The sequence below is a fragment of the Anguilla anguilla genome, chromosome 4 (genome assembly GCF_013347855.1).
Source record: "Anguilla anguilla isolate fAngAng1 chromosome 4, fAngAng1.pri, whole genome shotgun sequence".
In the NCBI taxonomy this organism is placed as follows: Eukaryota; Metazoa; Chordata; class Actinopteri; order Anguilliformes; family Anguillidae; genus Anguilla; species Anguilla anguilla.
This window is the reverse complement of record NC_049204.1, coordinates 59,286-131,374: the sequence shown is the minus strand read 5'-3', so window position 1 is coordinate 131,374 and position 72,089 is coordinate 59,286. Positions and strand designations below refer to the sequence as shown.

General features: G+C 43.4%; 3 protein-coding genes across 4 annotated transcripts; 1 reads left to right on the top strand and 2 right to left on the bottom strand.

Moving 5' to 3' along the window:
* Positions 1 to 37,203: 37,203 nt before the first annotated feature.
* Positions 37,204 to 47,350, bottom strand: LOC118224748 (hydroxylysine kinase-like). The gene is given in 6 exon segments (XM_035412420.1): positions 37,204 to 37,642; positions 37,644 to 37,819; positions 38,079 to 38,259; positions 41,116 to 41,258; positions 43,274 to 43,582; positions 47,110 to 47,350. Coding segments are annotated over 5 exon segments (1,071 nt in total). The 5' UTR covers positions 43,578 to 43,582; positions 47,110 to 47,350; the 3' UTR covers positions 37,204 to 37,375.
* Positions 47,351 to 52,311: 4,961 nt separating this feature from the next.
* tctex1d2 (Tctex1 domain containing 2) lies at positions 52,312 to 57,022 on the bottom strand. Of its 2 annotated transcripts, none has more exons than XM_035412202.1 (5): positions 56,774 to 57,022; positions 56,263 to 56,396; positions 53,589 to 53,658; positions 53,299 to 53,362; positions 52,312 to 53,195 (listed from the first exon to the last, which is right to left on the bottom strand). In XM_035412202.1, the coding sequence occupies exons 1-5, from the start codon at positions 56,830 to 56,832 to the stop codon at positions 53,046 to 53,048; spliced, it is 477 nt and encodes a 158-aa protein (XP_035268093.1). In that variant the 5' UTR covers positions 56,833 to 57,022; the 3' UTR covers positions 52,312 to 53,045. The 2 variants fall into 2 exon arrangements, with proteins under 2 accessions (XP_035268093.1, XP_035268094.1); XM_035412203.1 differs by having other exon boundaries at positions 52,312 to 53,200; positions 56,774 to 57,021.
* A 3,838-nt stretch (positions 57,023 to 60,860) lies between these two features.
* Positions 60,861 to 68,516, top strand: LOC118225145 (5-hydroxytryptamine receptor 3A-like). The gene is made up of 8 exons (XM_035413202.1): positions 60,861 to 60,914; positions 63,085 to 63,213; positions 64,575 to 64,681; positions 64,816 to 64,985; positions 65,742 to 65,902; positions 67,069 to 67,279; positions 67,931 to 68,084; positions 68,195 to 68,516. The coding sequence occupies exons 1-8, from the start codon at positions 60,861 to 60,863 to the stop codon at positions 68,514 to 68,516; spliced, it is 1,308 nt and encodes a 435-aa protein (XP_035269093.1).
* Positions 68,517 to 72,089: the final 3,573 nt, after the last annotated feature.

Here is a 72,089-nt window from a genome sequence, read left to right as displayed (position 1 = left end):
GCTGAAACTGTGTGATCCTGTTCAGTCTCACTGCTCAAACTATCAGATCCTGTTCAGTCTCACTGCTCAAACTGTCTCAGATCCTGTTCAGTCTCACTGCTCAAACTATCTGATCCTGTTCAGTCTCACTGCTCAAACTGTCTGAACCTGTTCAGTCTCACTGCTCAAACTATCTGATCCTGTTCAGTCTCAAAGCACAAACTATCTGATCCTGTTCAGTCTCACTGCTCAAACTATCTGATCTTGTTCAGTCTCACTTTTCAAACTGTCTCAGATCATGTTAGGCAGTTAGTTACTGTAAGGAGTTAAACAGAAAGTCTCTTTAATGTGGCAATTTAGAGAGAATTAAAAATATGAGCAATGTCCTTGAGGACCAGAGGAGGCTGATTCTGACTTAATTGGACAGCTTGCTTCCTAAATGGAAATTTTCATATCTTTATGAAATAATTTTTCTTTGGATAACTTGTGAAACCCACAGGGATGGGACTGAAGCTTGGACCATCAGAATTATCACAATAACCAGGACTGCCACATTACCGAAATAAACCTCATCTTACGTTACGGCCATTTGGTAAACACTCTTATCCAAAGCAACTTGCACAACTTTTTACGCAGCATTTGCATTGCATCCATTTATACAGCTGGATATATATTGGAGGAATGCAGGGTAAGTACCCGGCTCAAAGGTACAACGACAATGCCCTACTCAGGAATCAAACCTGCAACCTTTAGGCTATAAGCCCAGTTCCCTACACATCATACTGCACCACCGTGCATATCTCCCTTCCTAACACGGGGATGTTCAGCAGGAAGTTTTAAATATTTTTCAAGCTCAGAGATTCTCAGAGGCTGGAAAGGATGTCTGTTGCTGGTTTGTTGCGGCTTTTAGGAATGTATTTGTACAGCAGCAGGACATACAGTCGTACTAAATGGAAACTGTGTGATTTTTTTCCTTTGTGAAAAAAGAAAAAATGATGTTTGAAGGAAGTAAACAAAGCACTGTGGAGATTTCATGTGGAGAGAGGTTCCCTGCTTCGTAAGTCTGTTTTGACAAGTGTCCAACCATAACACAGCTTTCACATGATGCGCACACACTTCACACACAAACAGACCGAGGGGTCAATAAATAAATTCATGTGTCATCGTGGTAACAGAGCAGACAAGATTCACGACCCAGAGAATTTCCAAAAACACACAAAATGATCCTATGCTTCTGCACTATGGGATTTATTTCAGAATAAACACACATCCCACTGTTAGTGTCTACTGCCCCTGTGCTACCACTGTGGTAATAATTCTGCGCTAATACCTGGCCTATTTTACAGATGATAAATTGAGATTACATGGTTTTTATCTTGTAGCAGCAAACACTACCACCACGCACGCACATACACACGCACACACAGACACACGCATGCACACACAAACACACACGCACACACACACGTACGCACGCACATGCACACACGCACACTCACACACAATCACCAATGGAAATACCAATATGGCTCTTGCTTGTCCTGATCTTTTCCCAGGTGTTAGTTTGCTCTGAATTTGCCTTGTCCTCATCACCTAATACCAAACCTGCTTCAGCCTCTTCAGCTTCTCTATTAAAACATTCTGCTGCTTTCCCTGCTTGTCCGGTCACCTTCCCTACCAGTGGTACGTCTTTGGTCTCCTTTTTGTTTTTACTTGGACTTGTAATTCATTCCAAGCTTTTCATAAATCCACATAAGAGGTTTGTAACTTAAGCGCCTTTTGATCCTCCTGCTGGAGTGGTCACTGTCAGGAGCAGTTTAAACTAATTGCCTCGTTAAAGTCAGACGAATTGTGAAGTTCTTAGAATATGCTGAGCCCAGTGATCACAGGGATAAATCTGCTTATGAAATGATTATTGCAGGAAGTCTGCTGAATGCAGGGCTATGACATTATAAAATAATTTATTAGGATATATTATGAGTTACTATTGCTGTACATTTGGTCTAAAACAAGCCTACTGGGTCCATTTGTGTTTCCGTACACTAATTCCTAGTACGGTCATTAAAACCTCAGGAAATTACAAGAGCCTTCTGAACTGTAGTTCCTGCCAGTTAATTTTTCGTTTTTTTTTTTATTTTTATTTTTTTAAACAGCTTGTTTTTCATGTTCTTTCTTGTATTGATTTGAGTCTTGATGTAGTTTGTAGATGAAAAGTTTGTACATGGTGTTCAGGCTTTATTTGAGTCTTGATGCAGTTTGCAGATGAGAGGTTGTATGCGGTGTGTAGTTTGGAGATGGGAGTTTGTATACGATGTTCAGGATGTATTTGAGTCTCAATGCAGTTTGGAGATGGGAGTTTGTATACGGTGTTCAGGCCTTATTTGAGTCTTGATACAGTTTGGAGATGGGAGTTTGTATATGGTGTTCAGGCCTTATTTTAGTCTTGATACAGTTTGGAGATGGAATCAATCAATCAATCAATCAATCAAATTTTATTTATATAGCGTATTTTACAACAGTTGTCACAATACGCTTTACAGACAGCCCTAGCCTAAACCCCCACAGGAGCAAGCCTAAGGCAACAGTGGCAAGGAAAAACTCCCTGTGGCATATGGGGAGAAACCTTGGAAGGAACCAGGCTCAAGGGGGAAACCCATCCTCCTCTGGTCGGCTCAGGGTGGAAGTTTGTATGCGGTGTGTAGTTTGGAGATGGGAGTTTGTATGTGGTGTTCAGGCTTTATTAAAGACAGCAGTGTGGTTGGGCCTCAGGCAGTCCTGTGATGACAAGCTCTGATGAAGTCACTGTGAACAGTAGAACAGCCTTCATTACGCATGCACACCTGAGTCTATCCTGTCCTTGTCGACCACGTCCGCTTTAATAAATGCTTGCGGTTTTTCATAATTACTGAGAAGTGAAAGTGCCTCTGTGATGATGGATGCAATAACTTTCTGTGCCTTTATAAAACAAATCCACAAAATGCACTGTTCAGGACATGTTGCCACATACAGTGTGCTTCCGACAGACGGAAGTGCCCTCACTCCACACCTCAGCTTCCAAACGCTAATATTCTATACCGCTCACCAGTGGATATCGTATAATCTCACCCACTAGATGCGCTAGCGTTTCCCTCAGTCTTACCCACTAGATGCGCTAGCGTTTCCCTCAGTCTCACCCACTAGATGCGCTAGCGTTTCCCTCAGTCTTACCCACTAGATGCGCTAGCGTCTCCCTCAGTCTTACCCACTAGATGCGCTAGCGTTTCCCTCAGTCTTACCCACTAGATGCGCTAGCGTTTCCCTCAGTCTTACCCACTAGATGCGCTAGCGTTTCCCTCAGTCTTACCCACTAGATGCGCTAGCGTTTCCCTCAGTCTTACCCACTAGATGCGCTAGCGTTTCCCTCAGTCTTACCCACTAGATGCGCTAGCGTTTCCCTCAGTCTTACCCACTAGATGCGCTAGCGTTTCCCTCAGTCTTACCCACTAGATGCGCTAGCGTTTCCCTCAGTCTTACCCACTAGATGCGCTAGCGTTTCCCTCAGTCTTACCCACTAGATGCGCTAGCGTTTCCCTCAGTCTTACCCACTAGATGCGCTAGCGTTTCCCTCAGTCTTACCCACTAGATGCGCTAGCGTTTCCCTCAGTCTTACCCACTAGATGCGCTAGCGTTTCCCTCAGTCTTACCCACTAGATGCGCTAACGTTTCCCTCAGTCTTACCCACTAGATGCGCTAACGTTTCCCTCAGTCTTACCTACTAGATGCGCTAGCGTTTCCCTCAGTCTTACCCACTAGATGCGCTAACGTTTCCCTCAGTCTTACCTACTAGATGCGCTAGCGTTTCCCTCAGTCTTACCCACTAGATGCGCTAGCGTTTCCCTCAGTCTTACCCACTAGATGCGCTAGCGTTTCCCTCAGTCTTACCCACTAGATGCGCTAGCGTTTCCCTCAGTCTTACCCACTAGATGCGCTAGCGTTTCCCTCAGTCTTACCCACTAGATGCGCTAACGTTTCCCTCAGTCTTACCCACTAGATGCGCTAACGTTTCCCTCAGTCTTACCTACTAGATGCGCTAGCGTTTCCCTCAGTCTTACCCACTAGATGCGCTAACGTTTCCCTCAGTCTTACCTACTAGATGCGCTAGCGTTTCCCTCAGTCTTACCCACTAGATGCCCTAGCGTTTCCTTCAGACTGCAGCCTGTTCCCGTGTTGGAAAGGCGCACATCTGGAATGGGCTGCCGGCTGGTTTTACTGCATGCAGGAACATGACTACAAAACTACAAAACATTTTTATTACCCGCTGATCCCAGCGCCGTCTCTCTCCAGCGCTCATTAGCCAGTCAAGGAAAATAAGATTTCAGTGCAAAAAAAGAAAAGAGAAACCCCAAAGCATCATTAAATGCTATAAAAAATACACTTTGCATGACAAAGCGAGCAGTAAAAGCAAGCTGGAAAAGGGCAGAGAGCCTGTTTCAGTCCAGCAGCTGCTTTCTCAACAAATTACTTCTTTACAGGTTTAATTCGTAAAAGACAACAACATAAAACATATACTGCCCAGCATATACTGCCCTTATAAAACACCCATTATGTGTGCAGCATAGCGCAGTTATGCAAAGGCCATTTAACACAACTTAAATCTGAATATTGATAAATAAACAAATAAATGGGAAAATTAGTCTTTTAATCATTCTAAAAGAATGTCACATAATACAATTTACAAATCCATGTACTCTCAGTTTTCTTTTAAGAATTCATTTTCTTTTCTTGAATTTCAAAACATGCAAATGAGAGGGTTTTATCCAAATTATAAAAATTATAATAAGAATTAATAGAACTGTCCTTGATGTTACAAAACAGCATTTCAGCTGACACAGTGTTTGTTTTTTTCTGCTTGTACACAGTTATACTGATGGACCCTCTCAACTGACAGACTGAGTGGTACGGTACACAGAGCAGGGGCTACTCTAGGATGCAAAGACATCAGGGGCTTGGCCCAAAGGGGAGCTTTAGTTTGGCGTGTGCACACAAATTTTTATGGGGCCCATTTATTATATTATTACACATACAAACATTACTGTAGATTACAAAAAATAATAGTGACAGTGCTATACTAATCTGGCTAGTATAGGGATATAATGTTGAATTAATGTAATATGTATGTGGCTATATTGCAAAGCAGAATGAAGACAGTTAGATGTAGGTACATAATTAATGTAGCCTACAACAACTGGTTATGTTACAGTAGAGTAGAGAAACAGACTAACAGAGTAAATAGCTACGTGATTCAATATAACTGGCTATACAAACACACGTAGTTACCAGAATATGTATAAGCTATACTGTAACTAAATCAATAAACAAAATACTATCCATAAATAGCTAGCTAACTGCCTAGCTGCTTATCCTACGCAGCTGTGAGTGATGATATGCAATGGCTTTTTTTTTTTAATCTTTCATACTAGCATGTAAACTGGCAAGTCACTGGGCAGGCAAGCTAAAAAGAATACACAGCTAACATCGTTAGCTGGCTTAGCCAGCCAGTTACGTTAGCTAGCTAGCTAACGTTGTTAGCTAACGTTAGCCGTACTAACGTTACTGAGCTGGCATCACGAAGAATTATTTTTCTGACGTTACACTTTTAAATCTGATTTTAGCTCGCTAATACCCTAATTTTAGTTAATCACAATTAGCTGCATATATAGCCATTATCATGAACCCTGTGCTGCCCTGCACAAACCTGAAGCTAGCTGCTCTGCACTCTCTGGCTGAGCTGCTGACTGGCTCTCAACATCCGCTGTAACGTTAGTTGCATTCTCAATCTCATCATTATTCTCCTGAATCTCCTCCTCAACAACCTGCCTCGATATTTTCTTTTTAAAAATCTGCGGATATCCATCGTTTCAGACAGTTCACTGACAGTAACGTTAATGAACGAGAAATATTAGGACTCGTCTACAGAACTGCGTAGTGCGTAGTCTGCGTACGTTTGTCAGACAAGCGGAACTGTCAGTCTGTCACTCAGAACTCTGTGGCTGAACTTTACTGTACCAATGCTAGCCAATCGAATCGTCTGATTGCAACCTACTGCGTCTACTAGTCGGTTATGTTACTTACTGCTCGATTTGAGGGGGGTGATTTGTTTACGTTAGGGCTCCATTAAATGGAATGATATGTGGTGCTGCATCTTTTTGTTTTGGTGTCAAAAGGTCCAGGGCTGGACGAAAAACATCCGGGGCTTCAGCCCCACGAAGCCCACCCCTAGCGACGGCACTGGGGCAAACCACACGGGGTTCCACTGGCTGTGAAGGCTCCAAGTCTGCAAACAATTAGCGTGAAATTTTGCTTTCACTTTGAATTGACCCTGCACACCCAGTCACTTCAGAGTATCTCTGATCTTCCCTTCATAAGAGCTGTTAGCCATGAGGCTGCATCAGTACTTTATTCCAACCAGCCCACTGTCCCCAGGTCTTCCTTTTCACTCAAACCAAGGAGAGGCTAAAGGTATCACCATAGTCAGCAGTGGTGTCTGCATCCCAACAGCGTGATTTCAAATACCAAATCTATTATTTCCTTGCTCATCATAAACGTCTAATGAGGACTAGAATAATTTAATCTCAGATGAGTTTATCAGTTTACCCTGATCCCCACAATGTTGTTTTTAATGTTATGTTTTTCAACAGCTGAACATATTCTCGGTAAAAACAGGCGAATTCTGTTTTTGAAATAGGAGCCTTTTAGTTGATTGGTTGTTACTGTTGTGATGCAAATTCAGAGCATCTTATTTATGAAAACGAAGGAGCTCATTTGTTTCTCCAGGCCCCATTCTCTATAATAGGAAGATAGGAGTGGAGAAGATGGTAGTTTTCTCTGACTGTCCTTGTCTGGCTGTTTTTTCTCTGTTTCTGTGAAGGTGCTCAAGGCCTGCTGTGGGTCCAGGAGTGAGCCCCAGAGGAGTGGTGGTGTGTGGGTAATACGGACCATATGACACCTGTCAGAACAGCAGGTTAGTGGAGCGATGAACCTGTCAGCTCCCATGAGCTGGCCTCTGCCTCTCAATCCCCCTGCCTGTCACTGCTGGAAGCCCACAGACAGACAGACACACACACACATACACACACGCATACACATACACACACACACACGCATACACACACACACACACACACACACACACACACACACACACATACACACACACGCACACACGCATACACACACACACACATGCATACACACGCATACACACACACACGCATACACACACACACGCATATACACACACACACGCATACACACACACGCACACACACACACACACATACACACACACGCACACACGCATACACACGCATACACACACACACACATGCATACACACGCATACACACACACACGCACACACACACACACGCATATACACACACACACGCATACACACACACACGCACACACACACACACATATACACACACACGCATACACACACACAAACACACACGCATACACACGCACACACCACACTCATCACACACATACACACGCATACATACACACACACACATACACACACCACACTCACCACACACACACACGCACTCACCACACACATGCACGCACACACACACACACACACACACATGCACACACACACAAACGCATACATACAGACACACACACATATACCATTTGTTGTTGCTGTTGTTGTTGAAAATTTCTTGTTAATTCAATCAGGAAGAATTTTTGTACAGAAAACATAATTTCATTTCATATGGATAGTATCACATTTCCATTATTATGTGTATAATCCAAACAAAGCACACCCCTGATGCCTTCCACTTGGAGTCAAAACACAAACTAACTTTCTCTGACTCCACCGAGAAGATACTGGCTTTTAGACTAAACTAAATGAAAATGAAAAAAAAACATCAAATTGTATTGGAGACTGTATTTATTATATGTGTTTTAGTGAGAACATGTGTGTGATAATCTTTTATATCCTGCTTATTAAAAGTGCAGCATCTGCATGTCTCATGGTGTCTGATCAGCACCGGAGAGAAGCGATTGTTTCCACCGTGGAGCAGTTTGCCTGTAAGGAGTCTCGGGTTTCCTGTGCGTGTTGCATCTGTTTGACCGCCCCCCTCTACCCTCTCTCAGCCCACACAGAGCTGAGCAGCCTGTGCTAAGACCCCTCTGCCCTCTCTCAGCCCACACAGAGCTGAGCAGCCTGTGCTAAGACCCCTCTGCCCTCTCTCAGCCCACACAGAGCTGAGCAGCCTGTGTTAAGCCCCCTCTGCCCTCTCTCAGCCCACACAGAGCTGCGCAGCCTGTGCTAAGACGCTCTGCCCTCTCTCAGCCCACACAGAGCTGAGCAGCCTGTGTTAAGCCCCCTCTGCCCTCTCTCAGCCCACAGAGCTGAGCAGCCTGTGCTAAGCCCCCTCTGCCCTCTCTCAGCCCACAGAGTTGAGCAGCTTGTGTTAAGTAAGACCCCTCTGCCCCCTCTCAGCCCACACAGAGCTGAGCAGCCTGTGCTAAGACCCCTCTGCCTTCTCTCAGCCCACGCAGAGCTGAGCAGCCTGTGCTAAGCCCCCTCTGCCCTCTCTCAGCCCACGCAGAGCTGAGCAGCCTGTGCTAAGACCCCTCTGACCTCTCTCAGCCCACACAGGAGCTAAGCAGCCTGTGCTATGCAGGTCTCCAATGAAGCATTAAGCATTCAAAGGAGAAACATCTGGCCAAGCAACCCCACAGTGATGGGGCTGTTCCCACCAAACGGACAATCAGACTTTACAGGGATGACGTGATGGCCGCTGTCAGGTTAATGAGCCAATGGCAGCGATGCGCTCCAGCCTGTCTGGTCTGGCCTCGCTGACAGAGGCCATGCTGGTGCCTGTGATTAAAAATGCGCTCCACTCCGGATGGCGTGTCTGTGTGTCCTGTGGAGGAATATCCGGCAGTTTCAATCACCAATGAACCGGCAGCCCTTTAACCCCGGTGACAGCGTGTTTTTGTCTCATTTTGCATTAGATCATAATCAGGGGAAACAATCTATGTCCTGATTCTAGGCATTAAGCAAAAGGCAGATACTCTGACTACTGAGCCACTCCCCTTTAGAGAGAAAGGAATGAGCCTGGGCTGTTTCTGGGCTGTAACCAGGCTGTTACTGGGCTGTTACCAGGCTGTAACTGAGCTGTTACCAGGCTGTAGCTGGGCTGTTACCAGGCTGTAACTGGGTCATTGCCAGGCTGTAACTGGGCTGTAGCTGGGCTGTTACCAGGCTGTTGCTGGGCTGTTACCAGGCTGTAACTGGGTCATTGCCAGGCTGTAACTGGGCTGTAACCAGGCTGTAGCTGGGCTGTTGCCAGGCTGTAGCTGGGCTGTTACCAGGCTGTTACTGGGTCGTTGCCGGGCTGTAACTGGGTCGTTGCCAGGCTGTAACTTGGCTGTAACCAGGCTGTAGATGGGCTGTTGCCAGGCTGTAGCTGGGCTGTTACCAGGCTGTTACTGGGTCGTTGCCGGGCTGTTTCTGAGCTGTAACCAGGCTGTAGCTGGGCTGTTGCAGGGTGATGCATTTGGGAATCAGCAGCACTCCCAAGAAGCATTGTGGAGTAAAATGGCAGATTCTATTCTTTTTCACAGAGCAGAATCAGCAGCATGAACTAAAAGACAGTCGTGTGTGTGTGTGTGTTTATGTTTATTTGCGCCTTCCTGTGCTAAGTGAGAGTGAATTTCTTGTCCTTTGGCTTAATTGTTGCTGAGCTGGGGGGGGGTTATGGTTAGGGTTAGGGTTGGCTGAAGTCAGGGGTTGCTATGGGTCCTGGTCTCTTCTGTTTCTCAGGTGTTCTGCAGAACAGCATCCAGTCCGAACAAGTGCAGCTTCAGATGGCAATAGCTCATTTTCTCATCAAACACACAAATTTACACCCTCTTCTCTGAGGACAATTTAGTGGTTTGGTTGGAATACCAAAGGTGGCTGATGGTCATATGACAGCATGATTGACTTACAGTGTTCTGGGACCATCGTGCACACATATATGCAGTTCCTAGCTGTAATTTACACTCATCTTTCCATTTCCTATTTTTCACTACAGATGCTGGAGTTCTACTCCATCCCCATTGTGACATAATGCCTGGAATGGCTATTTAAGGCCAGCCTGCTGTTTAACAGTTAAATTCACCTGCCAATTTGTTCACCGTTCTGTTTCTGTGTTTGTCATGTTATAGGATTGTACATGTAGCCCAAAACTTGCCAACTTTCCCTGGTTGCTGCGCAGAACAATTTTCTCTTCAGACTGTCTCCTTGTTTCGACGGGCGTCAGAGTTTCACCGGATTTTACTCCTCTTCCCCCAGCTTGCAGTTTTCAATATTAGCTGATGCTTATATTACTGAGCTTCTGCCTGTCTCTCAGAAAGCATTTGGGGTATCTTAACAGCTGCTTTTGGAGCTCAAACAGCCTTTAAATAATCTGAGGATTGCATCATTTATCTGTGAGTCTGTTTGGGTGGCAGCTTCTCTCTGCCTTAGCAAAGCAGGCATTCCCCAAAACCTGAGGATTCAACTCTCAACCAACCTCATTATCTCACATCCCAGTCTGTTTGGAAAATCTGAAGTTTTCTTCTCATTCTGCCACTCTCAAAGGGAAACTCGTTTCCTCAACATCAAAACAATTTAGATTTTCTTATTAATTAATTAGTAATAATCATGTGCATGATTCAGTTGCAGTACAAGTCTAAGGTTGTAGTCGTGACCAAACATTTTAAATTGTTCAAGATATTTCTCTCCTAAATTTGGGAAATAAAGGAATTGTGCTAGAATATATGTCAAAATATTTGGCATATATTTTGAAACATTAATATATCCTTGTCATTTTCATGTATCCAATATCAAATAGGCCTACGTTTTTGAAATGTAAAGAAATGGGTAACAGCAAATGGCCTATGTGTATGAATGTTGGCTGGTAATACAGCCCTGTGTGTGATCTTGTAATTGAGTTACGGGTCACCAATCACTTAATTTGTTTTTTTTTTAAATGGCATCAATTTTTTTAGATTATAAAAAATGTGTGAAAAGTATTATTTTTCATATACAAACAAACAGCCAAATGTCATACATTGTTATCAAGGAATTAGAATAAACGCCATTCAATTTTCCCATAGGCCATTTTTTTGTTGTTGTTTTTTTAATGTTGATATTAACTACATTTAAAGTGAACACAATGCTATAGATTACTTTCAGTTTTTAAATTGTGTTTCACAGCATTTGAACATGCGCCTGTTTACTTGTTTACTCTGAATTAGATATGGTTTCCTTTGATATAGCATATATGTTCTCCAGCACTACTGAATGCTGGGATATCATGTACAAATCTATTTCTATATGCACCTGTCTTGCCTCTGAGGGTGACTTAATGAATGGCAGCATACATGTTTCAATTAATCAGGGTGTCTTCTTAAGAATATCTACGACAAGCTGTCATGCTGTTTAAATGCAGTCAGGCTTTAGTCCTGCATGTATCCTGTGTGATTACAGTCAGTACTTTTCATCATATCTTACACGCAGCCCGCTACAGAGCCAGTTATGATCCTGGCTCCCACCACTTTCTGTCACTTTTTACATCCTTTGTTTCCCACACACAGTTATAGAGGAAGATTTACGGCCGATCCGGGTTTAGTCATGACACGAGGAATGCGTGTGCTGATATATCTGTGCATGCTGATTTAAGAGACGCCATCCCATACACAAGGGAGGGGGGAGGGGGGTGTGGAATGCTGGGCCTTGCGATACATCCCGTCAGACTGACGCGGGTTTGTGGATGGAATGTGTTTTGCCGCAGTCCTGGGATGATTTGTTTCTGGAAAAGGCGCGAATGGCAGAGATTAGATGGAATGGAGCCATGTGGTGAAAAGAGGACATGAGCTGCCATGCACACATCTACTGGGGACATTTACACACACATCTACTGGGGACATTTACACACATCTTCAGGGAACATTTATACATATCTTCAGGGGACATTTACACACATTTTCAGGGAACATTTACACACATCTACTGGGGACATTTACACACATCTTCAGGGGACATTTATACACATCTACTGGGGACATTTACACACATTTATAGATAAAATGTACACACATCTACAGTGGACATTTATATTGTGTGTGTGAGAGAGTGTGTGTGAATGAGTATGAGCGAGTGTGACTCGGGGGTTAAGTGTGCGAGTGTGAGTGTGGTGGTATATGAGTGAGTGCGTGGCTGAGTATGTGCTGTTTGTTATAAAATAGAACTTTAATAAGGTGTGTGGATGGGTTAGGGTTTGGTGTTTGTTGTGTGGATGGGTTAGGGTTTGGTGTTTTCTGTGTTGATGGGTTAGGGTTTGATGTTTGCTGTGTTGATGGGTTAGGGTTTGGTGTTTTCTGTGTTGATGGGTTAGGGTTTGATGTTTGCTTTGTGGATGGGTTAGGGTTTGATGTTTGCTGTGTGGATTGGTTAGGGTTTGATATTTGCTGTGTGGATGGGTTGGGGTCTGGTGTTTGTTGTGTGGATGGGTTAGGGTTTGGTGTTTGTTGTGTGGATGGATTGGCGTTTGGTGTTTGTTGTGTGGATGGGTTAGGGTTTGGTGTTTGTTGTGTGGATGGGTTAGGGTTTGGTGTTTGTTGTGTGGATGGGTTAGGGTTTGATGTTTGTTGTGTGGATGGGTTGGCGTTTGGTGTTTGTTGTGTGGATGGGTTAGGGTTTGGTGTTTGTTGTGTGGATGGGTTAGGGTTTGGTGTTTGTTGTGTGGATGGGTTAGGGTTTGATGTTCGTTGTGTGGATGGGTTAGGGTTTGATGTTTGTTGTGTGGATGGGTTAGGGTTTGATGTTTGTTTGCTCTGTTGATGGGTTTTTCCCACTCTGAGGTATCCAGAGCTGGATGGGATCTCGGCATGTCTGTCTGTCCATCTGTCCTGCTGGTTCTGTGCTGGGGTCCCACAGCAGATCGGGACATTCCTGAGCAGGCCGCTCCACCTGAGCCTGGTCCCGCTTCACATCTGGACCCCAGCGCCGTCGTGCCATAGGGAGCTGGGGGTGAGGGTGCACCATTTACAGACCCCCCAAGCACTTACCTCCCCTTCAATATCGTAAGGCGCGGGGAGGCAAGGGAGGAGAAAATACTGCTGTTCCCAGAGCGCTGGTGAGCCACTGCCCAGGGCCAGCGGTTCTCCTCTGCTGCTCATATGAGTCTGTTTGGCTGTTTGTGTGAAAACAGGCCTTCCTTTAGCTGCAGGAGCAGAGGAGCAGCACGGAGCAGCTGGGAGCTGGAGCGGCTGGGTGCAGCAGGAAGCAGCAGAGGAGCAGCAAGGAGCTGGAGCAGCAGGGAACAGCAGAGAGCAGCAGAGGATCAGCAGAGAGCAGGACCAGAGGTTCTCCTGCTCACTCGGCCTCATCTGGGGGTTTGCCTGTTTGTGCTCATTTTCTCCCTGATGAAAATTCCACATGTGCCCCCTTAGGCAGGGTGTCCTGCACACCCGGAGGTGGAGGTAACTGATGAGCTACAGCGCACAGAACCACTAGCCTCCTCCATCCCTCCTCCGTCAGAACCACTAGCCTCCTCCATCCCTCCTCCATCAGAACCACTAGCCTCCTCCATCCCTCCTTCATCAGAACCACTAGCCTCCTCCATCCCTCCTCCATCAGAACCACTAGCCTCCTCCATCCCTCCTCCTTCAGAACCACTAGCCTCCTCCATCCCTCCTCCATCAGAACCACTAGCCTCTTCCATCCCTCCTCCATCAGAACCACTAGCCTCCTCCATCACGCTGCTTTCATGCACCTGATTGTTTAAGTCTGTGTTCCTAATACCTTGCAGACAAACGAAGCCTTTTTTCCATGGTCAATAATTAGATTTGTTCTCCGTGTTTTAACTTAAAAAATCAGCCCCAGGGCAAAACAAGCACCCTCATTTCTAAGACAATTACTGAAAAATATATGGTTCTCAAATTGTTGACATGTTTTAAAAAGCCTTCAGATTGTTAAAACTGGCTCATGTAGTAATAATACCAAGTATACAATTTTGAGACAATACAGAGACTATCAGACAATATGGCACTGTAAAAATAATTTCAAGAATGTCAGAATAAGAGTTTATGCTGTTGCTGAAGAATTTAAATGTATTTTGCAGCTGCTAGTCAGTAATCATGGGGAGTAATGAGGGACATGAATGGGAATAATGCATAAGGATGACATAAACCCTGCTATGGGAACATAAACCTTACTGAGGGAACATAAACCTGATGAAGGGAACATAAACCCTGGCTGAGGGAACAACAACCTGACCAAGGGAACATAAACCCCGACTAAGGGCACATAACCCCTGACTAAGGGCACATAAACCTGATGAAGTGGACATAAACCCTGACTAAGGGCACATAACCCCTGACTAAGGGCACATAAACCTGATGAAGTGGACATAAACCCTGACTAAGGGCACATAACCCCTGACTAAGGGCACATAAACCTGATGAAGTGAACATAAATCCTGACTAAGGGCACATAAACCTGATGAAGTGAACATAAACCTGATGAAGTGAATATAGACTCTGCTAAGTGTATATTTATGATATTTGCCCTGTCTTATTTTTATTGTTGTGTGAAGTGAATTCATGTGTTTTGGGACATGTCTTTGTGGGGAGGTGAGGGTGCAGGTGCTGTGGCAGGCCTACCTTTAAAGATGTGTCTGCAGGGCAAGGAAGTGATTTTCAACATTATAAAGAATCGATTGACTTGTGTTTCCCCCGGAGGCCTCTTCTTCACAATGCAATTACTCATACGACACATCTGCACTTGTATAAAAGCTGAACTATCGCTACTGTTATGAGATATGATCACTGAGCACATTTTATTACTTCCACAATCTCAGCCTGTGGCGCGGGGGTGGAGGGGCAGGTCCCACATGTCTTTAGGATACAAGCTGTGACACGAGTCTGACAAGCTTGAAAGAAGGAAAAAGAAAAGAAAAAGGCCATTCTGTCAGCTTCAATTTCCTGGCCTGAGTAGTGTCCTGCTTATTAATGAACTGTGATTAGTCACTGCTGCTGGTGTGTGTGCATGTGTGTGTGTGTGTGTGTGTGTGTGTGCGTGCGTGTATCTGTATGTGTGTGTGTGTGTGTGTGCGTGTGTCTGTGTGTGTGTCTAGATTCCACCCTAGCTCCCCAGTGGTGGAACAAACTCCCTGTTCCTCTACGAACCACTCTTTGCAAATCTTCCGCCGGGGTCTGAAGACTCATTTCTTCAGACTATACCTGGACTAACAAAAATCAACAGTCTGCAATCTGGGATCATTTATATCACTTAAATCCTCCTCTTTCATGCTACACGTGCCATGATGTTGTAGCTTGCCTCCTAGCATAGATTTGGTCAGAGTAATGGTCACTGTGTGTTCATGGCTATGAATAACTGCTCCAGGGGTACAGCACTCTGACACAGAGCCCAGCAGTACAACACTCTGACACAGAGCCTCAGCACTCTGACACAGAGCTCCATCAGTAAAGCACTCTGATACAGAGCCCCAGTAGTACAGCACTCTGGCACAGAGCTCCAGCAGTACAGCATTCTGACACAGAGCTCCAGCAGTACAGCACTCTGACACAGAGCTCCAGCAGTACAGCACTCTGACACAGAGCTCCAGCAGTACAGCATTCTGACACAGAGCCCCAGCAGTACAGCACTCTGACACAGAGCTCCGGCAGTACAGCACTCTGACACAGAACCTCAGCAGTACAGCACTCTGACACAGAGCTCCAGCAGTACTGCACTCTGACACAGAGCTCCAGCACTTTGACACAGAGCACCAGCAGTACAGCACTCTGACACAGAGTCCCAGTAGTACAGCACTCTGACACAGAGTCCCAGTAGTACAGCACTCTGACACAGAGCTCCAGCAGTACAGCACTCTGACCCAGAGCTCCAGCACTTTGACACAGAGCACAAGCAGTACAGCAATCTGACACAGAGTCCCAGTAGTACAGCACTCTGACACAGAGCTCCAGCAGTACAGCACTCTGACACAGAGCCCCAGCAGTACAGCACTCTGACACAGAGCTCCAGCAGTACAGCACTCTGACACAGAGCTCCAGCACTTTGACACAGAGCACCAGCAGTACAACACTCTGGCACAGAGTCCCAGTAGTACAGCACTCTGACACAGAGTCCCAGTAGTACAGCACTCTGACACAGAGCTCCAGCAGTACATCACTCTGACACAGAGCTCCAGCACTTTGACACAGAGCACCAGCAGTACAGCACTCTGACACAGAGCTCCAGCAGTACAGCACTCTGACACAGAGCCCCAGCAGTACAGCACTCTGGCACAGAGCTCCAGCAGTACAGCATTCTGACACAGAGCTCCAGCAGTACAGCACTCTGACACAGAGCTCCAGCAGTACAGCACTCTGACACAGAGCTCCAGCAGTACAGCACTCTGACACAGATCTCCAGCAGTACAGCACTCTGACACAGAGCTCCAGCACTTTGACACAGAGCACCAGCAGTACAGCACTCTGACACAGAGCCCCAGCAGTACAGCACTCTGACATAGAGCCCCAGCAGTACAGCACTCTGACACACAGCCTCAGCACTCTGACACACAGCACCAGCAGTACAGCACTCTGACACAGAGTCCCAGTAGTACAGCACTCTGACACAGAGCTCCACCAGTACAGCACTCTGACACAGAGCCCCAGCAGTACAGCACTCTGACACAGAGCACCAGCAGTACAGCACTCTGACACAGAGCTCCAGCAGTACTGCACTCTGACACAGAGCTCCAGCACTTTGACACAGAGCACCAGCAATACTGCACTCTGACACAGAGCTCCAGCACTTTGACACAGAGCACCAGTGGGACAGTCAGGGGCTAGGTAAAGCAGCACTAGCAGGATAGCAGTCATGGTTTATAGGCCATTCACATTACAGCCTCTACCTTCATCCTGAAGATTTGGTTTGTTTTCTGCATGTAGAATTAACAGGATTTCTCCAAATAACAAACACTGATAAACCAAAAATCCAAATCAACATTAAGGTAAGACTGCCATTAAGACTGTGTGACAATCACATGCTATGGATGAATCAACCATTTAGGCCAGCAGGTCTAAAGGAAACCCTGTAAGCTGAGTAGTGAGTGAGCATGAGGGTGTTTTGTTCCTGTAATTGAAGTGCTTGTGGAGAACATTAGATTGATCTGCAGCCCTGTGTTTGAAGGATCAGACAGTGGAGGTAGAGATGGGGGGAGAATGCTCGGACCATTCCCCCCCGCCACCCCCCCCCCCCCCGGCATTGCTCGACTCTGCTGAATCAGACAGGAGATCTCCCCAGAGAGCCCCCCCATACAGGGAAGGGTTTTGCTTGAGTGAAGCATTATAATGGCTGAAGGAAACGCCGCTTCTTGAAAAACTTTCTGAGCTGTCAAACGGTGAAGATTAATGCCCAAGTCCAGTCCCTCCTGGGGAATTACAACTCAGATCTCTGCCACACTCACCCTCTCTCTCTCTCACATGTTCGTAAACAGTCTAGTCTCTCTTTTGTGTTTGCATGTCAGAAATATCCTCCCTTCTTTCTGAACATATATGTGTCTATATGTGTGTGCCTGCATACTGGTGTCTACATACGTGTGTGTGCATGTGTGTGTGTGTGCATGTGAGTGCATGTGTGGCATATGTGCGCAAAGAGAGAGAGAGAGAGAGAGACCAACACCCAGTTTGTATGAAGACTGATTTTTATTTACAAAGAGAAAAAAGGTTACAAGAAAAAACTAACACCACAGGCCACCCAGATAACAAGTGATTCCGGGCCGGATCTGTGGCAATGCCGACCCAGCTGTGCTGACTCCTACCTAACCCTAACCCTAACCCTAACTCATCACTGTACATCCAGTCTGGAATTGCTTGCTATCTGGGCAGCTACAAGGCCTGTGTGCTCCCCTGCAGGGGTAAAGCAAAGTAAGCAATCGGAGAAAGAGAGGGCGAGAGCTCCTTCTGACGAGGTCCTTATATAGGGAAAGCATCACCTCAGAGCTCTGTGCATAGGTCTCCCGCAGGTGAGCGCAGTTCCCTAAAAACAGATGGACCATGCAGATTGAGGCAACCAGAGGGATGTAACACACTGCATTTTGATGTTATTTATTTACGTGGCACCAGCAGACTTGCAGGAGGCCTCTTCAGTGACCCATCATGAGATTCCAGCACAGGGACCTCTGCGTGTCCAGCACTCTGTTTTCAGAGGATGTTTGCAGGGATGTTGGAATGCTAATTCCAACATCCCTGCACCTCCCTCTGCCTCCCTGATCCTCCCTCTGCCTCCCTGCTGCTCTCTCTGCCTCCCTCCTGCTCCCTCTGCCTCCCTGCTGCTCCCTCTGCCTCCCTGATCCTCCCTCTGCCTCCCTGCTGCTCTCTCTGCCTCCCTCCTGCTCCCTCTGCCTTCCTGCTGCTTCCTCTGCCTCCCTGATCCTCCCTCTGCCTCCCTGCACCTCCCTCTGCTTCCCTGATCCTCCCTCTGCCTCCCTGCTGCTCCCTCTGCCTCCCTGCTGCTCCCTCTGCCTCCCTGATCCTCCCTCTGCCTCCCTGCTGCTCCCTCTGCCTTCCTGCTGCTTCTTCTGCCTCCCTGATCCTCCCTCTGCCTCCCCGCACCTCCCTCTGCTTCCCTGATCCTCCCTCTGCCTCCCTGCTGCTCCCTCTGCCTTCCTGCTGCTCCCTCTGCCTCCCTGCATCTCCCTCTGCCTCCCTGCTGCTCCCTCTGCCTCCCTGCTGCTCCCTCTGCCTTCCTGCATCTCCCTCTGCTTCCCTGCACCTCCCTCTGCCTCCCTGCTGCTCCCTCTGCCTTCCTGCTGCTCCCTCTGCCTCCCTGCTGCTCCCTCTGCCTCCCTGCATCTCCCTCTGCCTCCCTGCTGCTCCCTCTGCCTCCCTGCTGCTCCCTCTGCCTCTCTGCATCTCCCTCTGCCTCCCTGCTGCTCCCTCTGCCTCCCTACTCCTCCCTCCACAGCTGTAGAGAAGATGTACAGTGTCTCCCCTTCTCCTCCTCTAGCGTTTCCTGTGCTGGATTCCCTGATGGGGGCAGAGGGCTGTATTCCACAAGGAACAGCTGTTTATTGTATAAAATAAGAGTCAGATTCACACAAAGAGTCTGTGATAGCTGACTGTGCTTTTCCACACAATGGAATGCTGCACATTGTCAGAACAAACCCATCCCTGAGTCAAAGTCTGACCTTGAACCCGAGACTGAAAGGCTTCATTAGAGAGGCGTGTGTGACACAAACCTATCTGATTTGCTAGTACTGTAATGACATAAACCAGCACTTCCCAGGACCAATGATGGGCTTCGCTGTGTGGAGCTGGCAGGTTTGCATCTGGTTCCTGAGCTGAACCCAGGACCTCCCCTTCGAACCTCTCTTACTGCACAGAATCGGCACCTTTCAATTTCAGCCATTCATTTTAGAACCAGCCATTGTTTCTTTAGGGAGATAACACAGTGTTTTCCCCATTTCATTTGGTTTCTGAATACTTATTTTTGAAACTTCACTGATTTCAGTACAGACAAAAATTGCTGCCAGTCAAAAGAAGTATAAATATAAATGAAACAGAGTGAATAAAATACACAGCAGCTCAGAGTTTCTGTTCAGCTACTTTGTTTTTGGCAGAAAGTCTTTCCATCCGATGGAAGTGCCCAAAAATAACAGTAATTCCTCATATTTCTGTACAAAATACAAAAAAAAAGAAAATAATTTTGATTCAGAGAGATCAAATAAATTAATAGATAATTCTGAAAATCACAAAAATGTCAATTGATTCTGTTGTAAAATTACTAAGGACAGCAATAATTGACAAAACCCAATGTCATAAAGAAAACTATGCTGTCACAGTCCTACTGAATTAAAAATACATTAGTAAGCACTTCATAAAATAGAAATCTACACCATGAAATAGAGGAGTTGTGGTAATGTAAACCTTGTGGGAATAATGTTTCGGGCTAGCTAGTGGTAAGAAGAGTCACTATCACACCAGGCACGATAAAGAGAGATAGCAGAAACATTACTGAACAGTGCCAGTTTGCACATTCTACTGTCATGCTGTGAATCCATTTTATGCGTCTGTCTTACGGCTGTTAACAAATGTGTAGCAAAGACGTTTTACAAGGAAACAATTCCACAGAGCCTCTGGCTGCTTAAGGGGCAGGAGAGAGAGGAAGTGTGGGTAAGTGTGGGTAATATATTGGCCAGTTGGTTCCATTGCTTCCTGTGTGAGGAAGTTCAAAGGACTGCGCATGGAACTCCATTATGGAGCCTGTTCCGCACTTCCTGTTTGTACCTGAGAAACCCATTCCCCCATTCCAGCCTCAGGGAGCCACGAAGGTGGGAAATTAGATTCTGTGTGTGTGTGTGTGTGTTTGTGTGTGTATGCATGTGTGTGTGTGTGAGTGTCTGCGTGCATGCGTGTGTGTGTGTGTGTGCGTGTGTGTGCATGCGTGTGTGTGCGTGTGTGTGTGTTTGTGTGCGTGTGTTTGTGTGTGTGTGCGTGCATGCGTGCATTTGTGTGTGCGTGTGTGTGTGTGTGCATGCGTATGTGAGTGTGTGTGTGTGCGTGTGTGTGAGTGTGTGTGTGTGTGTGTGTGTGTGTGTATGAGTCAGGCAGCCTGTCCAACTGAAGAAGCACAGAGCATCATGTCCTCAATCTCTCTTTTGGTTTTCATCAGATCTCTTGGCCTCGCTGTTCTGATCTTGATGGACTGGAGTTTTGCTGCAGTGTATATTTATTTTGGAGGATGAAGATCAGCTGTTTAGCTGTTTGGTCCTGCTGGCACATTCTCCAGCAGGGAAAAGGCAGTTTTGTTCTCAGGTGCTCTTCTAAAAGACACTTCATGATGACGTGCAGACTACGGTGGCTGCATTTACAGGATGTTTCAGTGCATATTTATTTATTTTGCATGTTTTTCCAGGAGGCCAGCAGAGCAGAGCACAGCCAGGAACAAAGCACAGCAACAGACACACACAGCACTCTAACCCTAACCCTAACACTAACCCCAAACCTAACCCTAACACTAACTTATTGTATCATGCAGCCTGCTGAGTTTTAGCTCACAGCCACCCGGTTCATCCTGGCTTCAGAGGCAGATATTATCCAGAAAAAGAATCTATATTTAGATATGCAATGTCTATTAGCTGGAAACAGTGATCACTGTGAACTGAATTTGAACTCAAAGGCGTTATCTGAATTTGTGACATTAAAGTGTAGGCGTACCAGTCTTGCAGATATGTTCAGCTTTGGTGCATTTATGTATTGGGTGTACTGGTTGCAGATGAATGCTCTTTCAGTATGAGTATGCTAAAGATGAACATTCACTGAAATCCTGTGCAGAACCATGTACGCTATCTACCTTAACAGGATGAGCAACCCAGCAGTCCCATTTTCTATAAACACCATGTGTTCATGCTGCTTAAGGCACTGTTCCAGTGTGTGGATGGGCCTCATGGTCTGGTATCTGTTAAGGCTCTGTTCCATTGTGTGGATGGGCCTCATGGTCTGGTATCTGTTAAGGCTCTGTTCCAGTGTGTGGATAGGCCTCATGGTCTGGTATCTGTTAAGGCTCTGATCCAGTGTGTGGATGGGCCCCATGGTCTGGTATCTGTTAAGGCTCTGTTCCAGTGTGTGGATGGGCCTCATGGTCTGGTATCTGTTAAGGCTCTGATCCAGTGTGTGGATGGGTCCCGTGGTCTGATATCTGTTAAGGCTTTGATCCAGTGTGTGGATGGGCCCCATGGTCTGGTGTCTGTTAAGGCTCTGTTCCAGTGTGTGGATGGATCCCATGGTCTGGTATCTGTAAAGACTCTGTTCCAGTATGTGGATGGGTCTCATGGTCTGGCATTTGTTAAGGCTCTGTTCCAGTGTGTGGATGGGCCTCATGGTCTGGTATCTGTTAAGGCTCTGTTCCAGTATGTGGATGGGCCCCATGGTCTGGTATCTGTTAAGGCTCTGATCCAGTGTGTGGATGGGCCTCATGGTCTGGCATCTGTTAAGGCTCTGTTCCAGTGTGTGGATGGGCCTCATGGTCTGGTATTTGTTAAGGCTGTGTTCCAGTTCAGGGCTCATTTCATGAAAGGATATTGCCTTTATGGGAGACTTGAAATGTAATGCAGCCAACTCAGGTTAGCTAGTTATGACAGTGACTTTAAATCCCAACATGAATTTCAATGTACAGAACTTCAGATGATTGTATTTTCAGTTTAAAATATTAATGGAAGAAATACTTGTGCAGTGTTCCTCAAATTTTAAACTCATTAGTACTGACTATGATCCTGATAAGTAGAATGACCCATATTCAAATGAGCTTCTCGTGTTCTGCTACAGAACTTTTTTTTAGCATGGTTAATATTTAAATAAAAGTGAGTAAATGCAGTATTGCATGTTAAAACATTAGTGATAGAGCAGGGGCTGCTTTGAATTGTTTCAGCCCTGTTCCTCCCCTGTCCCCTCCCCAGCCCAAGCCTAGAGCACCAGATCTCCTCTGAACTGCACTATACAAAACTATGCAACTTGGTCTTCTATTATTCCTGTTAGCTTTAACCTCAGCTGTTACCTGCTTAAACCATTTTATTTGCTGTGATAGATCCATTATAGCATTTCTGCTACATTCCATTCTACTGCTGATCAGAGAGTGTGCAGAGAGTGAGCAAGGAGTGAGCAGGGTGCAGTAGGGAGTGAGCAGGAAGTAAGTGGGGAGTGTGTGCAGAGAGTGAGCAAGGAGTGAGCAGGGTGCAGTGGGGAGTGAGCAGGGAGTATACGGGGAGTGTTTGCAGTGAGTGTGCAGAGAGTGAGCAGGGTGCCGTGGGGAGTGTGTGCAGAGAGTGAGTAAGGAATGAGTAGGGAGTGAGCAGGGTGCAGTGGTCTCAGCTCTTTTCCCTCTAGTTGTCCTCATTCCCTGTTCCAACTCCAGCTTCTATTGTTTCTCAGAACAAATAAATATGTCAATAAGAGAAGTGAAGTGGGGTGAAATCATGGCAATATCATATTCATATTATTTTAATCTTTTTTCAGATCATTGGAAGACATCACAAGTAAATATATTACATTTGTTTTCAAACTCAGCCTGCTTACATTCAGCAATATGATAGTTTCACTTCCTTGATGTAGTAAAAATCAATTGCAATTGCATTCAGATTGTGGTCTGACAAACCACTCAACAGATTATAGGATTCAGATTTGTCTATAATTTCTTTCAATGTCTTTCTTTTTGACTTATCTTCCCAATGTATTTCCTCATTGAATTGCTTCTTTAATATGACAGCACTCTTTCAGCATTTCAGTAAGATGCTTAAAATGCTTCATTTGCCAAAGGGTGTCTGTCTATGCCAATGATGGTAAATGAAATGGTGGAGACAGGGTTATTGTTATGCCAATGCATTCCAGAGCATTCACTGACTGGAATGCAATTTGTTCACATTTGATATCATTTTTCACATAGAACAAGGTCTCCAACAAATGCACACATGCAGCATTATTCTTATACTATGAGCAGGGAAAATATGAAAAGGACTGGAGGAATCACTGCCCTTATCTTCCTGTTTTGAAAGTTATGTCAAGATATAGATATAGCATGAGAGGAATTTTGTTGATTTATTTTAGGATGTGACAGGTTTCCTAGATGTCTTAGGAAATATAGATCTGCCGCCTCTCCAGACCACCTCCATCTTTTTTACATCTTTTTTCAAATGTGACATAGAGCACTTTGCCCCATAAATGCCCCTCTGCCCCATAAATGCCCCTCTGTCCCATAAATGCCCCTCTCTGCCCCATAAATGCCCCTCTGCCTCATAAAATGCTCCTCTGCCCCATAAATGCCACTCTGCCCCATAAATGCCCCTCTGCCCCATAAAATGCCACTTTACACAATAAATGCCCCTCTGCCCAGACTCCTGCTCTCTACCCCATAAATGCCCCTCTGCCCAGCCTCCTGCTCTCTGCCCCATAAATGCCCCTCTGCCCAGGCTCCTGCTCTCTGCCCCATAAATGCCCCTCTGCCCAGGCTCCTGCTGTCTGCCCTGGTTCCCAGGTGGTAACGCCTTGCACAGCCTCACAGAAACACCTGGAAATCAGAGCACTAATTTAGTGAGGAAGATGGCGAGCATTGGGCTGAAAGGCCTGTTCTCATCGTTGTGTTACGTTATGAAATGAGGGCTCAGCTCTGGGCTGGAGCAGCACACTCCCCAGGCAGAGGGAGCTCGTTAGCACTGCTCTAATAATGAGTGGCACTGAACACCGTGAACAGCATGTTTGTGCAGCTTATCGCTCCCTTAACATAAGGATCTGGTGAGAAGGCAAAGTGGGTTTCTGGGGCAGATCAGCTGACTGCTCCTGGAGACACCTCATTGGCCACAGGGCCGGTGATTTGGCAGTGAAAATAAAGATCAGAGAGCAGGGACTCTTTTGGGGTTCCATTTCTAAACCTGGCCTTTGGCTTTAATGCAGATGTTCTTGTGCAAGTGCAAAGCTACAGGATGATCTGCTCTGTGCTTTTACAGCAAAGTTTAAAATCTGACGACAACTGCTAGTGCCACAACGTCTGCCCCACCTGTAGTCCTCTTTCCACTAAAGCCTGTTTACTTTGTTATTCTGTACTGTAACTTGCTTGACATTTATAATAGCTTTTATTCCTGTGTCTGTACATGGCTTTTATTCCTGTGTCTATACATGGCTTTTATTATTGTGTCTGTACATGTTCACCTGTTAAGGAACTACAGATGTAAAGTAACCATGTATCTAAATCTGGCAAGGTGGCCTGGTACATTTGCTGATTGTGTGGATTATTCTACCTCACATTTTAACTAAAATAAATACATTCGCCATAGACTGGCCATATGAAGAGATGTTCAGTGATTTTCTTGCCATGGTGGAGTGAAACCGTCTCTATTATGAACCCATTTACTCTATAAATCAACATTAAACAGAACAAAGTGGAGAAAGGTGCACCAGGCCAGGCCTGCATGTGCACAAAGATGGGGCTGTGACATCATCAGGGCTGTGACATCATCAAGGCTGTGACGTCATAGTTCCTGAGCCATGTACCTCTGGGGCCTTTCCCTTTTCCCCTTTCTCATTTAGAATGTTGCAGCTCCTTGAAGGGCTGGTTTCTCTCCTGAACTGTGGAGGTTGATGGATGGGTGATGGGATGTTCATTAGGACACGCGCGTCCACAGAAACAGTGTCCTGGCTACAGACTGTGACTCGGGGAACTGAGGACTTTGAGGGACTCATAGTGACTTAGGGTGACTCAGGGTGACTTGGGGTAGTTCCTTTCCTTGCCTCCTTACAGTACTGCCCCACCCCCTCCTCCTGATTCAGGGCTTTTCCTGATGTAATAAAGCTTATCAGCAGCAAACCAACTAACTGAGGTTGTGGGAGGATCCTTGGAATAACACAGGCTTCGGTCCTCCACTGATTAAAAATCCAGCAAAACACATCCCCACACCCCCAACAGCCCCCTTCCAACCCAACACATCCCCACACCCCCAACAGCCCCCATCCAACCCAACAAAATGCACACACCCCCAGTAGCCCTACCCACCCCAACAAAACACATCCCCACACCCCCAACAGCCTCTATCCAACCCAACAAAACACATCCCCACACCCCCAACAGCCCCCATCCAACCCAACACATCCCCACACCCCCAACAGCCCCCATCCAACCCAACAAAACACATCCCTACACCCCCAACAGCCTCTATCCAACCCAACAAAACACATCCCCACACCCCAACACCCCTACCCACCCCAACAAAATACATTCCCACACCCCAACACCCCCACCCACCCCAACAAAATGCATCCCCACACCCCCAACAGCTCCCATCCAACCCAACAAAACGCATCCCCACACCCCCAGTAGCCCCACCCACCCCAACAAAACGCATCCCCACACCCCCAACAGCCCCCATCCAACCCAACAAAACACATCCCCACACCCCAACACCCCCACCCACCCCAACCAAATGCATCCCCACACCCCCAACAGCCCCCATCCAACCCAACAAAATGCATCTCCACACCCCCAGTAGCCCCACCCACCCCAACAAAACACATCCCCACACCCCCAACAGCCTCTATCCAACCCAACAAAACACATCCCCACACCCCAACACCCCTACCCACCCCAACAAAACACATCCCCACACCCCAACACCCCACCCACCCCCACCCACCCCAACAAAACACATCCCCCCACACCCCCAGCAGCCCCACCCAACCCAACAAAACACATCCCCACACCCCAGCACTCCCACCCACCCCCACCCACCCCAACAAAACACATCCCCCCACACCCCCAGCAGCCCCACCCAACCCAACAAAACACATCCCCACACCCCAGCACCCCCACCCACCCTAACAAAACACATCCCCACACCTCAACACCCCCACCCACCCCCACCCACCCCAACAAAACACATCCCCCCACACCCCCAGCAGCCCCACCCAACCCAACAAAACACATCCCCACACCCCAGCACCCCCACCCGCCCCAACAAAACACATCCCCACACCCCCAGCAGCCCCACCCAACCCATATTTTATCTCTTCAGACGATGGGAGTGTGGAAGCATCCCAGAGAGCAGAGGGAGCCAGTGGTCAGGGTTTGGTTGATTACGATGTGCTGTATGTATGAGAGTGTGTACTCCAGGGCTAGCAGGGCTGAGCAGTGCTTTCTAAGTGCAGAGTAGGTTAGCCTGTCCATTTTGCACTCATCTCTGCCAGAAAACAGTAAAACACATGCTCTGGGTGCTGATCTCCCAGTGCACAGCCTTGCTGATAGACCACCCCTGTGAAGACTTCATTTCAATAATAAAAAATTGGAGAAACTCAGCTGCCAAATTGGCATTGTTCTGGCTGAACAGACTGAGAGACTTTGCTCTCCCCTGATTCTCATTAGCTGTAATCCGTCCCCCGATCAAACGGAAATTATTTACAATGGCCATTCCTGGAAATGCATGCGAGCGGAGACACATTTTGGCACTGACAGGAGTGACATCCCCAAAATACGGATCTGCCACTTGCTGCCAGAGAGAGGGAGGGAGGGCTGGGGTGGAGGACAGGGAGCAGGAGGATTTATAGAAAGGAACAGAGATGTACAGGGCAAATGGGAAGAACCCTCCAAAACCCCAAGAACAGGAAGAGACCCCAATCAAAACCTTCAAGCTATTGGCTACTATTTTGTTTATTGTACTGCTTTTACAAAGAGCACTACTGTGCAATAAAATACCCTGAATTCTGCCAGGACACGCCACTATGAATATAAAAAATATGGACATAAATATGAATATAAATCAATCAATCAATCAGACTTTATTTGTAAAGCACTTTTCATACAAGTTAAATGTAACACAAAGTGCTTCACACAATACAACAAACCCCCCCCCCCCCATCTGCCATCTTTCAACAACCACCAGGCTGCACTTTTAAACACAAATCTCTGTTCATTCATGTCTTAAGTGTTGTAGTGCTCACAATAATGTTATCTACTAATACTATATTTTGGTAGGGAATAATGTGTATGAAAATATACAACAAACCAAAATTCTCTTCAAAGATGAAATACTGCTGAAGCAGGCAAGTTGCCTAAAGACTGGCTGCCTGATTGATTGATTGATTGATTGATTGATTGATTGATTGATTGTATACAATGCAACTCAACCAGTAGGTCATTGTGTGCAGACCCACAGAGCGTTATGGCAGCCTTGGTGCTGAATGATTAGAATGCTGAATGATTAGAATGCTGAATGATAAGAATGCTGAATGATTAGAATGCTGAATGATTAGAATGCTGAATGATTAGAATGCTGAATGATTAGAATGCTGAATTCTCTCTTGTGTTCGCATTTTAAACCTCAGCCACTGAGGTGAAGAAACTGCAAAAAAAGAACATGGACTACATCCTGCATAGCCAACGCCTTGTCCTGTTTGACATATGCTTGCTCTCATGCTTGATACTTCAGTATATGCAGGTTACAGATGATATTAGCTGTTTTTCAGATGCATTTGAGGACAAACTAAAAGTGCTAATTATGAGTTTACTATTCTGATGCCATTTAGCATGTATATCCCGCTGGTACCTGTCGATACATATGTTATGAGGAAGCCGTGAATGAGCATATCAAAGATAAAGCTCTCAAAAAATGTTCATTTTTGGTTGAGTGCAGCTTGTACATGTGAAGTATTAAAGTTTTTAGGATGCACTTTTTAAAAATGCATATTTATTTTCTCACGAAGCAACACTAGACTCCACTTCATAGCTGGGAGTGGATTCTGCTCTGGAGTAGCTGCAGTTCTGCTCGGACGGAGTGTGGCACAGTGGGTAAGGAACTGGGCTTGTAACCGAAAGGTCGCAGGTTCGATTCCCGGGTAGGACACTGCCGTTGTACCCTTGAGCAAGGTACTTAACCTGCATTGCTTCAGTATGTATCCAGCTGTATAAATGGATACAATGTAAAATGCTATGTAAAAAATTGTGTAAGTCGCTCTGGATAAGAGCGTCTGCTAAATGCCTGTAATGTAATGTAATGTAATGCTCTGTGCTGTAATGTTAGCGTGCTGTGAGGAAATCTCTTGTCTGGCCCAGGGAAGGCATTGCCTATTGACCGAGGCAGCAAGGGAGGGGGACAGGACCGAGCCAGCGAGGGAGGGGGACAGGACCGAGACAGCGAGGGAGGGGGGCAGGACCGAGGCAGCGAGGGAGGGGGGCAGGACCAAGGCAGCGAGGGAGGGGGGCAGGGGTCTGACTGACTGGCTGCATTTATAAGAAAGAGAGAGAGGAATCAGAGCGCAGAGTAGGCATGCTCAGAGGCTCCTATCAATCCAGAGATGAGCAGAGAGCGGGGGCCACTGGGGGGGGGGGTCTCTGAGGAGAACAGAGAGAACAGGGAGGGAGGGGCAGGGAAGGAAGGTGGTGATGGATTGAGCAGTGTTAAAATAACTTGAAATAAAGAGTGCTTCCTGGGGTCACAGCAGGGTCAGACTGCAGCTTGCATCAAGGTCACGTCAGAAAGACAGTGGGCGGGGGCGGGGGCGGGGGCGGGGGTGGGGGTAGGGGTGGGGGTGAGGGGGGTGCGAGATTGTGGGTGGGAAGAGGTGGTGAGGGCGGGCAAGAGCGAGGGCGAGGGCGGGGGCGGGGGCGGGGGCGGGGGCTGGGGCGGGGGCGGGGGGGTCACTGAGTGGAGTGTTGATTTTACAAATGAGCGGAGGGGAGAAGTGGCGCTCTGTTTGTTAGCAGTACATTATCATTGCCCTCAGCGCAGCTTCTGAAACCCAATCTACATGAGAACAGGACAGAGCTGGAGCTCCGTGTTTCCGCTCGGCAGTCAGTGTCAGTGTATCTACTGCCATCTTGGTGGAGAAGAGAGTGTTTGAAGCTGTGAGGTACAGTGGAGTGAATTTATCCATCAGACACTTCCCATGATTCTCCATTCATCCTGCCCCACCCCCAGGGCAGCTCCTCCCAGTTCATCCTGAGCTGAAGGAGCATAATCTCCCTCAGGAGGGTCAGTGAGCCAGGCTGGGGGCCTTTCTTTAGCTTCTCATTGAGGCTCCGCCTGACTGATGTCACACTTGGGAAGCAGACCAGCTCACCACCACGGTGATGTCACCTCTTGGGGTCTCCCCTATGGGTGGCTGCTCTGTGAAACAGGGTCCCCTGGTCACTGAGCTATCAAACCGGGTCCCCTGGGCACTGAGCTATCAAACAGGGTCCCCTGGGCACTGAGCTATCAAACAGGGTCCCCTAGTCTGTGCAGCTCCACGTACGGGGATGAGTGGGTTGAGTTCTGTACAGGGGTTAGTCTGGAAAGGACCTGCACTGGGTCACTAACGAGACTCATCCACTCAGCACACGCACACAGACACAAACACACACGCACGCACGCAGACACACACACACATACACACGCACACAGATACACACACACACACGCACGCACACAGACACACACACACACATACACACGCACACACAGATATACACACACACGCACGCAGACACACACACACACATACACACTCACACTCACGCACGCACAGATGTACACACATAGAGACACTCTCTCACACACACACACACACACACATATACACACACACTCACACTCACGCACACACACATAGATGTACACACGCACAGACACTCTCACACACACACACACACACACAGACAAACACACACACATTGAATCATTAGACTTGAATGAACTCACCACTCAAAACTAATGAATCTGTAACTTCAGGCATAAGAGTCATCTTATCACAATCTGAGGAGTGCAAACAGAACTGGCATATAATCAAATGACTCAAGTGAAAGCCTGACAACGGTCTTTTTCTGTAAAAAATCACCTCCAGTCACCTCAATTTCTGAAATCAAAGCAGAAACAAGATTCGTGGAATTATATAAATTACATTGTAAATCAAAACATATTTCATATGAATGGAAGGGCGGAGGAGTGTAATGTTGGCAGCAGCTGCTCGTGCCATTTCACCTCATTGTGTGAGTAAAGGAGCTTTTTCCCCATTTCACTTGTGAATTTCTTTTTAACGGCCCTCCTTTCTCAGAGCAAAGAGATGAACACACTTTTGGCTGAGACACCTGGGAGAAGAAACATGTATCTTCTTTTCATAAAAAGAACAAGCCTTCTGGATTAATGTTACTACCACTTTGTGGCCTCGCAGTGAATGGCCTGCAGTTCCTTCCCCCTCTCATTAACTGGACCAGCTAACTGGCAATGGGCCCATGCAAAAAACAGGCACCTGTCCAACATCCAAAATGCCAAAGCGCTGCCTTTCCTCTTCAGCCCGCCCCTCACCCCTCTTCAGGCCCGTCCCACAGCTCATTAGGGACACCCCGCCACCCCCACCCCCAGGGTACTGAGCCCAGACGGAACACCTGAGATTCCACAGCTAAAGAAGCGTCCGATAAATCACATCCACAAGTATTTACATGTCAACAGCCTGTTTCCCCCCCCACCCGGGAATCTATCCCTGTCCCCCCAACCGGGAATCTATCCCTGCCCCCCCAACTGGGAATCTATCCCTGCCCCCCCCAACCGGGAATCTATCCTCCCCCCCCCCCCAACCGCTAGGATAAAGCTAACTGTTCTGAGCAGATAATGCGTGATACCCCTTGTGACAAACCCCAGGAAATCTGTGGCTCTATCTGATTGGCATGTGGCTAGCATTAATCCTCCCATCACCTGTGCCGTCCAATTGGAGCCAGCTATCCAAATGCTGTTGCCCAATCAGATCAGATCAGCACTGAAGGTGAAAGGAAATTCAGAATCCTGCTGTCCCATTCACAGTAATAATGTTCCCTGTCCTCAAGAATGCAGCACCAGATTAAAATGGCAGATATAAGCAGTACTATAAGAGATGTTCTTGCCTATCAAATGAAAAGACAGTCCAGTGATGCTCTCCCAGTTTCAGATTCGGAAGTTAAAAATCACAGTCTCTCGCAGGACGTCATGGAAGACTACGCATGTGAGATCTCCCATCAAAACTAGAATGCATCTCACGTGTTTCTGAATGTCACTGTGGCATGAGTCCTGCTCTGCTTACCCCAGCAGGAATAGAATGTAACATGCACAGTATGTGTATTACAGCAAAAGCAGACTGCGTCGCCCATGATTGGCACCAGGGAATGAGAGCTAAAAAGGTTCTGTTGGTAAATCAAGACAGAGGATCCTCCAGATCAGACTGCCTGCTGGAAGCCTACCACACGAGTGGAATGGCTAATCAGCAGGAAGAGCTAAAGGGAACTGCAGGAGATTGTGAGAGTTCATTCAGGAAGGACTTGGCAGCTGACAAACCTGAAAAAGACAGGTATAATGAGGGCTCCTGGATAGACCTTTCTGTAATGTCTTTAGCTCACACTAGGAGGAGTATCACACAATATGGCATTTTTGTCTATATTCTCTGTTACCAAAAGATCAAAACCCAATCCAGCTTTGGAATGGGGGTCCTGTTTGCCCCGAGGTGGTCTGGAGGTTGAATGCTCCTCTTCAGCCGTGACCCAATGGAAATGCCCAATCTGGAGACCATGAGCCACTGAGAGGGACTCTAAGGCGCTAAGCAGCCCTCATGCAGTAGAAGGAAAGAGACAAAACAATTCCTCAAAAGGATCTGATGATTATCTTGTGATTTATTTTGTTTTTTTTTAAAAACCTTTACCTTCCTGTCACATCCTACTTTAGCTGGGGTACCCTCCCAACATTCAAATCATGGGATGCTCCATAACACTGCCATTCTCTACTATAGCCTCCAATGAATAGCAGAATCTTCAATAACCTAAAATAAAAATACCATTTAACTGATGGTTCATAACATTTTACAGTGTCACTACTGATCACAGGGCTTATTTAAACATGAACAGGACGTTACACAGGCTGGGAGTTGAAAATACCCAAGAATAGGTGATCTTCTCGTCAATGTTGCTTCAGAAAAAAATCACCTGCTAACATGGTCTTACATAGCTAGAATTCACAGGCATTATGGACAGAAAATTCTTTGGAAAAAAGTTGCATCCTTAGACCAACTACTCTTTCCCTCTCTCACCCAAACCTAATTATTCACAGCTAAAACTGGACTCCGTTTTGGTTTGGTACACCATGCCATTACTGTAGGTCTATAAAACTCACAGACATCAAAGTTAATGTTGATTTCTATTTGGACTAGCAGCCACTGGAAACTGTATGGAGAAAAATCTTTCTGTGAGTTTCTGTTTTGAGAGAAGGGTAGGAGCTCTCTCTTCTGTGCAAATTAGCTTTTTTAGATATTTTAAACTAACAGGGAAATACATGTGTTTCAAATGTGACACTGAAATTTCAAGAGGAGAGAAAAAATATGTGGATTTTTGAGAGAGAATGTGAAGTGACATTATATTTTGATATATAGTTTAATTTAAGAGAGGAAAAAGATGATACATTATATTTGTAACTGGGTAATATTGTTTTATTTTAGCTCACGGGATAAATTCTTTTCATTTTAAAATTAAAGTTTTATAATCATAATTTTAAAAGAAAATGGAGTGAGTTAGGCGCATTTAACTTAATAATTGAAGGTTTTTTTCTTAATAAATGTTGAATTGCAGATTGTGATGCCAACCAGTCCTCACATGGGGGTTTGTCTCCATCTAGTGTCAAAGGTGGTTTTTGCAGGCACATTCCATTCTTAGAAGTCCCTTAAAACCACCAAACGCTGTTTTAAGGCAAGGCTAATAAAAAGGAGGAGCTGATTGGGTTGTTTTGCAGAGCATGTGCAGAATGGTGTGGAGACAGTGGCAGGAGGGGGGCATCCAGTGACCATGCAGAGGCTTTTCACTCCCTGAATCTGCCAGAATGCGAGCAGAGAAGCAGCAACTCTCTTGCAAGAGTCAGCACTGACCCGCAAATATCAGACCTCTGCTCAGTGCCATGTCAGAGAACAGTGCAGGAGTGGGACCTAGTGGCACAGTGCTCTTACACCATTTTACAGGATGCTTTAAAACTAACTGTAATGTTGCACACCCATACCACTATACATTGGATCAGCCATCATTTTGTGTGAGGAGAGAGACAGAGGATTTTCTCACTTATGGAATGATCACTGCAGAAGCAGTGTGTGTGTGTGTGTGTGTGTGTATGTGTCCGTGGGCGCGTGTTTGTATGCTTGTGTGTGTGTGTTACGTGTACCAGGTCCTGCAGTGAGTAGATCATAGTCCACTCTCTGTGGTGCTGCAGGAATAAGTGGGTTTGTGTGGGTTTGTGTGGGTTTGGATCCGTCCGAGCTGCCCTGTGCAGAACAGGCCAATGGAACCCACAGTGGCAGTGACAGCAGTGCCAGGGCCCCCCAGAGGCCCTTCACACAGCCAGTGAGAGTGGCACCCTCCACTTAAAGCTTTGTTAATATCAGCACTCCTCTGTAAGCACACAGAAACCAGCAGCCCGCTTAGAACCCTCTAGAAGTGTAAATTATACATGCTGAGAGTAACACCTCAGTGCTTCTTTCTGTCCAAGGACCCCATTTATATATAGAAGCGTGTTCTAATGCTTTGAATTATGTATTATTCATTTATTCCAGCCAAATTGTGAGAGTTAGGTTGAACAAACACTTTCAGATTTAGACAGATATCATGCTTCAAATAACAGGCATTTTTCATCCATATTTGATGTATTCAGATGTTTCCATCCATTAGTGTCTGCGCACATATTTGCTGTCACAAAGGATCACACTACTCACAAAGAACACTGTCCTAACCCTAGACACAGTATGTATGAGTCTGGGTAATATCTTCATAGATATGCCTTTTACCTTCCTGTTGTCCTTGGGGTCATGATGACCCTTTCCTGAGTTTAACAGCAGTGAAAACCCCTGAAATGCACTGCTATACATCCCTACTGACTGTACCCCTCCCATATCCCTGAACATTGCTATACATCCCTACTGACTGTATCCCTCCCATATCCCTGAACACTGCTATACATCCCTACTGACTGTACCCCTCCCATATCCCTGAACATTGCTATACATCCCTACTGACTGTATCCCTCCCATATCCCTGAACACTGCTATACATCCCTACTGACTGTATCCCTCCCATATCCCTGAACACTGCTATATCCCTACTGACTGTATCCCTGAACACTGCTATATCCCTACTGCCTGTACCCCTCCCACATCCCTGTACACTGCTATATCCCTACTGACTGTATCCCTGAACACTGCTATACATCCCTACTGACTGTATCCCTCCCATATCCCTGAACACTGCTATACATCCCTACTGACTGTACCCCTCCCACATCCCTGAACACTGCTGTATCCCTACTGATTGTACCCCTGAACACTGCTGTATCCCTACTGACTGTATCCCTCCCATATCCCTGAACACTGCTATATCCCTACTGACTGTACCCCTCCCACATCCCTGAACACTGCTATATCCCTCTGACTGTATCCCTGAAAACTGGTATATCCCTATTGACTGTACCCCTCCCACATCCCTGAACTCTGCTGTATCCCTATTGACTGTACCCCTCCCACATCCCTAAACACTGCTATACTTATTGTGTGAAAGGTACAATCATTCTGGCTAAAAACATGTACTAAATTACTAAATTTCGCAAACTGGTGACAACATTGTATTCTCTGTCATTTTGCATAAGTTTTGTGTCATTGGTCACAATATTCATCATTTAGAAAAATGATTTCTTTCAGTTGATAATATGTCATTTCAGTACACTGTCCAACCAAGGGTGAGTGTTGAAGAATAATTCAGTTCTACACAGAGGCTTCGGCTAGGTTGAGAAGCTTTAATAAAGGATATCATGGAGAGAAGAACAGAATCAGTGATTCTCTGAAGAAATGCAGTTTGCAGTGATCTTTATATATTTTCTTTTGCGTCATATAGTGTGATAACCAGTTTCACCTGTAGCCAGAGTGCAGCTGATAAAAGTAGTATAGGCAGGACAGTTATTTAAGAAAATTCAGGTACATTTGTTAGTACTCCCAGAACATTTTTGAAATAACAGGAATGTCCACCAGATTCATGTTAATTCACAAATAGCCCACAGTAATTTTCCACTAAGGTTGCATTCTCGAAGCACAAATGTATATTACCTCTACAAGGAGCAGGCGAAAGCAGCGGGAGGGGTGTGCGGCTATGTTTCAGTTAACTGAGTGATAATTTCATTTCATTTTCCACAAATCTAAATGACTCACTCTCGTTTGAGCAAGCAGCAAGTTAATATGAACTACTTGTATTTGATTTTGATTTTTCATGAATCATACGGAAATAATTTGCCTACAGTGAAAGACATCACATTAGAGCCACTTGAACTGATTCATTTGATTATAGGAAATCTTCTGCATCAGTGCCATTATTCCGTGCTCCAAAGTGAATGTGATCAGAAGATTAACCTCAAGTGCAACAGTGAAGGATCTTGTTTATTCAATTCTTCTCACAGACACTAGATGGTGCTCTTTGCAACATAAAGATAATTTTTCCAAATATGAGACATTATTGCTTCTCAATAAATATTCCATAATTTCTACTCTTCCTTTTAATATAATATAAACCAACATTAATTTATATGACAAGAACAACATGCACTTCGGGCCATTGACGTTTGATATAGTTTCAATCTAGAAATGTAGCAAAAGTCACCAAGAGATGGAAGTGACTGAATGAGCCATCACTCATTCATCACAGCACATGGCTCTGAAGAGCACAGGCTTTCGAAAAGAGAGTTACCACTGATTACAGTTAAACTCCATTTTGCTCCATTAGCTCTGTTTTGCTGTCCGGACAGTAAGTTAGCAAACAGTAGTAAGTTAATTTCAAAACTTCAGATGCTTGCTCAATATATTTTGTTAGTCAAATGCTTACAGATGTATGTATTTCACAAAAGAACGCAATAGAAACCTGGGAAATGAGATTCAATATAGCCAAATGTAAAGTTCTACATGTGGGAAATGAAAACATAAGGCAGGATTGTTATGGGAGGAACAAAACTGGAATGTGCTCAACTTGTAAAAGACTTGGGTGTAATGGTTGATCAAAGATTTTCAGGTATTACGCACTCTGCTTTAGCAGTAAAAAAAAAAAAAGGCCAACAGGATGCTGGGATATATACCGAAAATTATTAAGTATAAATCCAAGGAAGTTGCACTTATCTTTTTCAACACATTCGTTAAATCACACAAATGTATTGTAAGGTACGGTATTGTTTGCTTGCTGAACAAGCTTACTCTACAGGGTTGGAGTCCTGATCGATGTGGTCACTTCTGGCATGACGATCCTTACTTCACTCTAGTGTTTCTTTTGCGCCTCTACATCATGAAACCTATGCACTTGTTGTACGTCGCTCTGGATAAGAGCGTCTGCTAAATGCCTATAATGTAATGTAATGTAATGTTTGTAGTTCTGGGGAATGTATTACAAGACAAATATAGAGGCTCTGGAAAAGGTTCAAAGGAGGGCAACCAAATTGATTCCAGGTATGAATAACTTGAAGAGATTAAGCATCTTAAGTCTAAGAAGTTTAAGAGATTTAGGGGTGATTTGATTGAAGCTTTTAAATTCATAAAGGGGATTAACAAAGTGAACTAGAAGAGATTCTTAGGTTGAGTTCTGTTAGTAGAACAGGGGGACATAAATGGAAACTAGCAAAAGGTAAATTTCACACAGACATCCCGCAACCATCACAAATAAGCAATGCAATACAGAACTTCCTGTAAATCCTCTGACCCTTATATAAGACAGGTGAGGTCAGTATTTCTGTCTTAAAGAAAATCCTCTTTTACATGCATGGATATAGACAGATACCAGATGAATACTGAAGCTAACACATAAGCACATGAGATGCCATCACTTCTTATCTGTGTACTCTCTGGCATCTTCAAACCACTTAGTGAGCACCGCCTCCTTGCCCATCTTCCAGAGCCTGAGTAGATGACCCTTCCCCTTGCGCGAAGTGATCATCAGGTAATCCTCATCTTCGGGGTACAGAGTGACGGAATGCTGGGCCAGTACCAGAGACTGGCAGAACCGGGCCAATACGAGCACGTAGAGGGCGTCCCGCTCAGCCCTGTTCAGCGGGAAGACGCTCTCCCAGCCCGCTAACATCGCCCCCCCCCATTTCCAGTGGAGTTTGGCTCTCGATCATCATGTACATGATAGCGATGGCCAGCTCAAAGACGTAGTAGCCACTGCTCATGTCCCCGAAGTCCAGGATCCCAGAGATTCTGTGGCCAGTCAGACCTTCTGGCTCCACTAGTATATTGAGATCATTGAAATCTCCATGGTTTATACCTAGAAAGGATATGCTGATCAAACACTCAAATGTAGTGTATCACAATAATCATGTTTACACTGGACAGTCCTTAAACGTACTGGAAGGCATTAACCATACTACCTCCTTTACGTGCGGAAGTAAGTACAGTTTGAAATCCTCATATATATCAGCACAGACACTGCACATCTTTGTCCGTATATCCTGACCCTTGGCCACAAGAGTTTGGTAAAAATTTTAAAGTTAACTGTCAATAAGGAGATGGTGAGGAAGACTCACACTTGCGGAAGGAGTTAATATTCACCAGGACTTCTGTCTTGAACATCTTTATCACATCCTTCACAATTTGCTTCACATTTTCTCCCTCCACTGTTGGCAGGTAGGGCTCCAGCAGATGCACATTACCCAGGTTCCACACGAAGTTCTCCTGCTGCAGGGCCGACAGTTTTGGATGCTCCATCTGTCAAAGCAATCCCTGCTGAGTTTACAACAGGACCCAGAATGCACCCTGGAGTTCCATTTCCAACTCCAATGCCCAGAACACCATCGCACCTAAAAACATACCGACCAGCTCTCACGGGATTTATAACTATGTTCTGGGTATTGGCGTAGTTGCATGAGAGCAGGAAAGGAAGATACAGAAATTATGAAAGTATGATGAAAGTTGTTTATTAATAAACATAATCACCAGTTAAGTCTATGAGAGCAAATATGGACACATTCAATACCTATAGCTATACAAGATAACATGCTGGCTAAGGCAAATAATCATGAACAAGTTTACCAACAAAGTACATGGATGGATGTGACTATGGTACCAGGAGAACATTCGGTACCAGGAGACCTGTTAAGCAGGTTCCCCCAAATTAAATGAAAGGTTATAAATATCGAAAAAATTATATAAAGAGCAGTAAATAGTTAAAATCTAAATAAAATCATGTTTGGTGTGACCACCCTTCGTCTTCAAAACTACATCAATTCTCTTAGGTACACTGTCCGGCAGTTTTATAAGAAAATGGGCTGGTAGGTTGTTCCAAGCATTTTGGAGAACTTGCCACACTTCTTCTGCAGATTTTGGCTGTTTCGTTGCTTCTAGCTCTCCAGGTAATCCCAGAGACCTTTGATCAAGTTTTTATCTGAAAAGTAGTCTATTACTTAAAATGTTACTTTATTTAACAAAATGCAAAAATGCATCTGTAAAATTTCATTTTTTGGAAAATTCATGTTTGGAAATCTTAAATTTGCTCTTTTCTACTGACACACTAATGCAGAAAACAAAAAATAAACATCTAAGACCAAATATACTATATAAAAATCTAGGGTGCCTAAGACTTTTGTACAGTACTGTATATCTATAAACATATTTTACTTTCCCCTCCATACATACTTGAGATCATAACCTCCCTATACCACCTCATAACAGCCCAGTGTACCTGTATGTATAACACACATCTACTGCATTTCATTTGATATTATTCACAATCCACCACATTTGTCATATCATTTATTTACATGTACATACAAATAATGCTTCCTTTCAGTCCATAATGTGGGTATTGGTCCCCCCAGGTTCCCGTCTGCCCTGTGGGATTCCAGTCCATCTGTTTCTCCAGGCTACAAGTGTTGGTTGGACTGCCCCATGGCAATCCCCTGGCCATGGGACAATTGTCTTTACAGCTGTGTTTGCAGCCTTCTGATCAAAGTCCAGGGACAGTCAAAATTGAAATTTGCACAACCCCTGCTTAGTTTACAACAGGACCCACAATGCACTGGGGTGCTCCATCCATCAAAGCAACCCCTGCTGGGTTTACAACAGGACCCACAATGCACTGGGGTGCTCCACCCGTCAAAGCAACCCCTGCTGGGTTTACAAGAGGACCCACAATGCACTGGGGTGCTCCAGCCGTCAAAGCAACCCCTGCTGGGTTTACAACAGGACCCACAATGCACTGGGGTGCTCCAGCCGTCAAAGCAACCCCTGCTGGGTTTACAACAGGACCCACAATGCACTGGGGTGCTCCACCCATCAAAGCAACCCCTGCTGGGTTTACAATAGAACCCACAATGCACTGGGGTGCTCCACCCGTCAAAGCAATCCCTGCTGGGTTTACAGGAGGACCCACAATGCACTGGGGTGCTCCATCCGTCAAAGCAACCCCTGCTGGGCTTACAGGAGGACCATTGCGATGCACTGAGGATTCCAGTGTAGTTAGTGAAATACTGCTAGGCGATCAAACTTTGTCCTGTTGAAAAGGAATAACAATCAATCAAAATTGATTATGTACTCTTCTGTTCAAAAGAAAGGTGCCACACGGGGGTTTACTGAGAACAAATGATTCTTCAACCTTTTAACAACCAAACAAGCAGCTACTGGCTGGGTCATCCTGGTCTTGCACTGTATCATTGTGTGGATGGGCCCTACAATCTGACGCCTATTAAGGTACTATGTGATATGTGATAAAGTTCAGTGTGATATGCTGAACTACTAAAGATCTATGAAGCAAAATATAAACAGCATACCCTGGTACTCACTTTTGCATAATTTTCAAGTGGGAATGACTCTCTTTTCATCAGTATAGCGGCCAAAGATATCTAAGGGTTCAAAAAAAAAAAAAAAAAACCTCTCAGAAAATCAAAACTTCTCCAAAAAAGAATAAAATGCTTTTTGTCCATTCTAAAGCATATAAATTATAGATTAAATATATCACATTGAAAAATAATGCAAAACATTGACACACTGTGGTACACATTCCTAAACATGTAACCATTCACTCCTGTGTGTTTTGCTGTACTCTAAAGTAATCGTAATCGTTGGGTGTATAGGGATGAAATTTTAAACATTTCTTCCTATTATTTTACTCATGGATTCCTCTCGATTACACCGCACATTAGGGAATATGAAAGACATAAGTCAGTAAAGGAGCAGGTGTTGCTATGATGGCCAGTCAACAACCACATGGTCTGTGAGCCTTTAGTGCATGAAAAAGCCATGTAAGTGCAGTTTTTCCACTTCATACATTATTGAGGGATATTACTGTCAAACACATTGACTGCTAAATATTTTTGATTATTCAAACGCCAAATAAAGGGCTAAAAAGTAAATAACACAGGATGTTGTTATAATAAGGATGTAACAAAGATTGAAGGCTTTCTTGAAAATCAAAAACACTTAAAACTTAGAGTGGGTAAAGCCCAAATGTAATTAATTAAATGCAAATAAAATACCTTTCTGGACACCGTTTTCTGCTCAGTGGAAATGCACACATGCCCCAACCCCATAGTTGCTGTCTGCAGTTATATTCTTTGACCTGATTACCTTCTGCAGTATTGTGTCCATTGTAGCTGCCATCCTTCCAACCTGGTAGAGCATCTGTGGGGAGCAGGGGATCTTAGAGATGGTGGTGCCAGGCAAGTAGGTCAATAATCGCACCAAGTACTTCTGACTGCCAAATCCACAGTCTGCCAAGATACAGGGACAGCATATTCACACCTTATAGCAGTGATCTTCATTTCTGGTCTTGAAGAGCCACCAAGTCTGTTGGTTTTTATTTTCGCTTAAAGGAGTACCATGGTGATTTTGCACAAGAGACATTGAAGAAACACAATGAGTAAAGTATTAAATATGTCCGTTCTGTATTTTTGGAGAAATATGCGTTTTAAATTTATCGTCCTATTTTCAACCGGTTAAGAAAGTTGTCAACTTGGTGTGTCACGAACACAGTAACCACTCCCCTTTCCTCGCCCTGTAAACCCATGGATAACTCGATACCCATAGTTTGCGCCGCCGGCTTACAGGCAAGACAATGCAAATAGTTATAGTTGTGCTTTTTAGCTTAACTTGGCTAGCTAGATAGCAAAAATTATAATTGGATATAAGTCAACGTCCTTACCTTAGCTATCTATCGATACTTGATATACTACTAAGCTAGCTAGCTTGTGAAAATTCAGTCTCCCAAAAAGAGCGCGTATCATGGGGGTAGCTATGGTAACGGGGCACGGTCTGTCAATCATAGCTAACTGACAGTTCTCATTACCACGCCCAGACAGTTCGGGTGAACTTTTATAGTGGGAAATTTAGGCTTAGAAAAATATGTTTTGAAGTACATTGCAATGACTGAATAATAAAAAAAATTATGCACATTTGTTTTGTTGTTGCCTAAAGACAACTGGGAAGTGTCACGTTCAACCACCATGTTACTCCTTTAATATCAACAACAGGGAGGGAGGGGCTCAATCAGTCAGACAGACAGACAGGGGCACAAACAGTCAGTCAGACAGGGAGGGGCACAGACAGTCAGTCAGACAGGGAGGGGCTCAGTCAGACAGGGAGGGGCTCAATCAGTCAGACAGGGAGAGGCACAGACAGTCAGACAGGGAGGGGCTCAGTCAGTCAGACAGGGAGGGGCACAGACAGTCAGTCAGACAGGGAGGGGCAAAGACAGTCAGTCAGACAGGGAGGGGCACAGACAGTCATACAGGGAGGGGCACAGACAGACAGGGAGGCGCACAGACAGTCGGTCAGACAGGGAGGGGCACAGACAGTCATACAGGGAGGGGCACAGACAGACAGGGAGGTGCACAGACAGTCAGTCAGACAGGGAGGGGCACAGACAGTCAGTCAGACAGGGAGGGGCACAGACAGTCAGACAGACAGGGAGGGGCACAGACAGTCATACAGGGAGGGGCACAGACAGACAGGGAGGTGCACAGACAGTCAGTCAGACAGGGAGGGGCACAGACAGTCAGTCAGACAGGGAGGGGCACAGACAGTCAGACAGACAGGGAGGGGAACAGACAGTCAGTCAGACAGGGAGGGGCACAAACAGTCAGTCAGACAGGGAGAGGCACAGACAGACAGGGAGGGGCACAGACAGTCAGACAGACAGGGAGGGGCACAGACAGACAGGGAGGCGCACAGACAGTCAGACAGACAGGGAGGGGCACAGACAGGGAGGGGCACAGTCAGACAGACAGGGAGGGGCACAGTCAGTCAGACAGGGAGGGGCACAGACAGTCAGTCAGACAGGGAGGGGCACAGACAGTCATACTGGGAGGGGCACAGACAGACAGACAGGGAGGCGCACAGACAGTCAGTCAGACAGGGAGGGGCACAGACAGTCAGTCAGACAGGGAGGCGCACAGACAGTCAGACAGGGAGGGGCACAGACAGACATGGAGGGGCACAGACAGTCAGACAGACAGGGAGGGGCTCAGTCAGACAGACAGGGAGGGGCACAGACAGTCAGACAGACAGGGAGGGGCTCAGTCAGTCAGACAGACAGGGAGGGGCTCAGACAAACAGGGAGGGAGGGAGGGGCTCAGTCAGAGGGATTTAATAATCTTGTCAGTGAAATGGAAAGCAGCTGAATAGCTTTACTGCTTCATTGTTGGCTAAGTCTTGTGGCCGTAATTATGGCAAACGCTCCTCAGGTTAGACGGAACAGGGTTAGGGTTAGTGCTGTGATTATTCATACCAATATTCTCCAGACTCATCAGGGATCCGGTCAGGGTGGGCAGGGCGGTCTGAGCAGGCAGACCATGCTGGTGCAGGAAGGCCATGGCATGGGTCTGCAGCTCATACAGATCCTGGTTTTGGCTCAGCACAGCGTTCATGATCTTCAGCACATACTGGCCTTCCTCACTGACCACCACGTGGAAGTTCTGGTCGTCGTAGCTAGGCAGGGGGTGGATCTTTGTGACAGTCAACCCAAAGAGACGGCTGATCAGCTCTGAGGCCTGGGACTCAGTCAGCCTCGGCTTAGCTTCCTTCATTGACATGTCAGCTGGAATGGAAGAAGAACCAGAGGGTTTCAATTTACTAAGCGCTCTGAGTTTCATGATAAGGTGCTATATACATAAAATGTATTACAAACAAAAACAAACAGAAACAAAAAGTAGATATATATATATATATATAAATGGCCATTGCTCCTAAACAAATCCATTTTGATATGTTCTGAGTAAGGACCCACACGCAGACCAGGGAAATCCAAAAAACGTTGTCTTTAATCAGTCCGAGGTTCGAAGCCAGGTAATCAGAGAGAGGACGGTGCCGAATCGAGTTTCCAAAAGAATAGTGAAAAGACAGGCAAAAAATCAAAAACCAGGAGATCAGAATGGCGAAGGTACAAAGGGACAGGCAAAAGAGAAGTCAAGGCAAAGCGAAGGTCAAACCAGAAGCAAACAAAACCAAAAGGGGCAGGCAAACTCGAAGTCGGGCAAAGGGGTGTCGCAGGAATCTCAATAGACAAAGGCTTACTAATAATCGGCACAATGAATTCGATCAACGTTCTGACTCTGAGCTGGTGGAAAAGACTGACATTTATACACTGGGGAAGGTAACAATCAAGGAGGGGTTAAGTGAGTGAGGGAGGAGTAACAAACAACATCCAGGTGAAGAACATTAGGAAAACTAATTCAATGACAGGGGACTGACAAAACGCGGACTGGAATCACATAGACAACAATGATAATAGATGGCCTGGGTGAAGCAGGTAAAACACGTGCAGAGAGAGAGAGGTGCAGTTAGAGCAAGAGACAGGTGCAGGCAATTGCAGAACTCAGCGTTAGAGCAGGCTAGAAAGAAAAGGGGCGGAGCTACAGCGCAGCATGGAAAAGGGGAGACTGGTTAATGTATTAGTATAGTGATCTAAACTATCAAAAACCCAAAACTAGTGTGTGTTAGTCCGTTAGTAATATTCACATGTTAGTATATTAGTGAGGTTAGTACTTTACAATCTATAAATTAGTAGGGATTAGTAGAAATTAGTAAAACTAGAAATAAGCAGGAAGTAAGTAAAGCGAGACTGGAAAGAAGGGGGGAAACCACGAAAACCCGGAACCACCCGAATAGTGAAATCACACAAGTACAGGGGAGTGAAGCAGCTCAGGGAACACAGACACAGAGACAGTACTGGGGAGACAAGTGACCGGGAATACAGACTACAACAACTTTGGAACACCTGTGGCAAAGGGCTCTGTTGGCTTTTATATAATTAACTGTCCAAACAATACAGCTGCCAGAAACAGTCCCATCACCTTTCAGGTGCCTTAAAGGGATACTGTGCAGGATTTGTATCTAGAAAAAATTATAAAAGAACCATGCTCAGTCATATCTACAGTATAATGCACCGGCAATCTCTGTTTTTGGTTTTAAGAATAACGATGGGCGTAGCTACAGAGCCTGTGGGGTGGGATCAGATCTCACTGGACCGTATGTAGCTAGTTAGCTGCTGCGATGGCAGAGGTGAAGAAGCAGAAGTACAGCGAAGTGAAAGGACAAGCTGACAGGGCTCACTCAAGAAGCAAAGTCAAGCCTGGAATTTCCTTGACAATGATAGCTGCAGTTCACCAGGGGGATGAAAAGCGACATGGAGTTGGTGTGTTTTCTGTTGGACCTGTAAGTAATATTACCTCTAGCTCAGGGGTCCTCAATCTTATCCAGAAAGGGCAGGTGTGGGTGCAGGGCAGGCTTTTGTTCCAACCAAGCAGTAACACACCTGATTCTACTAATCAACCCCTTGGAATCTTTGCTAAGCCCCTCGATTAGCAGAATCAGGTGTGTAACTGCCCAGTTGGAACAAAAGCCTGCACCCACACCGGCCCTTTCTGAATAAGATTGAGGACCCCTGCTCTAGCTGGTTGACTGACATGACGCTAGGCATGCTGCTAGAGTACCTCCCACTCACCTCTGACCAAATTTGCAGTGGCAATGGCAGTATTTCAGTTTTCCATTAATTATAAATGGATAAGTCTTGCTTCGTTTGACTTACGGACCTGACAGTAATGTCACATGGCACCTCTTCTGACACAAAATAAATTTGCATTAAGGACCCATTAGCCTGCTATTATGGATTTAGCACATGAATCTTGGCATACAACATCTACAGACAAATGTCTTTAAAAACTGAGGGATTATTTATCATCTAATCCCACATTATGTCGGAAATAGCTATGCATGACACGAAGAATAAAATTTAATCGTTCATTGTGCTTCCTTGCAAACAATTAGGCTACTTAAAAAGAGGTTCATTCTTTTTAACTGATCAATTTAAAGACCGAGTTGAATCAATAGGCTCCTAACTGGTGAAAGTGTGGACACCTGGCCAATAAAAATTAAGCACATGTGTTCAGCAACCTAATTAGGCATTGACTGATTAACCACAGGATTTCATTTGATAAAATTACTTTGCATGTTTGCAGTACAGTACAATAAGCACAACATGAGCATGGCAAAATTCATATAAAAATATCCATGGCAGGCATAGCTATTTCTGACATCACATAGGTAAATAATCCCTCTAAACATGTAAAGCACATAGCCTAACTAAGAAAAATTAATAGTTTGTTAAAATTCTGGGACTGCAGTTGTGGTTGGAACGAAGACCAGCATACACGATGAGGCCCAGGACTGAGTTTGGGAACCTCAGTGGAACTGAATAAAACATCCAGAGTTTAGGCTACGTTTACACCGCCATGATACCCAGTTCAGATTTTTTTGTCAATTTCCTTTTTTTTACTTTTAAAAGTGTGAATGTGGCCCAAAACTGATCTGATAATATCCGATTCCATCTGCTTTTTCTGTGCACGCGTTCATAATACCAATCCGATCTGTGTCACATGTGAGTAGAACGGTCACTTTTACCACGCGGTGTAAACATGTCGCTCCGTATGTGGCGTAAGGGCAGAATAGGGGGGCTATGCACTAAAGATCACATGACTCTGGCTTGCTCCTGGTGAAACGTTATTAAACTGTTATTCAGGCTATTAGAATACGTATATGACGCCAACATCTAAGTTTTCCCTTATCCTAAAAGTTGTATGTGTGCCTTAAAATAACTGTTCTGATTGTGAAATACAATTCAAACTTGTTCACCGTTAGATGTTTAATATTCCATTTCAGTGCCTTCTAGAATTTTTCTTTTTTTCCGCTAACAAAAATTTCACAAATCCCTTACTTGGATTTCCGTTATGCTTAGGTCTGCTAAATGGTACACTGCAGTCGCACTATAAAATGTTTTTTTTTTTCAGTTTTGCCTACGTTATTTTCGCTGTTTACGTAAACTAACACCCAATTTCCCCTGAAAATCAGGGCAGGCTTTCCCGAGTAGGCAACTGACTTCTGCACATCTGCCAATGACCAGTTTAACATTAACCAGTTTTATCTTAAAGTTTAACGCCTAAACCTTGCAAACAAATGTACACAGGTTACTTTTCCTGTCGATTCATTCCAATTCTAAAAATTCCATAAATAGGATGAAATGTCCCCTTAGGCAGCTAACGTGGCTACAAAGTCAGAGACGGGACTTACCAGATACAGAAAATCGGCGAGTAGTTAGCTTGTTGGCTAATCCAAAAGAAAAGTTAGTTTAATAACTAAATTGGTTGTGGTTGTGGCCGTTTTATGGTGTTATATATTTCAGTTAGTGTCTTATGATTCCCGCGTGATCCGTCGTGAATTATTAGCCGATCCAGTGGGAAAAGAAAGTGCAGGCAGCAGCAGTCCGGGGTGACCTGAGCAGAATGGAATAAACCCAATGGAGATTAAGATAGCGGACCGGGAAATAATTGCGATCTCGGACTGGGCGGAGAGAGCGTAGGCTGCGTGGATTTTGCGAACATACTGCCAAATATAATACGTAATACAGTTTAGAATCCTCTGGTTATGTTTCTAAAACCGCTGGTGTTAATTTGCGGATCTATACGAATCTTAAAATACCAAAATTTAAAAAATGGGCAACTTTTCACAGCGTGTGAAAACGCATCGACTATGCAATACATTGTGCTTATAAGTACCGGCTGAGTCAACGATTTTTGTTCTATTGTTCATTTCAGTTCATGATCATTTCTGTACATTCGCCTGAAAAGTAACCAACTAGCACGCCACCACTCGTCTATAGTTCCGCTACTTTTCATAAAATAAATGTGATGTTGATAAAACGTTTGGAATGAATTACATTAATTCCACTTTCACAAAAACTCCTTAGATTCGAATATTAGTGTAAGTCTTTTTTTAGAAAGATATTGGGGGATGGTCATGCTTAATTGTTAGCAATCACTGAAAGAGTTGTTGAGAGAGAAATACAGCACAATATATGAGTGCTTATATACCCTCAAATTTGTAACCCTCCTATTATCTTTGGGGTCAATTTGACCCCATTCAATGTTTAACGTCTCTAAATAAATGATTGACATCACTTTTGCTTCATATTTAATGACTTTTCCTAATTTAATGGGGACAACTGGGTAAACATAAAATTGACATGATTATATGTTTTCAATGTCCTATACACATTTTGTCGGTGTTCTTTGGGGTCAATTTGACCCCAGGCTGTTTTAGCTGTATAAAACGTAAGAAACATCAACATTTTACACAACATTGTTTTGGTTGTTTTGGATGATATTGAGGTCACTATAACATGCAATTTTATAATCTTCAAAAACTTCCCTCTGCTTTAGGGCCCTAACCTAACATAACCATACCTGCAGTAGTGCGCGAACCACTGATAGTTCACTTTCCTGCGCCGTGGGGGATGGGAAATATGGTTCCCGTGAGGACATTGATAGTTTACACAACACAGGGTAGGAGCAAACATATAAAAGCTTGCACAGCAGCCTTCTAAACCATTTCTTTTGGTGCTCTGTGTGCTCTCTCTTTATGCTCTCTCTCAATTGAAAATTTCTGTATGATTTTATTTACCCTGACTCCCCGATTATTTTTGTTTATTTATATAGATCTTATGGGTTTGATTGCTCCTTTTTATCAGGTACTTTTGTTTTATGTTATATTGTTGGTAACTCCTGTGTTTACTGCTGCCTATTTTGGCTAGGTCACTCTTGAAACAGATTTTTAATCTCAAGAGTTTTTTTTTTTTACCTGGTTAAATAAAGGTTAATAATAATAATACTTATAATAATAATAAAAATGACCTCTAAGCAAAGGTTTTCTGCCAATGAGGTTTTGTCACAGCTCTTTGACAGTGACGTGACATAGAGGAGAATGTGTCAGAGACAGAGGATAATGTTGAGGAGGACCCTGATTATGAGGCATCCTCCTCTGATGAGAATGAAACCCTTAGTGTTGACCCTCCTGTTGTCTCTCAGCCACCAACAGACACGTTACCTTCAAAAAATGGAAAGTTATTATGGTCCCTCTCCCCACTTGAACGACAGGGCAGACTTAGTGCTGCTAATTTAATCAAAATGGTTCCAGACCCCACCAGATATGCTGTCAGCCATGTCCAAGACATAAAATCAGCATTTGAGCTCTTTGTAACACCATCAATCGAAAAGGATATACTTGAGATGACAAACTTAGAGGGGAGGCGCGTGTATGGGGACAGTTGGAAAGACTTGGATGTGACCCACTTGCAAGCCTACATTGGGTTGCTCATTTTGGTAGGAGTGTACAAGTCAAAAGGCCAAGCAACAGCAAGCCTTTGGAATGCTGACACTGGAAGGGCAATATTTCCAGCCACCATGTCTCTAAAGACATTCCATGTTTTCTCCCGTGTCATACGCTTTGATGACAGAGAAACAAGGCAGGGCCGATGAGAGCATGACAAACTTGCAGCAATACGGGATGTATGGGACAAGTGGATTCGGCAATTACCATTTCTTTACAATCCAGGCCCCCACGTGACTGTGGATGAATGTCTGGTTGCGTTTCGTGGGCGCTGTCCCTTCAGACAATACATACCAAGCAAACCGGCCAAACATGGTATGAAAATATGGGCAGCATGTGATGCACATTCCAGCTATGCTCGGAATATGCCAGTGTACATTGATAAATCTCCTGGGGAAGCACCTGAAAAAAATCAGGGCATGAGGGTGGTACTGGACATGGGTGAAGGACTGAATGGTCATAACATTACATGTGTTAATTTTTCACATCATATGCCCTGGGTGAGGAACTGCTGAAAAGGAAGGTTACCATGTTGGGGACAGTGAGAAAAAACATTAAAACAACAAAAAGACCTTTCTTTCCAATTTTAGGTCAATCAGTGAGATTTTATGGTGATTTGCATATTTTTTCATAGCCGCGTAATAGGTATTGTTACGGTTGCTCTCAACACCCGCAAACATAAGCGATGCCGACACCAAGGTTTCCCAATAATAACCAATACCTTTATTATTAGAACACCATACAAAATAACAAAATAACTGTAAAACATAGAAGGTGAAATCCAGACACGGCCGTGGTCCAACGGAGAGGAGAAAATCAAGCCCCCTCCCTAGAAGCCGACTCCAGGCTTCCTTTTATGGGCACAGCCACAGGTGCTTCCAATTATCTGAAACAAGAAAACACAGGCCTCCAAATGTTTTATTTAAAGAGCTATTTAGGTAGTCAACAAAGACTATAATAAAGTACCTGACACAAACTCATGGTAACAATTTTAATTATAATCATTTTCTGGAGGTTTAAATTGCTGGGGTCAAATTGACCCCAAGGATAAAAGATGTTAGTAAATTTGAAGATAACAGGAGGGTTTTAACCTACAGGGTCCAAGTTAAACTACGTGGTCGCGCCCTGCACTTGGAACTGTACTTGCCTCTAGGGTTTTCAACACACTTGTCCCTGGTTACGGTTATACACTTTGTTGTACGTTGCTCTGGATAAGAGCGTCTGCCAAATGCCTGTAATGTAATGTAATGTGTTCTAATACCAGGGATGTGGCCCAAATTTGTCTTTACAGAACAGTGGTTTACAACATCAAAAGACATAGGCCACTTCACCTCATGAACCACTCAACAACGAGACTGACCTTGTGCATTCACATGACTGTACACATACAGTGAGCTCCATAATTTTTGGGACAAATACTTTTTTTCTTGATATGGCTAATAAATTTTGCTGCCCAGACAGAGCTCACATGTATTAGGGAAGTTTTTTTGTCATTGTTTACTTTGACTAAGTCTCCAAATGAAAATGAAATCTGTATGGCACTTTTCGCGTCAAGGTGTGCCGGTAGCACAGTGACCAGAATGAAAAAGCAACCCATTGACTGACACAATTTTTTTGCAGTAATTGTCTCAGTTACAGGCAAACTTTTAAGCTATGATTGATTTGGAGGATAATATAATCACATGCACATTCTAAACATAACTTAGGGGCTTTAAAGTCATTGGAGCCTGATATCCAAACAGCCATTCAAGACAACACGTTGGTTTTCATTCATTTTAATTAACAGGTGCAGTTTCTCCCCACTCTTCCGCTAGCATTTCTTTTTTAAAATAATTTTGTTTGAGTGGTTCTCAAACATCCGCTGTGAGAAATGAGTCACTTTAACATTAGGTATAAAAAATAATGAATACATGTGTGTATAGTGTATTGCTTGTAGAAATAAAAATCTTTTTGGGTAGGGGCAAATCTATTTGGGCGGGCTGGCCAAATAAAGTAATTGGATGGGAAACACTGCCTACACAGCATTCCTGTCCTCTCTTCAGCCTCAATGGAGTGTGCTCCCCTTCTCTCAGGAGTACTAGGCCCATTACAGTTTGTGGGTCGCTCACTTCCCCCATAAGGCCTAAACTATCCCCTCAGTATGAGCCTGAGCCCCAGTTGCAGTACACCACATCATTATTGATAATGTTACTTCAATTTGGTGGCTAGTTCGTGGAAGAATGAAATGTTGCTAATGTCATCTGTGTGGTAGGTGAAGTTAGGTTGTTTACCTGGGCTATGTAGGTAAGCCAGAGTTATCTGTCGGATAGATCACGTTTGCTAATGTAAGGTTCAATTTAGACTGTCCATGGATTTTTATCTTTGCCCCCATTCCGGTGGAGTCGTAAAGATCAGAAGGCTGTAAACAGCTGAAAAGACAATTGCCCCACAATCTAGAGATTGCCGCGGGACAGTCTCGCAACCTTTTTACCCCACCGCACCAACACTTGAGGCGTGCAGGAACAAGGATGAACAGATGACCAGGACAGTGTCTGTTTTCACGTCATAAAAGCACCCTCAGGCACCGTTGGGTCAGATGTGAACCTGGTTGACCATTACCCACACTATGGACTGAAAGCATGTGCATGTAAATTACTGTGAATGATATGATAAACGTGGTGTACTGTGAATAATATCATTTGTAATGCAGGGGATACTGTATGTTATAAAGTGAGGCACACTGAGCGTTTATAAGATGGCATAGGGAGGTTTATCCCAAGTATGTTTTCCCTGCACAAGTGTTTTTGGATTTGGGCATGCATCAATCATCTCTTTGTGTTTCTTTTCTTTGCCTTAGTTTGTTAGATTGTATGTCTTTTCTCTTATAGAATAGCTGTCTTTATTTTTCGTGTTTTGTAAATACAATGTTTACCATTCAGCATCATTGAAACTGCCTTTGTTAGGTTATTGTCAACTGTCATATTGCACCATTATAAAGTTTTCCCTTTTCAGTGCATCTAATGTACGTGGTTTGCATATACATTGACCCGGGTGTGCATCTCTACAAAGACCAGGCAGTTAACTTCAGACTACCAAGTGAACGTAGTAAAACCAATACTTCATTACCTCTGCGACTAAATGGAAGATGTTTTATTGTGTTACGGGTAACCACTGCAAGAACTAAAAAGATTCTGTTGTTTTACCGGGACTCTTGGAGCTGACATTTTTAGTGTAGCTAACATTATACCAGTCTGTGGTCCTGTAACCCTCTTTGCAGAAGAGTCATGGCTAGAAATGTTGATACACATTGAATACAAGGTGCATGGAGAAGCAGGGGGGTGGGAGAGTGTCTCTTTCTCTCTGGGCAGGGCCAATGGGCGTTATGATTTTACCGATGATTTTGCAACACCGCAACCATTGTGAACGTTACTTACTGCAGCTTTAAAAGACTGAAGTTTACATAATGTAGTAGATAATGTAATAAACTGATATAAAGTAGATAATACCTCAATACTTTGTGCAGAAGTGATAGATGTGACCAGAAGACTGGAGAGAATATAACAAATATATTAGATCAGGGAAAAAAAAAATTTCACATTTAACATTCAGCATTCTTTTAGCACAAGTGGTCCTCTGTTGTCCTGTCAGCACTTGTGTTGGAATAATTCTGTCTTTTTAGCACTTTATTCTGAGCTTCTGAAAGCTTCATGAATTATACAGAATATGTACGGCTACCAGGGCTGTGTGCACGCAGTTCCAGAGCACGTGCCATCGTCAGCATCACGCCTCTCATTTGTCCTTTACTTCCTGCAAGCGGGTGGCAGGTTCCTAGCAGGTTGAGCAGAGAGGAGGCGGGCCGTGTGTTATATCCGACGTGCTGTGGAGCGCTGCTGTCTGTGGATGATGCGCAGTCTGCAGCAGACATGCCCAGTCGCGCTGCGTCGCTGGCTGACAGCCGCTCTCTCTGTGCTCAGTAGTAGAAGCAGCCAAATGCAGCAGCCACACAGAACAGGCTGTCCTGGAGAGAATGGAAGGACGTGTGAATCTGAGCAAATTCACGATTAGTAACCACCTCAGGTAATGGTCTCCCATTTATAGCCAATGATATTAACTCACATTCATGAACATATCCTGGGCGTGGCCATCAGTGTCAGCATCCCAGAAGCATCGGGCAGCCATCCTGGAGAGAGATGGACGGGTGTTCGGGTGAGCTTTACCCCAAAGTGCATGTACATGCGGAACCACTGTGTTCTGTGCTTGCTTGCTTTGTTTTTATTGCTTTACAAGCAATCATCATCTTGTGCAACCTCCTAAAATACAAAAACTCGATGGTTGCACGTCTATGACGGCTCCACCCTCTTAGTTTATTTTGTGATTTGAGGAATAAATTATCCGCAGCAACTCACTTAACTCCTTCTCCTCGCTGTTCTCCGATCACCACCTGCACAACCAGCTTGTATCGGTCAAAACCCAGGTCTGATGTGAGAGGGAAAAATAACAAACATATCTGGCACAGTTCACTTAGAACAGTAGCACAGCATTCCACTGCAGAAGCAGCAACGGACAGCAAGGCCTACATTAAGAGGTTGGTTCATGCTTTGAGTTTGGTGTACATCCAGAGGAATGAAATCCCTGCTTAACAAATAAATTTCCATTTTGTCTGGAAGTCATCAAAAGGATGACTGAACAGTTGGACATGTCTGCCAGGATTTACTGTCATTAAATATGCTGTTTGTAAGAGAAGACAGTATAAAGTAGGGTAAATAGTACCCAAGTTAATTCAACCTATGTGACAGGTTCACAGTAATTAATACAACATAAAGATAATTACATTTTCTTGACCTTCATTACTATAATATGTTTATAGGTAACAAGCAGGGAAAATCACTGCAGACCCCTCACACCCTGGACATAACCTGCGCCAACTTCTCCCTCTGGTAGGCGCTACAGAACACTGTACAACAAAACCACCAGACACAGGAACAGTTTCTTCCCCCTCGCCGTCACACTTACTATAACAACAGTTAACTCACTGAGGCACTGTGCAATAACCCTGGAACACTATAATACCCACTGTACCTATATGTATATAAAGTAACGTCTTTTTTTTTTTTGTTACCATTTAATATTTATCTCTACACTCCTTGCCCTCTTCACTTCGTTGCACTATTTGTATCCTGTTTACAGCACTATTTGTACTCTGTATATAGTCATTCCTTGTGTATGTCTCTGAAGATTGTTGTGTTGTTACTCTTTTCTTTTGTGTAAGAACATTGAGAGCCATTAAACCGAAGTCAAATTCCTTGCATGTGTAAACATACTTGACAAATAAAGGCGATTCTGATTCTGATATTGTTCATACTCCTCTGATATAGACAGTGCATGAGGGCTCATTATAGACATGTTTCCATGTCACTATGAGTAAAACATGCTCGTTTTCAACCTGTTAAGAAAAAAGAGTCAAGAAGACCACCGTTTAATCATGGATTTCGTGAGCCTGTCCCACAGCCTGGAGATTGCTCGCTCTTATCTGTCCAGCTGCCTTTAACAGACTGGGACATTTACAACTCCACGGTGTGCAGGCAATAAAAGATCAAAGTCCAGAGCGAACAGACAAATGAGTAACTTGGTTAGAACAGTTAAAAACTGGATCTTACAACATCTTTGCCTGTGAAGTCAATTTCATTAACCCAAAAACGTAGCTGAGGCTCACTAGTTTTATTATGTACTAGCTAGCTACAGATTCGCCCCTGAATTTCATTATGGAGTGGTGCTTTCAAGATATCATACGATACTACTTGAATAACCAGTTTCAGACTAGAGGGAGCGCTGACAAGGTGGACCCTACAACGTTTCATAACCATACTACTATAGCATACTTTCTAAAAATAACAGAATGTACTTGGTTTACTTTTGAAGTATTACACGAGTATACATAGGTTTATACTTGCTTATTTGGAACTTTTATTACATAAATATTCAAGTAAGCTACAGAAATTATACTAAACTAGTAGTAAATCACTAAAGCGCACTGGAATTACTTGTGAGCTGTATGGTCTGAAAAAGTGCGCCTATACTTAAACGTGACCTGCAGTCTACAAATTATACGCGATATAATGCCATTATAAGCAGAGTCAGTTCAGTGATTCGTTCACTGAGCGTTCTTGGGATGTGATGGTACACTGTACGCCCGAATCGTTCGCGAACGACACAACACTAGGACCCCGAATCGTTCGCGAACGACAACACTAGGTACGTTCCTCTTGCTGCAGCGAATGCAAGGAGCGCGGAGTCTCTGGGGAGGAGAGTGGGTACGTTATGGAATAGGCTAATGATGATAATCGAACATCACTGTCAAGTGTGCTGTTTATTTTCAAGGAAATAACAAGACTTTTTTTTTTTTTTTTTACATGTCTCAAAGTAGGCTAGCCAAGGCTACTATTTTATCGACTACATTTTATGATAAAATGATATATCTACTTAGACAACGTATTTCAGCACGTTCTCTTTCAAGCAGCCATTACAAGTCACGGTAAAGAAATCAGCATCTAGGGCTAAAACAACCAATTTTGGGAAATTTAGTAAAATAAAATGGCCATATCAAACACATTCTTTCAAACTAAATTGTTTCGAATAAAATCGAAACGAAAACACTTTATTAAAAGTCGGGAAAGAAAGTGTTCGGTTCTTTGGCTATTAAATATTCTGTGGGAAAATGCTCTGTCTTTAGAGCACCCCCGGGTCGACAACATGCCCACAGCACGAGCGAATCTTTCTAGTGAAATGATTCTACTGATTCAGTACACTGAAAAGAACTGCTTTGCCCATCACTAAATGTAACTGCAGTGACAGCATATAGCCTTTTTTCAAAGACAGTATTCCACGATATAATTGTGCCGCCGTGGTAACATATTTCTATGCTTGCGGGTCAGGTATTCTTCACGGTAAGAAGACACTTAGTACAGCGCTTCCGAAAGTGCTGCGAGGGTAAGCCATAGATTCCGTCAGGGATTCTTCACGATAAGAATCATTTTCACGACAACGTTAGACAGATGCCTAATCTTCGTCTTTGCGTCTCACCTTTGAGTTTCTCCTTGATACAGTCAGCAACTGAACGACACTGAGTTGAGATGAGCTGCGGGTTATACGATGTGCCTCCAAGCTGTTCTTTCAGAACCTCTCGGATACATTCCTTCACCACCCCCACCTTAAACCTTATACAATTACATTAAGACATTAGCAACTCCAGTACAACCAATGCAAGCTAGCTACCGTTGAAACAACACATTATTCTACTTGGCTAGCTAGCTAATCTACTCCAGTATAACTAGAGCTAAGGGTAGCTAATGTTGAAATGGCAATATATCAACAAGCTAGCTACATTGTGGCTAAAGCAGACTGTAGCTATACTCTAGATATTCAGGAAATTGACCAATATTATTTAAATGTTCGAATACTGACCTATCTAACGTTACATAGCTATATAACTGCAGCTGACAAGCCAGCCAGTTTTGATTTGAAGCGAACGTTATCGAAGGTTAGCTAGCTAGCTTCGAAATTTGGCCGTGGTTTTCACAGCTAATCAACTTACTTGTGCTGATAATTCGGCCTGATGATATATGTGTGTTCCAACGTATCAGGTTCTTCCATATTCAAAGATAATTACCTACAATTGTTAGTTGACTAATGGAAAACTATAAGTACTCAACTTATATTATGTAAAACAAAGCATTTGTATCCCGAAACTACCAACTAACAGCCAGCTCATTGTAAACGAACAACCGGTTACCATAACAACGCTATTTTCCTCAACCAAGTTGTGTGAGCCTGGCGGAAATGATGTCATTTTACACAATAGATAGGCGTGGTGAAAAATAACGAATTCATAGATATGCATAATTAACTTCTGTTAAAGCAAGGACGGATAAAATAAGCTATTGGAATGAGCCCTCCGTATAAAAAGGCGTGCACCTGCTTGGTACACGTATCTAAAGTGATTATAAATTTTATTTCTCTTTAGCAGGAGTTTCCACATGTATTCAGCCTGTCTACATAAGGGGAATTGTCGTTTCTATTCTTAATTTCTGTTTAATTTGTGGCCAGCAGGTGGCACCATTGCCACAGTTGCTTTAGAACTTCAGAAAGCTCCAATTTTTTACGGGCAGGAGAAATCAAGTGCTCTAAAATCTATTCCGTGCGAGAAGCAGTAACATGATAGACACTAATGTGGCAACAGAGAAAAAAACATTGTCCACCTTAGTCACAGAAAAACCAAAAATAAATCAACTATGGTGTTTCCATGCAAATTCAACTGCAGCGTGCAAATTGTGTAAGAACCTATACATTACAACTGATTTGACTATCAGGTCAGTTTCATCTTGTCACAGACCTCAATGCAAAAGAGCCCATGAAGCCAGCAGCTGAAGTGTATACTGCCTGGAAAATTCAAATTCTCTCACCTGTGAACAGCAGCAGTAACAAGGCATGGTAAAGCCATCTATTCTTCAGACGCAAGCTCCTGTGTTTTTATTTATTTATTTATTTATTTATTTTATTGAACGTTTATTTCACTAGGAAGTCACATTGAGATTAAAACCTCTTTTACAAGTGAGATGTAGCCAAGATAGGGTAAAGCAGCATCGTATAAGCAGGAGTCATAACAACAACAAGAGTAACCATTGTAACCATTTGTTTTAGATCGTATATCGCGTCATTGCGTCGGTTGGACATGGCGTATCATAGGGCACTGAGGTTTGTCACAAATGAAAAATTTTTGACACATCACTGTATTCTTTATAGAAGAGTGGGCTGGCCCTCCTTGGCATTACGTAAGCTGTGTCATTGGTATATTTTCAGCAGACTAATGGAAAATACCGACTTCGCTCACAAAAAAAGTGTTTTATTGTCTGTGCCAAAGGTTCGTACTGAGGCTGGCAAAAAAGCATTCCAGTTCTCAGCTCCTTCTGCGTGGAATGAGCTCCAGAAAGAAGTTAATTTACAGGAGCTTTTATCATTAAATTATTTTTTTAAAAAGGCTTAAGGTTATGGAGGAAAGTGAAACTTGTAATTGTTTTGACCCTTAGTTGCACTACAGATTACTCATGTTAACTAGATTGTGAAACTTTGAACATTGCTGTTTGTCTGCTTTTATAGTATGTTAAATGTTGAAATTTTGTTGTGTCTGTAATCGACTGCTGCTTTCTTGGCCAGGTCTCTCTTGAAAAAGAGATTTCTAATCTCAATGAGACTAACCTGGTTTAATAAATGCTGCATGATACAAGGGATACAAATAAATAAAGAGTGTCTTCTTTGAATGCCCCATTTCTTAACTACAGCAGGTTCTGGTAGGTAAGTTTCCAATGCTATGTCACAGTCCCGAATGTAAAGTGTTACAGTTTTGTCCTTGTTCACATCCTTTGATGAATTTTCAGAAGATGGCACCAATGTGTTTTCGTTTTTACAGTAAGCAGTAGACCTTGCAGTGGTAAAAATACAGAGCTCAGTATGTCAGGGTTAGTGCACACAGGTAAGTCTGTGCTCCCACAGTCAGGGTTAGTGCACACAGGTAAGTCTGTGCTCTCACAGTCAGGGTTAGTGCACACAGGTGAGTCCGTGCTCCCACAGTCAGGGTTAGTGCACACAGGTGAGTCTGTGCTCTCACAGTCAGGGTTAGTGCACACAGGTGAGTCCGTGCTCCCACAGTCAGGGTTAGTGCACACAGGTGAGTCCGTGCTCCCACAGTCAGGGTTAGTGCACACAGGTGAGTCCGTGCTCTCACAGTCAGGGTTAGTGCACACAGGTGAGTCCGTGCTCTCACAGTCAGGGCTAGTGCACACAGGTAAGTCTGTGCCCTGCTTTGCATTTGCACTGGTTAACCTGTCTGGCAGACTGTGATTTCATTAGATTGCATAAAGCCACCCCATTTGATTTATAGTTGTTTTATTTATTTAATCTTTGTTGATTTATTGTTTTTAGTAAACATCCAGCTAATAACAATGCCCTAGCCATTTCAATCACTTTTTCCAGTTTTATGAACAATCATCACACCATTATCTGTCTGCTGGTGTTTCTGCCTCTTTATTTCACATTATTTCAGTATCATTCAGTATGTTTCTACTGGTAGAAAAAGGATAAAAACTGGATGCTCTTGTAAAAAATGTAGCAGAGAAGCAAGGCAGGTGCTCATGGAACTGGGGGAACAAAGCAACAGTAAAACACATCTGAGATAGTGTTCCAGGCACTCCAAAAGTACAACAGGAAGAAAAAATGTTAAATTAAAAAGCCTTTATTATAATGGTTGTAACATGTAAAAAGCCAGGATATAAGAAAAGCCAACATTTCGACCACAAGCTGGTCTTCATCAGGACTCAAAGAAAAGTGCAGGTATAGTCTCAAGTAAACAGATAAGATGACCAATTGTGTCTTTTTAAAAATAAATTTAGAGTCTTGTTCTTTTGTGCTTTTCAAGTGATGCATTTGCTTTCAAGTGGTCATCTTATCTATAAGTAATCAGTTCAATGAGCACATGGAATGAGCTCCATGTTGTCCCCCATTCTGACCAAAGGAGGAGCTGTTACTGTTATTAATTTAACCTTTATTTGAGCTGGGAGGTCTCACTGAGACTGTCTCTTTTGCAGGGAAGCCTTATACAGAACAATAATAAATAATTCAGAAAACAATAAAGGAAAAATGCAATGGAACAAGCATGAAACCGTCCAGACCCACGGCGCAACTTGGCAAACTATATAGCTAGCTAGCTATGGCACGTTCTCACCTCTGTAACATTATTTGTTGTCCTCCATGTGTCCATACATCTGTATCCGTGGATGTAGCTGTGTGTCCTTAGCTCCTACTCATGCGTGCAGGATAGCATCTGTGTGTGCTAACTAGGTTAGCTAAAGTAGGTGATCTGTACACGCTAACTAGGTTAGCGAAAGTAGGCGAAACACGAACATGTTAGGGTTAGCTAAAATAACGTTAGGCGATAAAGCTGTGCTTAAAAATGTTGTGTCTTACCACCTGCCTATGCGTCCTACTAAACAAAGCACCACCTGCACATGCGTCCCACAAAACGTCCCTCAAAGGTCATCCATGAGTGAGTGAGTGAGTGACCACAATTTGCCATGCATAGCCCACGGCAGCAGTTCCTGCACGCCGTGGGAAAAAATATATATGAAAGGGAGACAAATCTCATTTACTTGAAAACAAGTGCATTCCTCTATGACAAGCCCCCAACAACAGTTTTACTGTTTGCAAGGACACAAGTCTCGTGTGTCAAGTCAAATTGAATCTAACATTTGATAGCTGGCCTTGTGGTGGATTAGTACAATTTCTAGACTCAAGGGCCAATGTGTGATGTGCATTTCAAAGTTGTATTATAAGTTTGATCCTATTCAAGTTCAGTATAGCACCATATGTCACCTTTGGTTACCTTACACTTGTTTATTGTGAAACCTAAACCTGGTTGACACCACAGGCAAAATATGTGGCTTTCATGTGACTGGTGTAAGACACCATAAACAAAATTATAGCTTATCTATGCAAATCAGTTTATACTTAAATAGCTGAACTTTCAGCTGTTTCCTCAGATAGTTGAACATACCAAAGAAAATATATATTTAACTGAAATTTAACAGATTTATCTAAGCTTCAACATTCATTTCCATTTTACTGACGCCATGAAACAGGACCATCAGCTTTTGATGGCTGTGGAAGGTTCATCTATTCCTCAGGTAAAGTAAACTGGATAATTCCTTCCCATATTTGCATAGTTGTAATTTATGACTTTTTAAGTAGTTTGTCACTCCCAAAAGTACATAATGTCAAACACACCACCAGAATTCCGGTGATGTCTGCTGGTATGTAGTCTATGTACTGAGTATATGTACTGTACCATAATCCCTGCACTTTCAGCAAAGGTAAAAGAGGTGAATAGAGTCTGTTTGTTTTGCCATTTCAAATCTGAAAAGCATTATCAAAGATAGTGCTCCACAGCACCTACTGTAGTAATACTATGTAACTCATATGTACTTTACAGTATGTACTATGTACTATAGATGAATAAATGGGTGGAGAAACATAAGGAATGCAGATGCTTCTATACAGATGTACTGCATGATACAATTAAGCGATTAACATCCTATCATGCTCTGTGGCATGTATAAAAATTCTGAGCAGGCCCAGTTGACCGCAATTTTGGATCAAGATGACAAGAAGAAAAGATCTAAGTGACTTTGAAAGAGGGTTCATTATTGGGGCATGGAGTGCAGGAGCTTCAGTCACAAAGACTGTTCAACTGGCTGGTGTTTCAATAGGCACAGTGACTAAAGTGACATCTGCATTTAGATCCAAGGGGAAGACATCAGTAAATAGGGTTGGAAATTGTGGTCGAAAGCACACATGCGATAACCATGATGCTCGTACATTACTACGATTTGTAAGGGAAAACAGGTGACTGAGAATGTCAATGCAGGACGTGATAAGACTGTGTCCGCAAGAATGGTCCGTCGACTTCTACATAAAGAGGGATATTATAGTTAGGGTTGCACTGCATAAATCCCTCATTACAAAGACAAATGCACATTTGAGAGTTCAGTGGTGCAAAAACCATAGGCACTGGTTTACAGAGATGCAGAAAAAAGTTAAATGGTCAGATGAGTCATCCTCCACCATATTCTAGACAAGTGGGTAAGTGCATGTGTAACGTACACTGAGAGAACGGTACAGGCCTGAGTGCTGGAGTCCCACAGTGAGGGGGTCTGGTTGCTCTTTTATGCTGTAAGGGCATTTTCCTGGAATGGTTTGGGTCCACGTGTCCCCTTAGAGGGAAGGGTCAGTGAAAATCAATACAAAGTTATTCTGAACGATCACCTTTATCCAAATTCAAATTCCTATGATGAAACATTTCTACCCTGATGGGAGTGGTTTCTTCCAGGATGACAATGCCCCCATCAACTGGGCACGAGGGGTCACTGATGGTTTGATGAGTATGGAAATGATGTGAATCATATGCTATGGGCTTGGCAGTCGCCAGATCTCAACTAAATTGAACACATATGGGAGATTTTGGACCAACAAGTCAGATAGCACTCTCCACCACCATCATCAAAACATCAAATGAGGGAATGTCTTTTGGAAGAATGGAATGATGTTCCATCCCTGCAGTAGAGTTCCAAAGACTTGTAGAATCTATGCCAAGGCACATTGAAGCTGTTCTGGTGGCTCATGGTGGCCCAACACCTTACTAAGACACTTTATGTTGCCATTTCCTTTAATTTGTCACCCGTCAGAATATATGAGATCTGAGAATTACAGGGTCCTGTCTGCCTTTTCTACTGTTCTGAGATATTTAGCGATAAAGCTCTGGTCAGTTTAGTGGTTTCATCACTGGAATTACTTATTATTGGCAGATTTGAAACTTTTTCATTTGTTAACAGCTTGATTTGAAAACAGAGAAGATCAAAAGGTTAGTGTCAGGTAAGTAGGATCACCTGAGTGGCAATGAGATGCACCCATTTACATTTCACAGGTCAACAACAAATTGCACCCCAAAGGGACGACTTTCAGTGTCCAGCGTCTTACCAGTCAACTGCATCCAGCCGTGGTCATACTCCTCTTCTGCTGTCTGCTTGTCCAGGGTAACATCGCTTCTCCCACATCCATGCTGTGTCATGGAAAATGCTTAAATTCAATAAAGCAATAATAACTTCAAGTTGATCATTGATAAGTTTATTTGTAACTGAAAAAAATATTATGAAAATAAACTAGTACCCAGGTTGGGACAAGTTCTGGAAACAGATTCAACAAAATTGACATGCATTATTTGAAAAATCCCAGAATAACAATATTTCTGTTTTTCCTAAAGTTCAGTGTGTAGAGTCTGCTCTGATAAATTGCTCGCAGCCAGATGCAAAGTCCCTTCTTACTGGCATCAATAACATCCTGGTCAGTAAGGAGATTCGGCCAGTCGTCAGCCTGAATTCGCCCACCACCGTCAGCACTTCCTTCGTACTCTATGGAATTCTGGATGTGGTGAGTGTAACTGTCATGTTGCATGATGGTGAGGATGCTGTTCTTGTCATTTTTCTGTCTCATAAATAAAAAGCTCATGTACATTACATTACATTTATTTGGCAGATGCTTTCATCCAAAGCGACGTACAAAAAGTGCATTTCATGGTCATAGACAACTACTAAACACAGGTTCAGTAAGATACAATACTTATTTTGTACAGCTATTTCTAGCCAAGAACACAGTTTAGTTCACACAGTGAACGCTATTCTGACCTAACCTCTGCAAAGCCAACTAGGCAGAAGAATAAGCTACAGTATTAGGACAAATACAAATTACCAAATGTGCTGGGATGGGGCAACATGTAACAAGTGTCATAAAAGGGGAGGGGGGGTGGATTTAGAGTGAAATATACAGCGTGGTGGTAGTTAGTCTTCGCCTTTAGGTAATGCCTGGAATACCCTATTTGTGCTTCATACAGAGTAGAAATTAACCGTATAAAAAGCAACAGAAATATGTATATACACAGAAATATGTTTCCTGATTCACTTCTGTTTAAATAATATTGAAAGCCTGCTCATCGTGTATTCTTGTATCCTTTCCAGTTTCCATGATATCTAAACTAAAAACTATCTAAACTAAAGGACTCATTTCACACTTTTGAACAGGCAGGAGATCATGAACCTGTAAATGTATAGCTAGGTACCCCTAGCTAGCCTTATTTTATTAATGTAGACATAATAACTTTCAGTGATTTCAGTCTTTGTGCATATCCCATAAGATAACAAGACAGTGTCCCATATGTGATTTGATATTTCTTTAGGTCTTGTAAGATTTACTTACATTTAATGTCATGTAATTAAATCACCCTTTAGATGGCTATGCTATATACTGGATCATGTAAAATTGCATACAAACATGTTGCATTCAATCTGTGTATGTGTTTATTAAAATAATTCATATTTGTAAATGGCTTCTTGGGAAGATTTTTCCCCATTATATGTCTAATAATAATAATTATATTTAAATATATATATATATATATATATATATATATATAAACTTTTATCTCATAGGATGAAAAGGCACAAATATTGACAACATTTATTTGGCACACATTGGTAAGTGTTTTGAAAATGACCTGGTATTGTATTTTTTATGTATAAACTGGAATAAGAGACATTCCATTGTCATTAAACCCATTGATAGGCAAGAAGGACATAAAAATACATGAGTTGTGTCCATGATAGATGCTGTTAATTCAACTGGCTACTAGTCTGGTATTTAATTACACCTTAATTTTTAATAAGCACACTTTCAAATCAGTGCGTTGATGTCAAACCAGTCAGACCACTATGTATTGCTAAAGCTTTGTTTTGTAGGAATGGTACATTGAGAACTTCAGCTGGGATTCTGCACAGTGTGGAACAGAAAGAATTTCTTTGCCCAGAGAAAAATTATGGGTCCCAGATATTCTGATCAACGAGTTGTAAGTGGCCAGTTTTAGGGTTGGGCTAGAACACATTTGAGTTTAATAAATGAATTGATAATGTTGAATTTCACTGTATTTCCTGAATTGAAAGGGGGTTGAATGGCATCCTGTGTCTCTGCACTGTTCTGCAGTATGGACGAAGATCGATCTCCAAACGCTCCTTTCATATACCTGCTAAATGATGGTCATGTGATCGACACGCGCCCTGTCAGAGTGGTCAGCTCCTGCAACCTGGACATCTACACCTTCCCCTTTGATGTGCAGAACTGCTCTCTCACCTTTAACTCCTTCATGCTCATGGGTGAGAGAACACCTTTATCACTTGAACCACATTAACAGGATGTTACTACACTTTCCTCACCTGTACCATGCTAACAGGACATTACTATATTTTACTCACCTGTATCACACTAACAAGATATTACTACACTTTACTCACCTATACCACACAAACAGGATGTTACTACTTTCCTCACCTGTACCACACTAACAGGATATTACTATAATTTACTCACCTATACCACACTAACAGGATGTTACTACACTTTCCTCACCTGTACCACACAAACAGGATATTACTATACTTTACTCACCTATACCACACCAACAGGATATTGCTATACTTTACTCACCTGTACCACACTAACAGGATATTACTATACTTTACTCACCTATACCACACTAACAGGATATTACTATACTTTACTCACCTGTACCACACTAACAGGATATTACTATACTTTACTCACCTATACCACACTAACAGGATATTACTATACTTTACTCACCTATACCACACCAACAGGATATTACTATACTTTACTCACCTGTACCACACTAACAGGATATTACTATACTTTACTCACCTATACCACACTAACAGGATATTACTATACTTTATTCACCTTCAGGTGCAATCTTCCAAACTTATTCAGACTCTTAAGTGTGTTCTGTAACACAGGGGTTCTCTAGGTGTTCTGCAGGTGTTCTGTAACACAGGGGTTCTCTAGGTGTTCTGCAGGTGTTCTGTAACACCGGGGTGTTTCTATCCCTCCAGCTGCTGATCTTCAGTTGAAACTGGGAGCAGAAGCTAAGGAAACCCTGGAAATGTCCAGGATGGCTCTGGAGACGGTGGGGGAGTGGGAACTGATCGACATCACAGCTGACGACACCATCGATGAAATCTCTTATGAATTATTTGACGAGGTCATCTACTATGTAGGTTCATAAAAAATGGATTTCTCCAGCTAAACTCAGATAAATGTCACAGTAGGTAACAACTGCATTTGTATTCATTAAGTAAAGCAAAAGGGGAAAACCAACTTAAATAAAAGATGGCACCAAACTCTCTATCTCCACAACCTGAGATTAGTACTATTATATTCCATCAATTACAATCACTTAGCAGACACTCTTATCAATGTCAATTACAAAAGTGAAGAACAGAACTGTTAACCTCAGGAATACAAAACCGGGTTGTCACTGTGATAAGGCTCATTAATCATAATCAATACACCTTAACCAAACCACAAACCAACAATTAGTATTGCAAAAGAATACAGTTAACATAATACAGCTAACCAATCTTTACACAGCTATAACATTTACCACAAGGACATTCATTGTATTATTAATGATCCCTGTCTGAGACATATTAATGGTGTCTGCCTGCTGATATAGAAGAGTTTGGAGATTTAAGAGAGCACATCAATGAAGACAGTACAGTTTCAATGGAGTCCAAGTGCCTTTCCAGATTGATGTTTCAACAAATGTGTTTCTCATTTCTTCTGGAATTACCTTTCGTCATGACATTGTGTGCTTGTAGAAACTTTGTTCTGACTACTCTGATGGTATAGTTCAATATGAGTGAGATTTAGATTCAACAGGGCTGAGTGCAATCAAGCCTGGCTGTGTTCAGTCAGCTGAATCCATCAGTTTGGTTAATTAGTTGACTGAGTGACTAAGGGGGCAATTGCTTTTTCATAAGTGTGCTATGGGTGTTTGATAACTTTTTAATTTCATTTAAATATATGAAATAAGTTTAAAAAATAGAATTTTGTTTACTGAGTTCCCTTTGTCTGATATTATACAGACAATGATACACTTTGTCTGAAAATCTGAAACCATTTAGTGTGAGAAACTATGTAATAATGGAGGAAATCATACTTTTCCACAGCCACTTCAGCTTGGTTTTTATTCTTTCTCAGTGGCAATCACTTACCTGGTAGTAAAATGTAAGAAGTATGTTATCACTGGTAGAAAAGAGAGGGGTACTCCACCAAAGGTGAGTGCTAATGTGACTTCTGCTGAGTGCCAATAATCCCATGAAGAAGACAGAGAATGTACAGCAGGCCTTGTCTTCCTGTCTCTGTGCTGCCCTGCAGATCATTCTCAGGCGAAGGCCAACAATGTACGTGGTGAACCTGCTGGTGCCCAGCTGCTTCCTCATCACAGTGGACCTCTTCAGCTTCCTCCTGCCCCCCCAGACTGTGGACCGCTCCTCCTTCAAGATGACCCTCATCCTGGGCTACACCGTCTTCCTGCTCATCATGAACGACTTGCTGCCCATCACCGGCAACAGAATCCCCTTAATAAGTACAATTTCATCATTGTGCTTTTTAAAATTATTGATACCCAATGTGGGACTGAACATGTACAATTCCCACCATAATTTGTAATGTCCAGTCTGCAATTACAGCTACGTTTATGTGTTTATTCCAATGCTGATTTAGGAGAAAGTACACATCTGTGGTTCTCTTCCGAAACATGCGGTGGTGCCAGCCTGCTTCTTTTTACCCTGCAGCCCACGGCCAAGCCCACATAGAGTGGAGTCGGAGGAAGACCTTTCAAATGCAGCTGTCAGGCACCCAATCGGCTAGTGTGTGTCGATAGAGAGTGATGTAATGCAGACCCCTAACTGACTGAACCCTCTCGGACCCTGGGCAATGTAATCGCCAGTGTCACCTCGCCCTATGAATCTACCAGACGCAGTTGGCATTGGCACGGTCCAGATTTGGCCTGAGGCATTGGAGCTCATCCCTGCACCACAGCATGGTGCCCTAATGAGATACTCAGTAACCCAGCAATCATTGTGCTTTAAAATTTGTTAATTCAGTGTGTGTTTAAATGTTGATTGTTTGTGTTTGGAAGTGCATATAAACATCTGTGAGAGTGAATATATGTGGTCTCTCTCTCTCTCTCTCTCTCTCTCTCTCTCTCTCTCTTTCTTTCTCTGTCTCTCCCCAGATGTGTTCTTCTCTATCTGCCTGGCTCTGATGGTGTGTAGTCTCCTGGAGACAGTTCTGATCACCAACATACTGTGCAATTCTAGTCAGTACCCCTCGGTCCCTCGATGGATCCGCGTGATAGTCCTGCAGTACCTGGCCCGACTCGTCTGTCTGTACCAAAAACCCAGCAACTGTGTCACCGTCATACTCAACCCTGCTGCTCAAGGTAGTTTTGAGCCTTACAAACTGAGGTTTCTAGGGTTGGGTCTGCTGTGGTCCAAAGTGATCACTCAGTAATGCTAACTAGTGTTTTCCTCCTGTTCCCTGCTGCCTCAGTAGAGAATATGGAGGCAAAGCCTGGCCCCAATGTTACAGCAGAGCCTCAGTCCGATGATCTCGTCCTGGGACAACTGAAAAGGCTTGGCCAGGACGTCCTGGCAATCCGTCAGCAAGTGGAGAAACATCTTGCAGATAATGAAACGGCTGAGGACTGGATCCAGATTGGAAACGTCATCGATCGACTTCTGTTCTACCTTTACATTTTTTTTATCATTGTCAGTTTCATCACCATTTCCGTGATCTGGATAAAGTGGTACAGCCTGTAGCTGTTAGCCTTTAGCCTGCAGCAAGGCATTAGGAAGCCACACAGCTCCCAGGCCTGAACGTAACCGTGGTGAAAACAGCAGGTGGCTCCCAGTGTGCAGCCTATGAGGCAGTAATCCCATGCTCACTCTAATCTTATGTTTGTTTGCAATATTTTTTTAAGTGAATAAAACACTCATAGAAAAATGATCAGTTAGGCTTCAAGATATTACAAAATAATGCCAGCATGCCCAAATGGTAAGGGGATGTCTGAGTAAGAAAATGAGAAAGGAAATATGTCTTTTCTAAAAGTACAGATCTTGTGTACAGGACAAAATAACAGATTTTGCTACATTTAACTGAATATACATTTGTGTTATACTGTATATAGGCAAACCATGTTTGAATATGATCAACAGTTCCACTGCTATGCAATAATATATTTTTTAATAGATTTTACAAGTGTTTTGTAAAGGATCAACTCTACAGTTCAGCTGTCCCTCTAAGACAACATCCTTATTTACTTAGGCTGAGTAGACATCTGGTTTTGGGGACTGTTAGTCCTGGTGGGGGTGTCAGATTGTCTGACCGGTGCTTCTGAGGCTGACGGTAGTTGAGGAGCTGCTTCTCTGATCCATCGCCAGGGTTACAGCAGGGACTGCGTTCGATGGCCTCTGAACCCCTGCCCACTGCCCAGGTAAAGGCCAGGCCAGGCAAGTTTACTCATATAGCGCCTTTCAACGGAATCTCTGCTGCCACTCCTGCACCTGATATTTCACTGCTTCCTCCTTTTCATGGTTCCTTGTGTGTAATCTGATGCTTTGAATGATGAAAACAAAGAGCTTCACTTTTCTTATTCCATTGTGAAGTGCTGTGTGACAGCCAGTTTGTAAATGGTAAAATAATAAAGATTGACTGGTTCAATGATTGACTGAGTAATTAACTGATCTGAGACCAGGACTGTGTTGTACAAAAAGGTCATAAATAGTCATGACATAAAGTGTATTTTGGAAAAATAAATATATTCCCAATCCTGATGGCCATAGTGCAGCTCTGTATATCTTTAGAGTTCTGTCTTACAGTATGTACAGAATGCCACACTGTAATGAGAGGTCACAGAAAAGGGTTTATTAAGTGGTTGTACTGGTGCGTTGGGAAAGTTTGGACACGACTGCAAGTGACCATCTGTTCCGAGGGTAGATCAAATACCAATTCCAGAATATTGGTCATTTTTATGCCAAGATATTTTTTTCTGAGAGACAGACTGAGACTTAGCGATAATATTTACACTAAGGCTTAAAGAGGCTTAATATCAGAAAAATGTTCTACAGTCAACCCTGCTGAATACTGGCTTTCCCAGATATACTATGTTTATTTCACCCAGAAACATACCTCATATTTTTTGAATACATTTGCTTTAAAATAATGAATACTTACTAAAATGTGTATAGCAAATTAGTAGCTGATCAAAATTAAGGATCCTGAAGTTTTTTGGGATGGTTTACAGCTCAGTGTAACGTGGCATTCCACAATTGCAATGCATCTTTCAGATTCTGTATTTAATACATCTTCCACAATATAGAAAGAAGACCCAGCATCTTCCGTAGGCACTAGCAAAGTCTCTACAGAGGAATGCAATAGCTACTGGACATGATATAATATATGATATAACAATACTTCATTGTCTGATTACAAAGAAACGTGTCCTGCATCTTCAAGTGGTACAGTTTCACCTAGTTACAAACATGTACAACAGATACATTGACACAAAACATACCAATATTTTACCCACCATAAATATCTTCCCAATTAAACACAGTTAAGTATTAGCAGATCTGAAGTATTAGCATATCTGAAGTATTAGCAGATCTGAAATATTAGCAGATCTGAAATATTAGCAGATCTGAATATTAGCAGATCTGAAGTATTAGCATATCTGAAATATTAGCAGATTTGAAATATTAGCAGATCTGAATATTAGCAGATCTGAAGTATTATCAGATCTGAATATTAGCAGATCTGAAGTATTATCAGATCTGAAGTATTATCAGATCTGAATATTACCAGATCTGAAGTATTATCAGATCTGAATATTATCAGATCTGAAGTATTATCAGATCTGAAGTATTATCAGATCTGAAATATTAGCAGATCTGAAATATTAGCAGATCTGAAGTATTAGCAGATCTGAAGTATTATCAGATCTGAATATTAGCAGATCTGAATATTAGCAGATCTGAATATTATCAGATCTGAAGTATTATCAGATCTAAATATTAGCAGATCTGAAGTATTATCAGATCTGAATATTAGCAGATCTGCACAGTTTGCACAGTGTGCAGCTGAAAGACTTCCCTCGGGTTTTCTGTAGGGTGGAGTCTAGAGTGTTCAATTACTTTCAGAATGAAATCTGTGTCTACTGTAAAAAAAAAAAAAACGTGTTATGATGATGATGATAATGATGATGATGATGATGCTTATTATTATTATTATTATTATTGTTATTATTATTATTATTATTATTATTATTATTATTAATAGGTTTTGGGTTATAATTTGCTAATAAGCCAATAACATTCCACATAACATGGAACACTGTCATCCAGTTCATGGAAAGAAATGCTAAAATGCTACAGCAGACAGGGATTGACCACTAGGTTTGCTGGCCACAGCATAAGATTGCTCACTATAGCATAAACTAGTCTCCATAGTTTGCAAAAAGTAAGTGCGGCTAAATTGTTGCAATTACATAATTTTCAGGATAAGTAGATCATAGGAAACTAACAGGATTATTGCTAGTTAGCGTAAGTACTGTGTGCAGAATGCACCATTCAGAACATTGCTCTATATGGGCTGTGAAAAAGCATCATGTTTATTCTGGAAGAGAGACCATTTTAAATTTATGTTGGGCCTTTCTTGGTTGTACTCTATGGTTTACATATTAGCAGCGTTAAACCCTTTCAGTTCATCAAATGGCCGATACAAAATTATTGGCATCATTCTTGCAGACTCATTGATATCTTTATAAAAATAGCTGATCATAGCCTATGGTAAAATTATTTTGCTAGCTATACAAAAGCATTCCGATTATTTATAGATAATCAATATCAGCCGTCAATATTCATTTATTACTTTGAGGCAAAGCACTTTTTCCAGTTTTGCCCATCTCGGCTGTCATGATCATGTTGGTGTGAATGCTGAATTCTAATGGATAATATTTGTTAGCTATAATTGGTTATATGTAATCAATGTGCCTTCTCCATTGCTAGCTAAATAATGTTTTTCAAGGCTTGAGTATGCTACATTTGGAAATATACAGGCTTAGAGGTGTCTGGAAGAACACTGCTGTTCATTCATTTCATGTATTGAATGTCTGATGAGCAGAAGTGTTCACACAGCTTATTCAGGCTTCTGTAATCCAGTATGGTAACAGACAAGAGACCCTTTACAATTTTATTCATTGGATCTCAGTACTGTAGGAAACTACAGACTAAAATCCAGCTAAAACCAGACATATCAGATATGTACTCTTGGTTAAAAGCCTGTTTTAATCATGCTTTGCTGAATTCCACAGAAAGGACAAACTGCCAGTCCAG

Coding starts and splice junctions, on each gene's coding strand:
- tctex1d2 (XM_035412202.1), bottom strand. CDS start 56,832: ATGGAAGAACCTGATACGTTGGAACACACATATATCATCAGGCCGAAT. Junction 53,363..53,588: donor CAGCGAGGAGAAGGAGTTAA/GTGAGTTGCTGC, acceptor ATCTCTCTCCAG/GATGGCTGCCCGATGCTTCT. Junction 53,196..53,298: donor CCCAGGATATGTTCATGAAT/GTGAGTTAATAT, acceptor TCTCCAGGACAG/CCTGTTCTGTGTGGCTGCTG.
- LOC118225145 (XM_035413202.1), top strand. CDS start 60,861: ATGAAACAGGACCATCAGCTTTTGATGGCTGTGGAAGGTTCATCTATT. Junction 64,682..64,815: donor GATATTCTGATCAACGAGTT/GTAAGTGGCCAG, acceptor ACTGTTCTGCAG/TATGGACGAAGATCGATCTC. Junction 67,280..67,930: donor CAACAGAATCCCCTTAATAA/GTACAATTTCAT, acceptor GTCTCTCCCCAG/ATGTGTTCTTCTCTATCTGC.